This window comes from Triticum aestivum, chromosome 6D, assembly GCF_018294505.1.
Source record: "Triticum aestivum cultivar Chinese Spring chromosome 6D, IWGSC CS RefSeq v2.1, whole genome shotgun sequence".
NCBI lineage: Eukaryota > Viridiplantae > Streptophyta > Magnoliopsida > Poales > Poaceae > Triticum > Triticum aestivum.
Window position 1 is genome coordinate 435,982,931 of NC_057811.1, and position 72,089 is coordinate 436,055,019.

Consider the following 72,089-nt stretch of genomic DNA (forward strand, 5'->3'; position numbering starts at 1 on the left):
ACAAAGAATGGACCCAAGCCTGAGACTGAGTGCTTTTATTGCAAGGGAATGGTCACTGGAAGCGGAACTGCCCCAAGTACTTAGCGGATAAGAAGGCCGGCAATACCAAAGGTATATGTGATATACATGTTATTGATGTGTACCTAACCAGCGCTCGTAGTAGCTCCTGGGTATTTGATACCGGTGCGGTTGCTCATATTTGTAACTCAAAGCAGGAGCTGCGGAATAAGCGAAGACTGGCAAAGGACGAGGTGACGATGCGCGTCGGGAATGGTTCCAAGGTCGATGTGATCGTCGTCGGCACGCTACCTCTACATTTACCTACGGGATTAGTTTTAAACCTCAATAATTGTTATTTAGTGCCAGCTTTGAGCATGAACATTGTATCAGGATCTCGTTTAATGCGAGATGGCTACTCATTTAAATCCGAGAATAATGGTTGTTCTATTTATATAGAGATATGTTTTATGGTCATGCCCCGCTGGTTAATGGTTTATTCTTAATGAATCTCGAACGTGATGTTACACATATTCATAGTGTGAATGCCAAGAAATGTAAGGTTGATAATGATAGTCCCACATACTTGTGGCACTGCCGCCTTGGTCACATTGGTGTCAAACGCATGAAGAAACTCCATGCAGATGGACTTTTGGAGTCTCTTGATTATGAATCATTTGACACGTGCGAACCATGCCTCATGGGCAAAATGACCAAGACTCCGTTCTCCGGAACAATGGAGTGAGCAACCAACTTATTGGAAATCATACATACTGATGTGTGCGGTCCAATGAGCGTTGAGGCTCGCGGTGGCTATCGTTATGTTCTCACCCTCACTGATGACTTGAGTAGATATGGGTATGTCTACTTAATGAAACACAAGTCTGAGACCTTTGAAAAGTTCAAGGAATTTCAGAATGAGGTTGAGAATCAACGTGACAGGAAAATAAAGTTCTTACGATCAGATCGTGGAGGGGAATATTTGAGTCACGAATTTGGCACACACTTAAGGAAATGTGGAATTGTTTCACAACTCACGCCGCCTGGAACACCTCAGCGTAATGGTGTGTCCGAACGTCGTAATCGCACTCTATTGGATATGGTGCGATCTATGATGTCTCTTACCAATCTACCGCTATCATTCTGGGGTTATGCTTTAGAGACTGCCGCATTCACTTTAAATAGGGCTCCGTCGAAATCCGTTGAGACGACACCGTATGAATTATGGTTTGGGAAGAAACCTAAGCTGTCGTTTCTGAAAGTTTGGGGATGCGATGCTCATGTCAAGAAACTTCAACCTGAAAAGCTCGAACCCAAGTCGGAAAAATGCGTCTTCATAGGATACCCGAAGGAAACCATTGGGTATACCTTCTACCTCAGATCCGAAGGCAAGATCTTCGTTGCCAAGAACGGGTCCTTTCTGGAGAAAGAGTTTCTCTCGAAAGAAATAAGTGGGAGGAAAGTGGAACTTGATGAGATGACCCCTCTCGAACCAGAAAGTAGCACAGCACAAGAAAATGTTTCTGTGGTGCCTGCACCGACTAGAGAGGATGTTAATGATGACGATCATGATCAAGTTACCACTGAACTTCGTAGGTCCACAAGGACACGTTCCGCACCAGAGTGGTACGGCAACCCTGTCCTAGAAATCATGTTGTTGGACAACGGTGAACCTTCGAACTATGAAGAAGCAATGGCGGGCCCAGATTCCAACAAATGGCTTGAAGCCATGCAATCCGAGATAGGATCCATGCATGAAAACAAAGTATGGACTTTGACAGACTTGCCCGATGATCGGCGAGAGATAGAAAATAAATGGATCTTTAAGAAGAAGACGGACGCGGATGGAAATGTTACCATCTATAAAGCTCGACTTGTCGCTAAGGGTTATCGACAAGTTCAAGGAGTTGACTACGATGAGACCTTCTCACCCGTAGCGAAGCTGAAGTCCGTCTGAATCATGTTAGCAATTGCCGCATTCTACGATTATGAGATATGGCAAATGGACGTCAAAACGGCATTCCTTAAGGCTTCCTTAAGGAAGAATTGTATATGATGCAGCCGGAAGGTTTTGTCGATCCTAAGAATGCTGACAAAGTATGCAAGCTCCAGCGCTCAATCTATGGGCTGGTGCAGGCATCTCGGAGTTGGAACATTCGCTTTGATGAGATGATCAAAGCGTTTGGGTTTACACAGACTTATGGAGAAGCCTGTGTTTACAAGAAAGTGAGTGGGAGCTCTGTAGCATTTCTCATATTATATGTGGATGACATACTATTGATGGGAAATGATATAGAATTCTTGGAAAGTATAAAGGCCTACTTGAATAAGTGTTTTTCAATGAAGGACCTTGGAGAAGCTGCTTACATATTAGGCATCAAGATCTATAGAGATAGATCGAGACGCCTCATAGGTCTTTCACAAAGCACATACCTTGACAAGATATTGAAGAAGTTCAATATGGATCAGTCCAAGAAGGGGTTCTTGCCTGTATTGCAAGGTGTGAGATTGAGCACGGCTCAATGCCCGACCACGGCAGAAGATAGAGAAAAGATGAGTGTCATCCCCTATGCCTCGGCCATAGGGTCTATTATGTATGCCATGCTGTGTACCAGACCTGATGTAAACCTTGCCGTAAGTTTGGTAGGAAGGTACCAAAGTAATCCCGGCATGGAACACTGGACATCGGTCAAGAACATCCTGAAGTACCTGAAAAGGACTAAGGATATGTTTCTCGTTTATGGAGGTGACGAAGAGCTCGTCGTAAAGGGTTACGTCGATGCTAGCTTCGACACAGATCTGGATGACTCTAAGTCACAAACCGGATACGTGTATATTTTGAATGGTGGGGCAGTCAGCTGGTGCAGTTGCAAGCAAAGCGTCGTGGCGGGATCAACATGTGAAGCAGAGTACATGGCAGCCTCGGAGGAAGCACATGAAGCAATCTGGATGAAGGAGTTCATTGCCGACCTAGGAGTTATTCCCAATGCAACGGGGCCGATGACTCTCTTCTGTGACAACACTGGAGCTATTGCCCTTGCCAAGGAGCCCAGGTTTCACAAGAAGACCAGGCACATCAAGCGTCGCTTCAACTCCATTCGTGAAAATGTTCAAAATGGAGACATAGATATTTGTAAAGTGCATACGGATTTGAATGTCGGAGATCCGTTGACTAAATCTCTTCCACGAGCGAAACATGATCAACACCAGAACTCTATGGGTGTACGATTCATCACAATGTAACTAGATTATTGACTCTAGTGCAAGTGGGAGACTGTTGGAAATATGCCCTAGAGGCAATAAGAAAATGGTTATTATTATATTTCCTTGTTCATGATAATTGTCTATTGTTCATGCTATAATTGTGTTATCCGGAAATCGTAATACATGTGTGAACACATAGACCATAACATGTCCCTAGTGAGCCTCTAGTTGACTAGCTCGTTGATCAATAGATGGTTACGGTTTCCTGACCATGGACATTGGATGTCATTGATAACGGGATCACATCATTAGGAGAATGATGTGATGGACAAGACCCAATCCTAAGCATTGCACTAGATCATGTAGTTCGTTTGCTAAAGCTTTTCTAATGTCAAGTATCATTTCCTTAGACCATGAGATGGTGCAACTCCCGGATACCGTAGGAATGCTTTGGGTGTACCAAACGTCACAACGTAATTGGGTGGCTATAAAGGTGCACTACAGGTATCTCTGAAAGTGTCTGTTGGGTTGGCTCGGATCGAGACTGGGATTTGTCACTCCGTATGACGGAGAGGTATCTCTGGGCCCACTCGGTAATGCATCATCATAATGAGCTCAATGTGACTAAGTAGTTAGTCACGGGATCATGCATTACGAAACGAGTAAAGTGACTTGCTGGTAACGAGATTGAACGAGGTATTGGGATACCGACGATCGAATCTCGGGCAAGTAACGTATCGATTGACAAAGGGAATTGTATACGGGATTGCTTGAATCCTCGACATCGTGGTTCATCTGATGAGATCATCGTGGAACATGTGGGAGCCAACATGGGTATCCAGATCCCGCTGTTGGTTATTGGCTAGAGAGGTGTCTCGGTCATGTCTGCATGATTCCTGAACCCATAGGGTCTACACACTTAAGGTTCGATGACGCGAGGGTTATAAGAAAGGTTTGTATGTGATTACCGAATGTTTTTCGGAGTCCCGGATGAGATCCCGGACGTCACGAGGAGTTCCGGAATGGTCCGGAGGTGAAGATTTATATATGGGAAGTCATCATACGATCACCGGAAATATTCGGGGGTATACCGGTATTGTACCGGGACCACCGGAGGGGTTCCGAGGGTCCACCTGCCCCAGAGGGCCTTATGGGCTGTAGGTGGAAGGGAACCAGCCCTAAGTGGGCTGGGCACCAACCCTCCTAGGGCCCATGTGTTGGGAATCGTAGCATAATTTAAAATTTTCCTACGCTCACCAAGATGCATCTATGGAGTCTACTAGCAACGAGGGGAAAGGAGTGGATCTACATACCCTTGTAGATCGCGAGCGGAAGCGTTCCAATGAACGTGGATGACGGAGTCGTACTCGCCGTGATCCAAATCACCGATGACCGAGTGCCGAACGGACGGCACCTCCGCGTTCAACACACGTACGGTGCAGCGACGTCTCCTCCTTTCTTGATCCAGCAAGGGGGAGGAGAGGTTGATGGAGATCCAACAGCACGACGGCGTGGTGGTGGATGTAGCGGCTCTCCGGCAGGCCTTCGCCGAGCTTCTGCGCGCGAGAGAGAGGTGTTGCAGGGGAGGAGGGAGGCGCCAAAAGCTGTAGTGTGCTGCCCTCCCTCCCCCCCTTTATATAGGCCCCCAAGGGGGGTGCGCAGCCCTTGGAGATGGGATCTCCAAGGGGGGGCGGCGGCCAAGGGGGGAAGGGGTTGCCTTGCCCCCCAAGGCAAGGGGAAACTCCCCCCTAGGGTTCCCAACCCTAGGCGCATGGGGGGAGGCCCAAAGTGGCGCCCCAGCCCATTAGGGGCTGGTTCCCCTCCACTTTCAGCCCACGGGGCCCTCCGGGACAGGTGGCCCCACCCGGTGGACCCCCGGGACCCTTCCGGTGGTCCCGGTACAATACCGATAACCCCCGAAACTTTCCCGGTGGCCAAAACTGGACTTCCTATATATAATTCTTCACCTCCGGACCATTCCGGAACCTCTCGTGACGTCCGGGATCTCATCCGGGACTCCGAACAACTTTCGGGTTTCCGCATACATATATCTCTACAACCCTAGCGTCACCGGACCTTAAGTGTGTAGACCCTACGGGTTCGGGAGACATGCAGACATGACCGAGACGCCTCTCCGGTCAATAACCAACAGCGGGATCTGGATACCCATGTTGGCTCCCACATGTTCCACGATGATATCATCGGGTGAACCACGGTGTCGAGGATTCAATCAATCCGTATGCAATTCCCTTTGTCAATCGGTATGTTACTTGCCCGAGATTCGATCGTCGGTATCCCAATACCTTGTTCAATCTCGTTACCGGCAAGTCTCTTTACTCGTACCGCAATGCATGATCCCGTGACTAACGCCTTAGTCACATTGAGCTCATTATGATGATGCATTACCGAGTGGGCCCAGAGATACCTCTCCGTTTACACGGAGTGACAAATCCCAGTCTCGATCCGTGCCAACCCAACAGACACTTTCGGAGATACCCGTAATGCACCTTTATAGTCACCCAGTTACGTTGTGACGTTTGGCACACCCAAAGCACTCCTACGGTATCCGGGAGTTGCACGATCTCATGGTCTAAGGAAAAGATACTTGACATTGGAAAAGCTCTAGCAAACGAAACTACACGATCTTTTATGCTATGCTTAAGTTGGGTCTTGTCCATCACATCATTCTCCTAATGATGTGATCCCGTTATCAATGACATCCTATGTCCATAGTCAGGAAACCATGACTATCTGTTGATCAACGAGCTAGTCAACTAGAGGCTTACTAGGGACAGGTTGTGGTCTATGTATTCACACATGTATTACGATTTCCGGACAATACAATTATAGCATGAATAATAGACTATTATCATGAACACAGAAATATAATAATAACCATTTATTATTGCCTCTAGGGCATATTTCCAACAGTCTCCCACTTGCACTAGAGTCAATAATCTAGTTACATTGTGATGAATCGAACACCCATTGCGTCCTGGTGTTGATCATGTTTTGCCCTAGGGAGAGGTTTAGTCAACGGATCTGCTACATTCAGGTCCGTGTGTACTTTACAAATATCTATGTCTCCATTTTGAACACTTTCACGAATGGAGTTGAAGCGACGCTTGATATGCCTGGTCTTCCTGTGAAACCTGGGCTCCTTCGCAAGGGCAATAGCTCCAGTGTTGTCACAGAAGAGAGTCATTGGGCCCGACGCATTGGGAATCACCCCTAGGTCGGTAATGAACTCCTTCATCCAGACTGCTTCCTGTGCTGCCTCCGAGGCTGCCATGTATTCCGCTTCACATGTAGATCCCGCCACGACGCTTTGCTTGCAACTGCACCAGCTTACTGCTCCTCTATTCAAAATATACACGTATCCGGTCTGTGACTTCGAGTCATCCGGATCTGTGTCGAAGCTAGCGTCGACGTAACCCTTTACGACGAGCTCTTCGTCACCTCCATAGACGAGAAACATATCCTTAGTCCTCTTCAGGTACTTCAGGATATTCTTGACCGCTGTCCAGTGTTCCTTGCCGGGATTACTTTGGTACCTTCCTACCAAACTTACGGCAAGGTTTACATCAGGTCTGGTACACAGCATGGCATACATAATAGACCCTATGGCCGAGGCATAGGGGATGACACTCATCTCTTCTATATCTTCTGCCGTGGTCGGGCATTGAGCCGTGCTCAATTGCACACCTTGCAATACAGGCAAGAACCCCTTCTTGGACTGATCCATACTGAACTTCTTCAATATCTTGTCAAGGTATGTACTCTGTGAAAGACCAATGAGGCGTCTTGATCTATCTCTATAGATCTTGATGCCTAATATATAAGCAGCTTCTCCAAGGTCCTTCATTGAAAAACACTTATTCAAATAGGCCTTTATACTTTCCAAGAATTCTATATCATTTCCCATCAATAATATGTCATCCACATATAATATGAGAAATGCTACAGAGCTCCCACTCACTTTCTTGTAAACACAGGCTTCTCCATAAGTCTGTGTAAACCCAAACGCTTTGATCATCTCATCAAAGCGAATGTTCCAACTCCGAGATGCTTGCACCAGCCCATAGATTGAGCGCTGGAGCTTGCATACTTTGTTAGCATTCTTAGGATCGACAAAACCTTCCGGCTGCATCATATACAACTCTTCCTTAAGGAAGCCGTTAAGGAATGCCGTTTTGACGTCCATCTGCCATATCTCATAATCATAGTATGCGGCAATTGCTAACATGATTCGGACGGACTTCAGCTTCGCTACGGGTGAGAAAGTCTCATCGTAGTCAACCCCTTGAACTTGTCGATAACCCTTAGCGACAAGTCGAGCTTTGTAGATGGTCACATTACCATCTGCGTCCGTCTTCTTCTTAAAGATCCATTTGTTTTCTATGGCTCGCCGCTCATCGGGCAAGTCAGTCAAAGTCCATACTTTGTTTTCATACATGGATTCTATCTCGGATTTCATGGCTTCTAGCCATTTGTCGGAATCCGGGCCCGCCATCGCTTCTTCATAGTTCGAAGGTTCACCGTTGTCTAACAACATGATTTCCAGGACAGGGTTGCCGTACCACTCTGGTGCGGAACGTGTCCTTGTGGACCTACGAAGTTCAGTAACTTGATCCGAAGCTTCATGATCATCATCATTAACTTCCTCCCCAGTCGGTGTAGGCACCACAGGAACATTTTCCCGCGCTGCGCTACTTTCCGGTTCGGAAGGGGTGACTATCACCTCATCAAGTTCCACTTTCCTCCCACTCAATTCTTTCGAGAGAAACTCCTTCTCTAGAAAGGACCCGTTCTTGGCAACGAAGATCTTGCCTTCGGATCTGAGGTAGAAGGTATACCCAATAGTTTCCTTAGGGTATCCTATGAAGACGCATTTTTCCGATTTGGGTTCGAGCTTTTCAGGTTGAAGTTTCTTGACATAAGCATCGCATCCCCAAACTTTTAGAAACGACAGCTTAGGTTTCTTCCCAAACCATAATTCATACGGTGTCGTCTCAACGGATTTAGACGGTGCCCTATTTAAAGTGAATGCGGCAGTCTCTAAAGCATAACCCCAAAATGAGAGCGGTAAATCGGTAAGAGACATCATAGATCGCACCATATCCAATAGAGTGCGATTACGACGTTCGGACACACCATTTCTCTGAGGTGTTCCAGGCGGCGTGAGTTGTGAAACTATTCCACATTTCCTTAAGTGTGTACCAAATTCGTGACTTAAATATTCTCCACCACGATCTGATCGTAAGAATTTTATTTTCCTGTCACGTTGATTCTCGACTTCACTCTGAAATTCCTTGAACTTTTCAAAGGTTTCAGACTTGTGTTTCATTAGGTAGACATACCCATATCTACTTAAATCATCAGTGAGAGTGAGAACATAACGATATCCTCCGCGAGCCTCAACACTCATTGGACCGCACACATCGGTATGTATGATTTCCAATAAGTTGGTTGCTCGCTCCATTGTTCCGGAGAACGGAGTCTTGGTCATCTTACCCATGAGGCATGGTTCGCACGTGTCAAATGATTCGTAATCAAGAGACTCCAAAAGTCCATCTGCATGGAGCTTCTTCATGCGCTTGACACCAATGTGACCAAGGCGGCAGTGCCACAAGTATGTGGGACTATCGTTATCAACTTTACATCTTTTGGTATTCACACTATGAACATGTGTAGCATCACGTTCGAGATTCATCAAGAATAAACCATTGACCAGCGGGGCATGACCATAAAACATATCTCTCAAATAAATAGAACAACCATTATTCTCAGATTTAAATGAGTAGCCATCTCGAATTAAACGAGATCCAGATACAATGTTCATGCTCAAAGCTGGCACTAAATAACAATTATTGAGGTTTAAAACTAATCCCGTGGGTAGATGCAGAGGTAGCGTGCCGACGGCGATCACATCGACCTTGGAACCATTCCCGACGCGCATCGTCACCTCGTCTTTGCCAGTCTCCGTTTATTCCGTAGTTCCTGATTTGAGTTACAAATATGAGCAACCGCACCGGTATCAAATACCCAGGAGCTACTACGAGTACTGGTAAGGTACACATCAATTACTTGTATATCACATATACCTTGGGTGTTGCCGGCCTTCTTCTTGTCCGCTAAATATTTGGGGCAGTTCCGCTTCCAGTGACCACTTCCCTTGCAATAAAAGCACTCAGTCTCGGGCTTGGGTCCATTCTTTGACTTCTTCCCGGTAACTGGCTTACCGGGCGCGGCAACTCCCTTGCCGTCCTTCTTGAAGTTCTTCTTACCCTTGCCCTTCTTGAACTTAGTGGTTTTATTCACCATCAACACTTGATGTTCTTTTCTGATCTCTACCTCAGCTGATTTCAGCATTGAATATACCTCGGGAATGGTCTTTTCCATCCCCTGCATATTGTAGTTCATCACAAAGCTCTTGTAGCTTGGTGGAAGCGACTGGAGGATTCTGTCAATGACCGCGTCATCCGGGAGATTAACTCCCAGCTGAGACAAGCGGTTGTGCAACCCAGACATTCTGAGTATGTGCTCACTAACAGAACTGTTCTCCTCCATTTTACAGCTGAAGAACTTGTCGGAGACATCATATCTCTCGACCCGGGCATGAGCTTGAAAAACCAGTTTCAGCTCCTCGAACATCTCATATGCTCCATGTTTCTCAAAACGCTTTTGGAGACCCGGTTCTAAGCTGTAAAGCATGCCGCACTGAACGAGGGAGTAATCATCAGCACGCTGCTGCCAAGCGTTCATAACGTCTTGGTTCTCAGGGATTGGTGCTTCACCTAGCGGTGCTTCTAAGACATAATCTTTCTTGGCTGCTATGAGGATGATCCTCAGGTTCCGGACCCAGTCCGTATAGTTGCTGCCATCATCTTTCAGCTTGGTTTTCTCTAGGAACGCGTTGAAATTGAGGACAACGTGGGCCATTTGATCTACAATACATAGTGTAAAGATTTTAGACTAAGTTCATGATAATTAAGTTCATATAATCAAATTATTTAATGAACTCCCACTCAGATAGACATCCCTCTAGTTATCTAAGTGAAACATGATCCGAACTCAACTAGGCCGTGTCCGATCATCACGTGAGACGGACTAGTCAAGATCGGTGAACATCTCCATGTTGATCGTATCTTCTATACGACTCATGCTCGACCTTTCGGTCCTCCGTGTTCCGAGGCCATGTCTGTACATGCTAGGCTCGTCAAGTCAACCTAAGTGTATTGCGTGTGTTCCGAGGCCATGTCTGTACATGCTAGGCTCGTCAACACCCGTTGTATGCGAACGTAAGAATCTATCACACCCGATCATCACGTGGTGCTTCGAAACGACGAACCTTCGCAACGGTGCACAGTTAGGGTGAACACTTTCTTGAAATTATTATAAGGGATCATCCTACTTGCTACCGTCGTTCTAAGCAAATAAGATGCAAAAACATGATAAACATCACATGCAATCAAATAGTGACATGATATGGCCAATATCATCATGCTCCTTTGATCTCCATCTTCGGGGCACCATGATCATCTTCGTCACCGGCATGACACCATGATCTCCATCATCATGATCTCCATCATTGTGTCTTCATGAAGTTGTCACGCCAACGATTACTTCTACTTCTATGGCTAACCGTTTAGCAACAAAGTAAAGTAAATTACATGGCGTTATTCAATGACACGCAGGTCATGCAAAATAATAAAGACAACTCCTATGGCTCCTGCCGGTTGTCATACTCATCGACATGCAAGTCGTGATTCCTATTACAAGAATATGATCAATCTCATACATCACATATATCATTCATCACATCTTCTGGCCATATCATATCACATATATCACTTGCTGCAAAAACAAGTTAGACGTCCTCTAATTGTTGTTGCAAGTTTTTACGTGGTTTGTAGGTTTCTAGCAAGAACGATTTCTTACCTACGTATGACCACAACGTGATTTGCCAATTTCTATTTACCCTTCATAAGGACCCTTTTCATCGAATCCGTTCCGACTAAAGTAGGAGAGACAGACACCCGCTAGCCACCTTATGCAACTAGTGCATGTCAGTCGGTGGAACCTGTCTCACGTAAGCGTACGTGTAAGGTCGGTCCGGGCCGCTTCATCCTACAATGCCGCCGAAACAAGAAACGACTAGTAGCGGCAAGAAGAATTGGCAACATCAACGCCCACAACTTCTTTGTGTTCTACTCGTGCATAGTAACTACGCATAGGCCTGGCTCATGATGCCACTGTTGGGAATCGTAGCATAATTTAAAATTTTCCTACGCTCACCAAGATGCATCTATGGAGTCTACTAGCAACGAGGGGAAAGGAGTGGATCTACATACCCTTGTAGATCGCGAGCGGAAGCGTTCCAATGAACGTGGATGACGGAGTCGTACTCGCCGTGATCCAAATCACCGATGACCGAGTGCCGAACGGACGGCACCTCCGCGTTCAACACACGTACGGTGCAGCGACGTCTCCTCCTTTCTTGATCCAGCAAGGGGGGAGGAGAGGTTGATGGAGATCCAACAGCACGACGGCGTGGTGGTGGATGTAGCGGCTCTCCGGCAGGGCTTCGCCGAGCTTCTGCGCGCGAGAGAGAGGTGTTGCAGGGGAGGAGGGAGGCGCCAAAGGCTGTAGTGTGCTGCCCTCCCTCCCCCCCTTTATATAGGCCCCCAAGGGGGGTGCGCAGCCCTTGGAGATGGGATCTCCAAGGGGGGGCGGCGGCCAAGGGGGAAGGGGTTGCCTTGCCCCCCAAGGCAAGGGGAAACTCCCCCCCTAGGGTTCCCAACCCTAGGCGCATGGGGGGAGGCCCAAAGTGGCGCCCCAGCCCATTAGGGGCTGGTTCCCCTCCACTTTCAGCCCACGGGGCCCTCCGGGACAGGTGGCCCCACCCGGTGGACCCCCGGGACCCTTCCGGTGGTCCCGGTACAATACCGATAACCCCCGAAACTTTCCCGGTGGCCAAAACTGGACTTCCTATATATAATTCTTCACCTCCGGACCATTCCGGAACCTCTCGTGACGTCCGGGATCTCATCCGGGACTCCGAACAACTTTCGGGTTTCCGCATACATATATCTCTACAACCCTAGCGTCACCGGACCTTAAGTGTGTAGACCCTACGGGTTCGGGAGACATGCAGACATGACCGAGACGCCTCTCCGGTCAATAACCAACAGCGGGATCTGGATACCCATGTTGGCTCCCACATGTTCCACGATGATATCATCGGGTGAACCACGGTGTCGAGGATTCAATCAATCCGTATGCAATTCCCTTTGTCAATCGGTATGTTACTTGCCCGAGATTCGATCGTCGGTATCCCAATACCTTGTTCAATCTCGTTACCGGCAAGTCTCTTTACTCGTACCGCAATGCATGATCCCGTGACTAACGCCTTAGTCACATTGAGCTCATTATGATGATGCATTACCGAGTGGGCCCAGAGATACCTCTCCGTTTACACGGAGTGACAAATCCCAGTCTCGATCCGTGCCAACCCAACAGACACTTTCGGAGATACCCGTAATGCACCTTTATAGTCACCCAGTTACGTTGTGACGTTTGGCACACCCAAAGCACTCCTACGGTATCCGGGAGTTGCACGATCTCATGGTCTAAGGAAAAGATACTTGACATTGGAAAAGCTCTAGCAAACGAAACTACACGATCTTTTATGCTATGCTTAAGTTGGGTCTTGTCCATCACATCATTCACCTAATGATGTGATCCCGTTATCAATGACATCCTATGTCCATAGTCAGGAAACCATGACTATCTGTTGATCAACGAGCTAGTCAACTAGAGGCTTACTAGGGACAGGTTGTGGTCTATGTATTCACACATGTATTACGATTTCCGGACAATACAACTATAGCATGAATAAAAGACTATTATCATGAACACAGAAATATAATAATAACCATTTATTATTGCCTCTAGGGCATATTTCCAACACCATGCGCCTAGGGTTTGGGGGGAACCCTAAAGGGGGGCGCCCCCCTTGCTTGGGGGGCAAGTTCCCTCCCCCTTGGCCGCCGCCCCCCCTCTAGATCTCATCTAGAGGGGCCGGCCCCCTTCCCCCTTCTCCCTATAAATAGAGGGGTGAGGGAGGGCTGCAGCACCACATCCAAGGCGCAGCCCCTCCCCTCCCCAACACCTCTCCTCCTCCGCGTGTGCTTGGCGAAGCCCTGCCGAAGAACTGTCACTCCACCACCACCACGCCGTCGTGCTGCTGTTGGAGCCTTCTTCCTCAACCTCTCCCTCCTCCTTGCTGGATCAAGGTGCTGGAGACGTCAGCGGGCTGCACGTGTGTTGAACGCGGAGGCACCGTTGTTCGGTGCTTGGATCGGATTCTGCCGCGATCTGAATTGTTACGTGTACGACTCGCTCATCTGCGTTCTTTCAACGCTTCCGTCTCGCAATCTTCAACGGTATGAAGATGCACTGTCCTCTCTCTCGTTGCTAGTTACTCCATAGATTGATCTTGGTGATGCGTAGAATTTTTTTTAATTTCTGCTACGATCCCCAACATTTTCATCCCTAAGTTCTTTTTTTCTTTCATACGCCTGCCAAACTTGGGAGCCGGGTCCATAGGGGAGCAGAGTTTGTTGCAATACGAAAACAACACATTTCAAGGACGCGGACGTTTGGTCTATGGAGACATCTATACCCTATATGGATTTTTTTAGTAATTCAAAAGTCAAAAAATTATGAAAATATTTTTGACTTGACCTTCCATTGTACTTGTGAAAAATTTTCACAAAAAGAAAATTACCCTTTGACTTCTTTTCAAAAAAGACAAATTTTTGGCCAAAATAGTGTGAACAATAACCTATAACAGCAAATAAATTTTGTCTTTTTCACTATGAAGTCAATGTTGGTTTTTTCCGTGAAAATTTATATACTAGTGCAAAAGTAAGTCAAGTTTATTGTAAAAAAAAAATTCTAAACCATTTTGAAATTTTGTTTAATTATTAAAAAACTCCACATATAGGGTGTATATACAACCAGGAACCAAAGTGTATTTCCCCATATTTCAAAGCCTAATAAAGATCAAAAGAGGAAAAAACAGCGACAGTTGGATGTGGCGCCCCAAAACAAGAAGGGCCTTGCTTGTCAGCTTGTCATAGATAGTACTCCCTCCGTCCCACAATGTAAGACGTTTTTGCAAGCTAGTTTAGCTTGCAAAAACATCTTATATTATGGGACAGAGGGAGTAAGTTTTTCTTGCAAAATGAAAACAAATAAATCAATCAACCATCGACCGTGATGTTGCACCTCACCTAGACCACCAAAAGGGTCTTATCTCTACTATTAAATGAAAATCGAACGTCGTGATGGTTCGACCTCCTCTATGGGTATCGATATGCCTTCCGCCCGCCACTTCTTTCCGTCCCCGCTCAAAACACAAAAAAAACATCCCACGTGTCCCACGTCCCACGTCCCACTCTTCCCACCCCCTCGCCTCCGATCCCATCTCTCTCCCGCCCCCACGCGCGACACTTCGCGATCCGCTGTTGGGTGCCGGGAAGGGGCCTTCCGCCCGCAGAGAGGGAGAGAGGGAGGGAGGGAGCAGCGGCGGTGCTGTTGGCCGTTCACCCGCAGAGAGAGGGAGGGAGGGGAGGAGGAGGAGGAGGAGCGCAGCGGCGGTGCTGGCCGATCCCGTGCCGCTCGATCCGGATCCTCGGGAAAAGCTGATGCGGCCGACGTCTATGTATGCAGTTCAGCGCGCCTGTCCTCCGACCTCCTCAATTTCCTCGACAAAATGGAGGTCAGTAGGGATGACATGGACAGGGACCTCGCTAACAGGCTCCGCCTCGCACCCATGAGTCTTGCATCACCACCATGATGGCCAGAGCCTCCTCCGACGGACACCGAGTGGGGATGAGCTGAGGCCAAGAACACATCGGGATGGACGAAGAGGTAAATGGTTTACTACTACCTGTTATTTTCTTGTGCAAATCATTGTCGGTAGTTTCTTTAGTCCATGGGAAGTGAGTGCGTTGTGCTCAGATGGTTATCTTGAGGAATTCACGTCTATACGTGAGTTACTCTGGGCAAATGGGGACTATGAGGCATTTTGACTGATCAAAAGCAAGGGTCCACTGGTGCACTGTTGGGGAGGATGCGTTGATGCAGAAGGTCATCGTACCTTTAATAGTAGATATTTTCAAGCATGCCAAATTATGATGGATTTTTTGCCATAAAGTTCAGAAATAGCATCACAGTTACAAACTCTTTTGAAGCATACCGAATTATATAAGTTTGTGGGCATCTATTAGTATTAGGTGTATGTTGTCCTTTCAGGGGGTTAGGCATACTGCAGACACACATAGTTCGTAGGCAAATGAACATGTTATGGCTCATCACTGTAAGTACTGTATGCAAGATGAATTTGCATCATGTGGGTAGTGAATACTGAATTCATGATCAAGTTCTCCAGGCACTTCTTGTAGGAGTATTCTTTCAAGGAGCTATTTGGTGACATAATGTACATGCACCATCTGCTATGAAATCTTTAGAGGAATTGTTTGATGACACAATGTACAAGCACCATGTGAGTCACCGAGCGAAGAACGCTAGCGCTAGCGGCTACTGTGAGCCGCAACGGACAGCGGCGGGCAGCTGGACAACGTAACGTCGGTGCCAGGCAGATAGTTGCAAGCAGCCCTAGCGTTAGCTGCTGCTGTGAGAAGAACTGGTGACTAGAGCCTGTTGTCTTTCCATTAACTATTCAAACAAAAATGATTCCATTATTAGGGAGCTCTCTACTTTGTGATCTACTATTTGTTGGGGAACGTAGTAATTTCAAAAAATTTCCTACGCACACGCAAGATCATGGTGATGTATAGCAACGAGAGGGGAGAGTGTTGTCCACGTACCCTCGTAGACCGAAAGCGGAAGCGTTAAGACAACGCGGTTGATGTAGTCGTACGTCTTCACAATCCGACCGATCAAGTACCGAACGCACGGCACCTCCGAGTTCAGCACACGTTCAGCTCGATGACGTCCCTCGAACTCCGATCCAGCCGAGTGTTGAGGGAGAGTTTCGTCAGCACGACGGCGTGGTGACGATGATGATGTTCTACCGACGCAGGGCTTCGCTTAAGCACCGCTACGATATTATCGAGGTGTAATATGGTGGAGGGGGGCACCGCACACGGCTAAAAGATCGTTGATCAATTGTGTGTCTAGAGGTGCCCCCTGCCCCCGTATATAAAGGTGCAAGGGGGAGGCCGCCGGCCAAGGGAGGAGAGGCGCGCCAGGAGGAGTCCTACTCCTACCGGGAGTAGGACTCCCCCCCTTTTCCATGTTGGACTAGGACAGGAAGGGGGAAAAGGTGGAGGGGAGGAAGGAAGGGGGGGCGCCGCCCCCCTCTCCTTGTCCTATTCGGACTGGGGAGGAGGGGCGCGCGGCCCTGCCCTAGCCTCCTCTCCTCTCTTCCACCTAGGCCCAATAAGGCCCATTAAGTTACCGGGGGTTCCGGTAACCTCCCGGTACTCCGGAAAAATCCCGATTTCACCCGGAACACTTCCGATGTCCAAACATAGGCTTCCAATATATCAATCTTTATGTCTCGACCATTTCGAGACTCCTCGTCATGTCCGTGATCACATCCGGGACTCCGAACAACCTTCGGTACATCAAAACATATAAACTCATAATAGAACTGTCATCGTAACGTTAAGCGTGCGGACCCTACGGGTTCGAGAACTATGTAGACATGACCGAGACACCTCTCCGGTCAATAACCAATAGCGGAACCTGGATGCTCATATTGGTTCCCACATATTCTACGAAGATCTTTATCGGTCAGACCGCATAACAACATACGTTGTTCCCTTTGTCATCGGTATGTTACTTGCCCGAGATTCGATCGTCGGTATCTCGATACCTAGTTCAATCTCGTTACCGGCAAGTCTCTTTACTCATTCCGTAATACATCATGCCGCAACTAACTCATTAGTCACAATGCTTGCAAGGCTTATAGTGATGTGTATTACTGAGTGGGCCCAGAGATACCTCTCCGACAATCGGAGTGACAAATCCTAATCTCGAAATACGCCAACCCAACAAGTACCTTTGGAGACACCTGTAGAGCACCTTTATAATCACCCAGTTACGTTGTGACGTTTGGTAGCACACAAAGTGTTCCTCCGGTAAACGGGAGTTGCATAATCTCATAGTCATAGGAACATGTATAAGTCATGAAGAAAGCAATAGCAACATACTAAACGATCGAGTGCTAAGCTAACGGAATGGGTCAAGTCAATCACATCATTCTCCTAATGATGTGATCCCGTTAATCAAATGACAACTCATGTCTATGGCTAGGAAACATAACCATCTTTGATCAACGAGCTAGTCAAGTAGAGGCATACTAGTGACACTCTGTTTGTCTATGTATTCACACATGTATTATGTTTCCGGTTAATACAATTCTAGCATGAATAATAAACATTTATCATGATATAAGGAAATAAATAATAACTTTATTATTGCCTCTAGGGCATATTTCCTTCAGTCTCCCACTTGCACTAGAGTCAATAATCTAGATTACACAGTAATGATTCTTACACCCATGGAGTCTTGGTGCTGATCATGTTTTGCTCGTGGAAGAGGCTTAGTCAACGGGTCTGCAACATTCAGATTCGTGTGTATCTTGCAAATTTCTATGTCTCCCACCTGGACTAAATCCCGGATGGAATTGAAGCATCTTTTGATGTGCTTGGTTCTCTTGTGAAATCTGGATTCCTTTGCTAAGGCAATTGCACCAGTATTGTCACAAAAGATTTTCATTGGTCCCGATGCACTAGGTATGACACCTAGATTGGATATGAACTCCTTCATCCTGACTCCTTCATTTGCTGCTTCCGAAGCAGCTATGTACTCCGCTTCACACGTAGATCCCGCCACGACAATTTGCTTAGAACTGCACCAACTGACAGCTCCAGCGTTCAATGTAAATACGTATCCGGTTTGCGATTTAGAATCGTCCGGATCAGTGTCAAAGCTTGCATCAACGTAACCATTTACGATGAGCTCTTTGTCACCTCCATAAACGAGAAACATATCCTTAGTCCTTTTCAGGTATTTCAGGATGTTCTTGACCGCTGTCCAGTGATCCACTCCTGGATTACTTTGGTACCTCCCTGCTAAACTTATAGCAAGGCACACATCAGGTCTGGTACACGGCATTGCATACATGATAGATCCTATGGCTGAAGCATAGGGAACATCTTTCATCTTCTCTCTATCTTCTGCAGTGGTCGGGCATTGAGTCTTACTCAATCTCACACCTTGTAGTACAGGCAAGAACCCTTTCTTTGCTTGATCCATTTTGAACTTCTTCAAAACTTTGTCAAGGTATGTGCTTTGTGAAAGTCCAATTAAGCGTCTTGATCTATCTCTATAGATTTTGATGCCTAATATATATGCAGCTTCACCGAGGTCTTTCATTGAAAAACTCTTATTCAAGTATCCCTTTATGCTATCCAGAAATTCTATATCATTTCCAATTAGCAATATGTCATCGACATATAATATCAGAAATGCTACTGAGCTCCCACTCACTTTCTTGTAAATACAGGCTTCTCCAAAAGTCTGTATAAAACCAAATGCTTTGATCACACTATCAAAGCGTTTATTCCAACTCCGAGAGGCTTGCACCAGTCCATAAATGGATCGCTGGAGCTTGCACACTTTGTTAGCTCCCTTTGGATCGACAAAACCTTCCGGTTGCATCATATACAACTCTTCTTCCAGAAATCCATTCAGGAATGCAGTTTTGACATCCATTTGCCAAATTTCATAATCATAAAATGCGGCAATTGCTAACATGATTCGGACAGACTTAAGCATCGCTACGGGTGAGAAGGTCTCATCGTAGTCAATCCCTTGAACTTGTCGAAAACCTTTCGCAACAAGTCGAGCTTTATAGACAGTAACATTACCATCAGCGTCAGTCTTCTTCTTGAAGATCCATTTATTTTCAATGGCTTGCCGATCATCGGGCAAGTCAACCAAAGTCCATACTTTGTTCTCATACATGGATCCCATCTCGGATTTCATGGCCTCAAGCCATTTTGCGGAATCTGGGCTCACCATCGCTTCTTCATAGTTCGTAGGTTCGTCATGGTCTAATAACATAACCTCCAGAACAGGATTACCGTACCACTCTGGTGCGGATCTTAATCTGGTTGACCTACGAGGTTCAGTAATAACTTGATTTGAAGTTTCATGGTCATTATCATTAACTTCCTCACTAATTGGTGTAGGTTTCGCAGAAACTGGTTTCTGTGATGATCTACTTTCCAATAAGGGAGCAGGTATAGTTACCTCATCAAGTTCTACTTTCCTCCCACTCACTTCTTTCGAGAGAAACTCCTTCTCTAGAAAGGATCCATTCTTAGCAACGAATGTCTTGCCTTCGGATCTGTGATAGACAGTGTACCCAACAGTCTCCTTTGGGTATCCTATGAAGACACATTTCTCCGATTTAGGTTCGAGCTTATCAGGCTGAAGTTTCTTCACATAAGCATCGCAACCCCAAATTTTAAGAAACGACAACTTTGGTTTCTTGCCAAACCATAGTTCATAAGGCGTCGTCTCAACGGATTTCGATGGTGCCCTATTTAGAGTGAATGCAGCCGTCTCTAAAGCATAACCCCAAAACGATAGCGGTAAATCAGTAAGAGACATCATAGATCGCACCATATCTAGTAAAGTACGATTACGACGTTCGGACACACCATTACGCTGTGGTGTTCCGGGTGGCGTGAGTTGCGAAACTATTCCGCATTGTTTCAAATGTAGGCCAAACTCGTAACTCAAATATTCTCCTCCATGATCTGATCGTAGAAACTTTATTTTCTTGTTACGATGATTTTCAACTTCGCTCTGAAATTCTTTGAACTTTTCAAATGTTTCAGACTTATGTTTCATTAAGTAGATATACCCATATCTGCTTAAATCATCTGTGAAGGTGAGAAAATAACGATATCCACCACGAGCCTCAATATTCATCGGACCACATACATCTGTATGTATGATTTCCAACAAATCAGTTGCTCTCTCCATAGTTCCGGAGAACAGTGTTTTAGTCATCTTGCCCATGAGACACGGTTCACAAGTACCAAGTGATTCATAATCAAGTGATTCCAAAAGTCCATCATTATGGAGTTTCTTCATGCGCTTTACACCGATATGACCTAAACGGCAGTGCCACAAATAAGTTGCACTATCATTATCAACTCTGCATCTTTTGGCTGCGACATTATGAATATGTGTGTCACTACTACCGAGATTCATTAAAAATAGACCACTTCAAGGGTGCATGACCATAAAAGATATTACTCATATAAACAGAACAACCATTATTCTCTAATTTAAATGAATAACCGTCTCGCATTAAACAAGATCCAGATATAATGTTCATGCTCAACGCTGGCACCAAATAACAATTATTTAGGTCTAATACTAATCCCGAAGGTAGATGTAGAGGTAGCGTGCCGACGACGATCACATCGACTTTGGAACCGTTTCCCACGCGCATCGTCACCTCGTCCTTGGCCAGTGTTCGCTTAATCCGTAGTCCCTGTTTCGAGTTGCAAATATTAGCAACAGAACCAGTATCAAATACCCAGGTGCTACTGCGAGCTCTGGTAAGGTACACATCAATAACATGTATATCACATATACCTTTGTTCACCTTGCCATCCTTCTTATCCGCCAAATACTTGGGGCAGTTCCGCTTCCAGTGACCAGTCTGCTTGCAGTAAAAGCACTCAGTTTCAGGCTTAGGTCCAGATTTGGGTTTCTTCTCCTGAACAACAACTTGCTTGCTATTCTTCTTGAAGTTCCCCTTCTTCTTCCCTTTGCCCTTTTTCTTGAAACTAGTGGTCTTACTGACCATCAACACTTGATGCTCCTTTTTGATTTCTACCTCCGCTGCCTTTAGCATTGCGAAGAGCTCGGGAATTGTCTTATTCATCCCTTGCATGTTATTGTTCATCACGAAGCTCTTGTAGCTTGGTGGCAGTGATTGAAGAATTCTGTCAATGACGCTATCATCCGGAAGATTAACTCCCAGTTGAATCAAGTGATTATTATACCCAGACATCTTGAGTATATGCTCACTGACAGAACTATTCTCTTCCATCTTGCAGCTGTAGAACTTATTGGAGACTTCATATCTCTCAATCCGGGCATTTGCTTGAAATATTAACTTCAACTCCTGGAACATCTCATATGCTCCATGACGTTCAAAACGTCGTTGAAGACCCGGTTCTAAGCCGTAAAGCATGGCACACTGAACTATCGAGTAGTCATCAGCTTTGCTCTGCCAGACGTTCATAACATCTGGTGTTGCTCTTGCAGGAGGCCTGGCACCCAGCGGTGCTTCCAGGACGTAATTCTTCTGTGCAGCAATGAGGATAATCCTCAAGTTACGGACCCAGTCCGTGTAATTGCTACCATCATCTTTCAACTTTGCTTTCTCAAGGAACGCATTAAAATTCAACGGAACAACAGCACGGGCCATCTATCTACAATTAACATAGACAAGCAAGATACTATCAGGTACTAAGTTCATGATAAATTTAAGTTCTATTAATCATATTACTTAAGAACTCCCACTTAGATAGACATCCCTCTAATCATCTAAGTGATTACGTGATCCAAATCAACTAAACCATAACCGATCATCACGTGAAATGGAGTAGTTTTCAATGGTGAACATCACTATGTTGATCATATCTACTATATGATTCACGCTCGACCTTTCGGTCTCAGTGTTCCGAGGCCATATCTGCATATGCTAGGCTCGTCAAGTTTAACCTGAGTATTCTGCGTGTGCAAAACTGGCTTGCACCCGTTGTAGATGGACGTAGAGCTTATCACACCCGATCATCACGTGGTGTCTGGGCACGACGAACTTTGGCAACGGTGCATACTCAGGGAGAACACTTTTATCTTGAAATTTTAGTGAGAGATCATCTTATAATGCTACCGTCAATCAAAGCAAGATAAGATGCATAAAAGATAAACATCACATGCAATCAATATAAGTGATATGATATGGCCATCATCATCTTGTGCTTTGTGATCTCCATCTCCAAAGCACCATCATGATCACCATCGTCACCGGCGCGACACCTTGATCTCCATTGTAGCATCGTTGTCGTCTCGCCAACTATTGCTTTTACGACTATCGCTACCGCTTAGTGATAAAGTAAAACAATTACATGGCGATTGCATTGCACACAATAAAGCGACAACCATATGGCTCCTGCCAGTTGCCGATAACTCGGTTACAAAAACATGATCATCTCATACAATAAAATATAGCATCATGTCTTGACCATATCACATCACAACATGCCCTGCAAAAACAAGTTAGACGTCCTGTACTTTGTTGTTGCAAATTTTACGTGGCTGCTACGGGCTGAGCAAGAACCGTTCTTACCTACGCATCAAAACCACAACGATAGTTTGTCAAGTTGGTGTTGTTTTAACCTTCGCAAGGACCGGGCGTAGCCACACTCGGTTCAACTAAAGTGAGAGAGACAGACACCCGCCAGTCACCTTTAAGCAACGAGTGCTCGCAACGGTGAAACCAGTCTCGCGTAAGCGTACGCGTAATGTCGGTCCGGGCCGCTTCATCTCACAATACCGCTGAACCAAAGTATGACATGCTGGTAAGCAGTATGACTTATATCGCCCACAACTCACTTGTGTTCTACTCGTGCATAACATCAACGCATAAAACCAGGCTCGGATGCCACTGTTGGGGAACGTAGTAATTTCAAAAAAATTCCTACGCACACGCAAGATCATGGTGATGTATAGCAACGAGAGGGGAGAGTGTTGTCCACGTACCCTCGTAGACCGAAAGCGGAAGCGTTAACACAACACGGTTGATGTAGTCGTACGTCTTCACGATCCGACCGATCAAGTACCGAACGCACGGCACCTCTGAGTTCAGCACACGTTCAGCTCGATGACGTCCCTCGAACTCCGATCCAACCGAGTGTTGAGGGAGAGTTTCGTCAGCACGACGGCGTGGTGACGATGATGATTTTCTACCGACGCAGGGCTTCGCTTAAGCACCGCTACGATATTATCGAGGTGTAATATGGTGGAGGGGGGCACCGCACACGGCTAAAAGATCGTTGATCAATTGTGTGTCTAGAGGTGCCCCCCTACCCCCGTATATAAAGGTGCAAGGGGAGGCCGCCGGCCAAGGGAGGAGAGGCGCGCCAGGAGGAGTCCTACTCCTACCGGGAGTAGGACTCCTCCCCTTTTCCATGTTGGACTAGGAGAGGAAGGGGGAAAAGGTGGAGGGGAGGGAGGAAGGGGGGGCGCCGCCCCCCTCTCCTTGTCCTATTCGGACTGGGGGGGAGGGGCGCGCGGCCCTGCCCTAGCCTCCTCTCCTCTCTTCCACCTAGGCGCAATAAGGCCCATTAAGTTACCGGGGGGTTCCGGTAACCTCCCGGTACTCCGGAAAAATCCTGATTTCACCCGGAACACTTCCGATGTCCAAACATAGGCTTCCAATATATCAATCTTTATGTCTCGACCATTTCGAGACTCCTCGTCATGTCCGTGATCACATCCGGGACTCTGAACAACCTTCGGTACATCAAAACATATAAACTCATAATAGAACTGTCATCGTAACGTTAAGCGTGCGGACCCTACGGGTTCGAGAACTATGTAGACATGACCGAGACACCTCTCTGGTCAATAACCAATAGCGGAACCTGGATGCTCATATTGGTTCCCACATATTCTACGAAGATCTTTATCGGTCACACCGCATAACAACATACGTTGTTCCCTTTGTCATCGGTATGTTACTTGCCCGAGATTCGATCGTCGGTATCTCGATACCTAGTTCAATCTCGTTACCGGCAAGTCTCTTTACTCGTTCCGTAATACATCATGCCGCAACTAACTCATTAGTCACAATGCTTGCAAGGCTTATAGTGATGTGTATTACTGAGTGGGCCCAGAGATACCTCTCCGACAATCGGAGTGACAAATCCTAATCTCGAAATACGCCAACCCAACAAGTACCTTCGGAGACACCTGTAGAGCACCTTTATAATCACCCAGTTACGTTGTGATGTTTGGTAGCACACAAAGTGTTCCTCCGGTAAACGGGAGTTGCATAATCTCATAGTCATAGGAACATGTATAAGTCATGAAGAAAGCAATAGCAACATACTAAACGATCGAGTGCTAAGCTAACGGAATGGGTCAAGTCAATCACATCATTCTCCTAGTGATGTGATCCCGTTAATCAAATGACAACTCATGTCTATGGCTAGGAAACATAACCATTTTTGATCAACGAGCTAGTCAAGTAGAGGCATACTAGTGACACTCTGTTTGTCTATGTATTCACACATGTATTATGTTTCCGGTTAATACAATTCTAGCATGAATAATAAACATTTATCATGATATAAGGAAATAAATAATAACTTTATTATTGCCTCTAGGGCATATTTCCTTCACCATTGTCTTTGTTCTCTGTTCAGACTAACAATTGGATATAGTTCTTTATGTATTTATTACTGCGATCTTCTGGTCACTCTTTTAAAGCTTGCATATGTATATGTGTGACTAGAGGCTATGCCTTATAGGTGTTTTCGTTGATTCAGGAAATGCAAGTAATGTACATGTTAGTTTGCAAGGTTCGTTGTAATTTCCTTGTCTTGAACGTAATTTAGATATGAGATATTGGACTTTCATTTTGCATTGAATTTATTAACACTCTAGAGTCCGCCCTACCTAAAACAATTGTCCTCCGCCACTGATGTACATTACAACTATCCCTTAAAAGTATATATGAGTATGGTATACAGTGCACACAAACGAGGGCTATGGCCTATGGAACAGGTGTTCCTGGACCTGCTGCCATGTCAAGTCGTGCAAGATTTGATCAAAATGTGTTTCAGGTATATTCACCGTGGAATTTTTTGTTGATTTGATGAGCTTGATTTCTGCTGCTACCATTTGATTATGTAGGAAGGATCCATGCGGTGTTTTTGCTAAGTCGATGGAATCTGGAGGAGATGGGGGTATTTGATGTGTCATGCTCGTTAAAGAGCCTCATTGCTCATTCCACAGAGAGCCAAATGAGAGTCCTGTCTATTCCCAGGACTATGGGGCATTCTATTGATTACCATGGACTATCGGGCATTTTGACTGAGTTAAAGCAAGGGTCACATATTCTATCAATTAGTCCGGATAAGAGTGACAAACTGAGGGAGAGAGATATGAGCACATTTAAAGTTAAATTGCTAAAAAATTGGGCGGACATGAAATACCTTAATAAAAGTGTCCATAACAGTTTGTTTAAATTGATATTTTTGTACTATCTAATTTTTTTTCTCGTGGCAACGCATGATCGTTCTCAGGGGCAACAAGTTGGCCAGGGGGCGGGTGGTGGAGCTGCCACGCGGGCTGACGCCGGGGTCATACAACAAGTATGTCGCACACCTCGAGCGGGGATGAGCTGTAGATGGTGTCGCGTGGTTCATGATGGAGCTGCAGGGGATTAAGACCGTGGAGATCCTCCACTTCAACCCGTATGGGCATATGGGTAAGAGTTCATGACATCAAGATTTGACCAATGTACCCATTTTCACTTTAGCCGAGTTCTAATCAATGTTCAGTGCACCTAAAACTGCTTTGGTGCAGTAGAAAGAATGAGAAACTGGGGCCCAGTGAACCAAAGGAAAAGTGTAACAGAAATTAGAGAGCTGGAGGCTTAGTAGATTATCAGGGAATCAAAAGCCCCAAGGATAAGAAGCATTTGGAGCTGCAAATGTGACATTTATTTCTTGAAATATTCACATCATGTATTGTGACTGATTGTTCTTTTTGCAGGAACCAGTGACTATTTACAATTCGATGTAATCTTGATATATAGGTATCCCAACAGAGGTTGCTGGATGTCAACAGCTAATCACGATATCTCAGTATTAATTTATTACAAACTCTACTTTTCTTGGACTAACTAGCATTTTGATGGAAAGACAATACAATGTGTGTCTCCAATGAAATCAATTTGCATCACTGCTACCATCCCAACTAGAGACTATTCTAGAATGAGTGAACTGCTACCATCCAACAATGTGAAGGTGAGACTTGTTTCTTTGCTTTGTAGGCATTGTGTAAAAATTATTTATTGCAACTGGAATCTGTGTGTATGGTGCCTTTTTGAATTGCCATGGAATTTGTACTAAATGTCTATTAAAAATGATTTTTCTGCTGAGTAGCACCAACCAAATCCAAATATAGTTATTGGAAATTATCAGTACTTTGCAAAGTCTGCAAGGAATTGTATTAACTAGGAACTCGACGTTGATTAGCAAAATTATCAGGTATGTGCTATTAATGTTGGTTGTACTAAAGGTACTAGGAGGACTTCAGGAAGGGTCCATTTTTAACCTCATAATGGGACAAATTAACAAAGTTGGTCTTTGGTTGTTTGAAGATATAGTAAATGGTCTAAGTGCGGCCTGCCAAATAATTAGTCAAGCCTTCTGTTCAGTTCCATGTTAATAGGAAACCCTTCCAATATTTCATTAGCTAAGTTGCATTTTGGTCAAACCATCCAAGTGAATTTCTTATAGTATCCCCTGCTTACCTTGTGTTCTGTCCCATTGCCATGGTGCTTGGATACCAGTGCACCTGGATGAGAAGAAAAGGATGATTCATGAGCTCCGAATTTGGTATGAATATGATGCAGTGCACCTTACTATTTTGTTCAGTTAGTAAGTGTAAGACAGTAAATTCACTTTGGACTTCCTGTAGCGGTGCCAAAATTATTATTTCAAAAGTCTCCATTTGTAAAAAAACACCACAAAATTCACACATGTAGTATTCTACATGTTATTTGAGCTTATAAAACTACAACAATTAAAATGAATGCAGCATGTGCAAAAATAAGAAGGTTTGTTGTGTTTCTACAGATTTCTATTTGCATTTCGTTCCCTCTGCTTGTTATTTTTGTACAGGATGCAAATATAAGTACTATTATTTTTAACCTTTTGAGATGATAAATAACATTCATATGTAGTGATTTTGTAGCGTGGACACGAGCGCCGGTGCTCAAGAGGCAAAAGGCTGTGTTTGTATAAGATAATATTTGTTTAAACAAGCTCATAAGCTGCATACGACATACATGATGCATAGTATTGTGATGATTTGATAAATGTCTTTTTGTGTAAGTTTGTTGTCCCGCGGCAACGCACGGACGTTCAACTAGTTTCATTTAAGGTAGAGAAGTAGAAATGCCGATGATGCGTCTCCCTCAGACCGACCCCCTCCCCTTTGATTCAATGGCGTTTCTACAAATGCGCTCAACAGCTTTGCCACGCCAGCCGTGGATGCTTTCGCTCGTCTGGAAACTCGATTTGGCAGCGTCTCCTGCACAAATGCGCTCAACCGCTTTGCCACGCCAGCCATTTCGGTTTCTGGAGTAGATGATGACCATGAAGTACTAGTTGGCTTGCATTTTACTGGCCGTTTCTATCTACCGTACGTAGCATTCCATTCCTCGTGCACGGTCGACGTATGTGTTCGAGCCTAGACGTGGCAAGCAGGACTCCGGTTATAAGGAAACGTTGTTTTGGCCCACCATTTGACATTTTTTTTTACACATACGTGTCAATGAACCAGTGCAATCTGAAACCCAGCTTTGTGCACAGGCTCGACCCAAACGAGTGGCCTCTCCCAGCTTTGAACGAGAGAGACCGCTTGGCTGCCAGAACGAATGCAAAACAATGGCTCAAGAGCGGAAACAGCATGCATGCAGATATCTGATGTCTCATACCGTACATCCAAGACTGACCAGGATCATCAAGGCTAATTATACAGCCCAACATTGGAGTAACCAGCTAGTATAGTCGATAGGTCTAATTAACATCACACTGCTAGCAGATCGATTCACACATACGGCACTCGATCATAAGTTCATAATGCATACTAGAGTACTAGATCGATTCACACATACAGTACTTATTATCCCTTGGAAGTTAGAACTAGTCGCAGTACCTCATGAGCTGATCCATGGGCATGAGCATGATCCCCTGCATGCATGCAGTGCAGGCGCAGCTAGCTGAACTCCTCACTCCTCGCCTCCATGGAGAAGGTCCATGAACATGAAGCTGGTGACGTCACCCGCGAAGAAGTGTTAACAGCACTCTTCTCACAGAGATCTATTCCTCATCAATTAGAACTACAAGCCATGGATTCACCAAGGTCTAGCCATTACAGAGGAGAGGAACACGAGAGGGAGGAGATACAGAAGCAGAGGAGGCCGAAGCCGTCCAGTTCCTAGCCAAGTTGTTCGTAACTCTATCCCTTGTATTTGTAGTTGCCGTGTTGCCTGGCTACCGAGCAGCCCAAGCCCAGTAGTTATGGCCCATTGTCGATCCCATGCGAGAGCAAGGGAAGTCGCTAACAAGAAGGTGGAGATGCTCCCGATGCAGAGCCCGCGGAGGTGGTCTCCTGGGTCGGCGGCGAGGAGGATGCAGACGGCGCGGGCGTACATGTAGTGGCGGACGACGGTGAGCGCGAGCTGGAGGTAGGCGAGGGCCAGGGCGCGGCATGGGTGCCGCAGCGCCAGCGCCGCGACGGCCGCCTCGAGCACCGCGCAGCAGACCATGGCGAGCCAGAGGGCCCTCCACTCGGCGGCCGCCGCGGCCGTCACCCTTACGCACGGCAGGATGAAGGAAGCCTGCACGCAGACGGCCAGTTTGGCGTGTGATGATCGGATCGGAAAGTCTAGAAGGCATCTAGCTGCCGCAGAGGTGGGGTGGGGAGGGCAGAGGTGGTACCTGGCTCTGGCTGCTGCAGAGGTGGTAGCGGTCGAGCACGTAGTCGGCCGCTGTGGCCAAGGCGAAGACGACGACGGTGCCGCGGGCGATGGCGAACGCCCGTACGCTGGCTGGCCGGGTGGCAATCTTGTTGCCATCCATGGTGGATGGAGTGGAGCTAGGGCAAGGCAAGGCAGGCAAGCAGCACACGGTCAGTTCAGTTGGTTCGCTTGGTCTTGGTGTGCTTCTACGTGAAGGCAGGGTTGGAGGCGAGGTGGAGGGCAATGGCTCACGGTGGGTGGGGCTGTTTAAGTAGAGCGAGCCCGTGAGGCCGTGATGCAAAGGCGATCGATGATTTGCTGGGTAACGACGTACGTGTCGAGCAGGACAGTGGACAGCCGATGATCAGACGATCTCAGCCGCTGGCCATGGCCATGGCCATGGGAAGCTGCGTGCGTGCGTCTACCCTTCAACTGGGATCTACAGACTAGGTAAAGACATGTGATGTGAGTGTAGCTCCACACACGCGCATGCATGCATACATGCACAAGAATAGATTAGGTGGGGGTTCCAAAGCTCTACCACACGGTTCTGCCTTCCACAGACAAAAATAAAGCACTACTACTCCAGAGAGGCGTGAATGAAAAGAATAAAAAGGTGACGATGAACGATGGAACTGAAGCACGTACGTCGCCATCGTCTATCTAACCTTAATTACCCCCGGAAGAACTTAACCAAACCAATGCAAACATGTAACGAACTGTTCAGGGGGAGGGTGTCGTGGCTATGGTACAACATGTTGGTGTGTGCGGTGTGGTTCCATGATCAGGGTGCTGCGGCATAGCGTTCCTTAATTTGCTGCAGGTGCGATGCATGAGTGCCGTGCGTCCTCCATCGACTACCGGTGACGATCTCAGCCGCGTCCGGGGAGCCCGCATGTATGCCATCTTTGGCGATGCTCAATTTTCCTTGCAATTGGACGTACGTACAGGTACAGGCATGTGATGTGAGTGAAGCCCAACACACTCACATGCATAAGACATGTATACATCGCAGTAAAAAGCTAGCTACTGATGCCAGCTACCCCACGGGCCAAGGCCATTCCATTGGCGGTAGCAGAGTTGCTTCCCCCAACACCGGCTCATACCCACTCTGACGACCGGTGCTCCGTCCAGCATTTTGGACAGGTTTACTCAGGCAGGTAGCCAGGACAACATCTTGACTGCATCATTTGGTTCATTTACTAATTTTAGTTTTCAGCCTCAGCTTCGAGTTACATTGTTGCGTATTACGTTGCTGACCATGGATTAGGTTCTGACTAGATCGATCTTGAGAACCATTCATCAACTTATTACTTGATCGCCTGCTAGTGGGTTTTTCCTTCGAAAAATAGGTTACAATCCTTGGTCTTCGCATCATTGTGACGCATGTAGCCATCTTTATTAAAGTTGATGCAAGACAAAGCAATGTGTGTTCTATCCTTGCCAAGAATAGGGGGTGGCCTCCGAAGCTCTTTGCGGTTTTTCCTTTCACAAATATAAAAGACTACACACATTCATCTTCTCCAAAGACCGATGGAGAGGCCGGTGGTTATCCTCCTTTTCAAAAAGAAAAAGACTACACGATTAATGTGTGAACTGCTGAATCAGTGATGTAAAGCTGCATCATTTGTACTTTTCATGTATTAATATGCATCTATATATTATGATTTTCCACTTAGTGCCCTATAGATGGTCAACCCCTTCCATTGAATTTTCTATTTGCTTTTCATGATTCTTAGCTATGGTAGAAGCCCCAGATATAGGAAGAAAATCAAAAGGTCATGCTTCTGTATGGTGTTTATTGCTACGATGTTTACCGTCGCTGGTACCTTTAGATTGTTGACTATATTTGTTTTGTACTCTGTTCTTCCAGGGTGAACTTTGCTGTGATTTCCGTCTGTTCATCCAGAGGAAGTAGATGATTGATAGAGATTCAGAGGAAGCAATTGATATATAGAGTTATTGTGGTTCCTATTTTTTCAGGTACATACTTTTCTTGCAGTGTCCCTGCTAGTTACGAGCTACCTCTGCCAGTATAGTTATTTCTTCATTTTCATTACTAGTCCCTGTTGACTACAATGTAACCATGCATTGCCAGCTTAAATGGCAGCAGATCTTAATCAGTTAGAAAAAGGCAACCCGATAAATCTTGCTTCAGATTATGTTTCTACTGCTATTGTCCACTCTTCGTTTGTGTTACTGCTTTTTGGACATGTCTGGAACAGGTAACAAGTGGCAAGCCGCTCTTCAACATTGTCGATAACAGCCAAAGAGCTTCTGAATATGAACGTCGTCGATAACAAGATAGCTAACTATCTATAGTAAAATTCAGCTACATTTTCTCAGTTGGTCCATTAGTTACTTCCTTGCTCTTCCTGATTGCCGTTCAATAGATTATTGTTTTTAGTTTTTGTTTTCCTCAGGCCTTATTGCTCAAGCTTGAGTGATATCTTTGTGATTCACTTTAGTTGCATTGATTTTAATGCATGCCTTCCCTTTTATTGTCAATGCAAGCTATACTTCAACTAAGTGAAAAATAATTCTCGAGCACTTCCTTCCATTGTGTATGTGGACTCCTTATTGTCCTTGATTAACAAAGGGAAAACTAAATGCAACAAATGAATAGAAAATAATTTTCAGAGTTAGAGTTTTTTAGTATTGTAGGCTTTTCTTATCAAATTGCAATTGTTTATGGTGCTTTTTTATAATATATGTTTCTGAAATCTAATCTCTTTGTGCTGAATTAGTTGTTGTGGTCACGAGTTAATCTTTTTGCACGTCTTCACTGAAGGGGGCTTGCGGGTTTATCTTAAGCATCTTATCTTAAACAAGGGTCAACAATAACTATTCAGTTAAGCACCCAGTAGAGGTTTGCCTCTCATTGTATCAAAGAGTTTACTATTTCCATTTGCTCAGCAAAGTTTTGAGACATTCCATCATAATTATCTAATTGTATTGCTTTTATGATTCAGGAATAATATCTTGTGATGTGGCTTTCTTGCATCCCATTTGCCCAGCTGCTGCTCCTGAAAGAGATATCATTTGGTGGCATTTACTGGTTAATCTTTTTGCATATGTTTATGAATGGATACTCGGTGTGCTCGGTTCATAACGTTGCTGATACTTGCCTTCTCTTGCTGATTTACCCAAATCATGCACTTACCTATTTTATTATGGGTTAGGCAATCTCCCTCTGAAAAAATGTGTGTGTGTGTGTGCGCGCGTGTGTGTATGTATGTCACCTTTTGTGTGAGTGAAATATCCACCAGCATTGTATTGGACCATATGCTCCGAGGATGTCATATTGACAACGCATCATAGATTTACAATGAAGGTTAGCGTAAAACTTGATAAAGATGGTCACTCCTATTTTAGTGCGGACCTTTGGAGAAAAATGTCTAAGTGTTATGAACTGAAAGCTGGCAACAAAATTCTAGTGCGTGCACCACAGCCTGGTCTAATTAACATGGATGTTTACTTCCCCAACGTCACCAGCCGATCAAAGTCTGATCGAGGTTACTGTCCTTTCAACTTTCTCCATGCTGTCATATTACTTAGCAAAATCGGGGTATTTGTTCTGACTAATTGATCACTATTTAAGCAACCAATTGTGATTTCAAATTCTGACTCCGTTCTTAGGCAGTAACAAATTCTATTTACCAATTTATACGCACTATATATTTTTCTGCTATGTTCTGAATAAATAATACATTTCCACCATTTAAGCAGGATATATTGGATGCATAGTGAACGATCTGTATGTTATTAAGCATACCAAATTTCACTGGAAGGACTTGAAGCATGTCATAAACTTTGTTGGTAATCTGACAGAGATAGCACAACATATAAACGCTGGATTTTGGATGGGATTAATTAGACCTATGGTATACACATTGAACAAGACCAATTATGTGCACAAAACGCTGGTAAAAAGTCTTATTTTAATGTTGATGCTCATAAACTATATAAATATCTTCAACGATATGTTACAATTGGTTTTTATTCTACATGTCAACAGAAATTGCTCGCTGTAGCAGTTTCTGGATCGATTTCCCGGCGTGGTCGAATTACACTTGTTCCTGCTAATAACGCCAAAGTGATTTCAAGGTACTGCATTTCCCGCAGAAATGGAACCATTCGAATTAACAAATTCTCGCTTGTCGTGGCAATGCATCCATATTGGAAAAAATTGGAGATATTGTTCTACTCATGCTCTACCAAGGCACATGAGGGCTCTTCCTTTTCATTGACGAGATGCCGAGTCGCCGTGATTAAGCTGCTTCCAGCGGATAGTTGTGGTTGTTGGCCCTCGGCCTCTTAAAGTGTGCTAGTTGTTACTATGTTAAGTATGTAGATATGGACCATATGGTTGTTGGCCCTTAGCCTCTTAACATGTGATAGTTGTTATTATATTAAGTATGTAGATATGGACCATATGGTTGTCAAAACCGTGTTACAAAGATCCTCCTTTTGTCGAATAGTGTAACCACTATATATATGTTACTCAAATGTTGTTACCCAAGTTCTTCAATTTTCATGGAAAATATCAGTATCATACATAGTTCATTGAGTTTAAGCGTGTGCCCGATGTCCAGAAGGCATTTGCATATTAACTGTCATATTGCAAATTCACACACATGTTAACATAAGGAAACGTATATGTAACTTACTAATCATCGCACACGAGTACTCGCAGACGCCTCGTGTGCGAGACTCCTAGCCACCGCAAGCAACTAGTTTGCATTTTTCAAAGTTTTTTGTACACATAGAATCGCACACGAACTAACTGTATCAACCGTCTGTGTTGTAATTTCTCATCGCAAACAGATCATCCGAGTCGGCTATTTGCCACGTATCACACACATCTTGTTTACACGACTCGTTTGTGTTCTTTTGGCTCATCGCAAACAGTTTATCCATGTGAACTGTATCGGCATATCACACACATCTTGTTAAATTGAACCGTTTCTGTTGTGTTCCCTAATCGAAAACAGTTCGTCCGAGTGAACCGTATGCCGTATATCGCACACACATTGATATGGCTGCCCGTTTCTGTTGTTCTGCCTATTGCAAACAGTTCGAATGGATTATCCGTGTGCCCTGCATCGCACACGCAACTAAAATCTGAACCGTGTTTGATGGCTCTGCCATCGCAAATGTTTTGCACCTTTTTTGACGTTTTTACACCACCATTTGTGATTATTGCATCGTACATAGTTTCATCAAAAGGTCTCTGATCGTAGTGTCGCGTTAGCAGTATCCTGCAGTAGTGTCAACTGAAACCTTATACTGCACCTCTAGCATATATAGGCATCCGCCATGGGCTCAATATGTGGGCCTCGTACCGATCCTAAAGCACAAAGTCTGTTCGGCATGGATCCGAGTCCGAGTAGGATCATGTGACTCGTGGAGTAAAATCTGACCTCAGAGGTTCCTTCCCTTAAGCACGCTGTTGGGGAACGTAGTAATTTCAAAAAAATTCCTACGCACACGCAAGATCATGGTGATGCATAGCAACGAGAGGGGAGAGTGTTGTCCACGTACCCTCGTAGACCGAAAGCGGAAGCGTTAGCACAACGCGGTTGATGTAGTCGTACGTCTTCACGGTCCGACCGATCAAGTACCGAACGCACGGCACCTCCGAGTTCAGCACACGTTCAACTCGATGAGGTCCCTCGAACTCCGATCCAGCCGAGCTTTGAGGAGAGTTCCGTCAGCACGACGGCGTGGTGACGATGATGATGTTCTACCGACGCCGGGCTTCGCCTAAGCACCGCTACGATATGACCGAGGTGGATTATGGTGGAGAGGGGCACCGCACACGGCTAAGAGATCCAAGGGATCAATTGTTGTGTCTCCAAGGGGTGCCCCCTCCCCGTATATAAAGGAGTGGAGGAGGGGGAGGGCCGGCCCACTTTGTGGCGCGCCCTAGGGGAGTCCTACTCCCACCGGGAGTAGGATTCCCCCCCTTCCACGTAGTAGGAGTAGGAGTTAAGGAAAGGGGAGAGAGAAGAGAAGGAAGGAGGGGGCGCAGCCCCTCCCCCTAGTCCAATTCGGACTAGGCCTTGGGGGGGGGGCAGCCTCTCCTCTCTCTTTCCCCTAAAGCCCAATAAGGCCCATATACTCCCCGGCGAATTCCCGTAATTCTCCGGTACTCCGAAAAATACCCAGATCACTCGGAACCTTTTCGATGTCCGAATATAGTCGTCCAATATATCGATCTTTACGTCTCGACCATTTCGAGACTCCTCGTCATGTCCCCGATCTCATCCGGGACTCCGAACTACCTTCGGTACATCAAAACACATAAACTCATAATATAACCGTCATCGAACTTTAAGCGTGCGGACCCTACGGGTTCGAGAACAATGTAGACATGACCGAGACACGTCTCCGATCAATAACCAATAGCGGAACCTGGATGCTCATATTGGCTCCCACATATTCTACGAAGATCTTCATCGGTCAAACCGCATAACAACATACGTTGTTCTCTTTGTCATCGGTATGTTACTTGCCCGAGATTCGATCGTCGGTATCTCAATACCTAGTTCAATCTCGTTACCGGCAAGTATCTTTACTCGTTCCGTAATACATCATCCCGCAACTAACTCATTAGTTACAATGCTTGCAAGGCTTATAGTGATGTGCATTACTGAGTGGGCCCAGAGATACCTCTCCGACAATCGGAGTGACAAATCCTAATCTCGAAATACGCCAACCCAACAAGTACCTTCGGAGACACCTGTAGAGCACCTTTATAATCACCCAGTTACGTTGTGACGTTTGGTAGCACACAAAGTGTTCCTCCTGTAAACGGGAGTTGCATAATCTCATAGTCATAGGAACATGTATAAGTCATGAAGAAAGCAATAGCAGAATACTAAACGATCGTGTGCTAAGCTAACGGAATGGGTCAAGTCAATCACATCATTCTCCTAATGATATGATCCCGTTAATCAAATGACAACTCATGTCTATGGCTAGGAAACATAACCATCTTTGATCAACGAGCTAGTCAAGTAGAGGCATACTAGTGACACTCTGTTTTTCTATGTATTCACACATGTATCTGTTGGAGATCGTTGCAGAAATTAAAAAAAATTCTACGCATCACCAAGAACAATCTATGGAGTCTTCTAGCAATGAGAGGTAAAAGAGTGCATCTACATAGCCTTGTAGATCGTGAGCGGAAGCGTTCAAGTGAACGGGGTTGATGGAGTCATACTCGTCGTGATCCAAATCGCCGATGACCGAGCGCCGAACGGACGGCACCTCCGCGTTCAACACACGTACGGTTGGGGAAGACGTCTCCTCCTTCTTGATCCAGCAAGGGGAGGGAGAGATTGATGGAGATCCAGCAGCACGATGGTGTGGTGGTGGAAGCAGCGGGGATCTCGGCAGGGCTTCACCAAGCTCAGCGAGAGGGAGAGGTGTCACGGGAGGGAGAGGGAGGCGCCAGGGGCTTGGGTGCGGCTGCCCTCCCTCCCCCCTCTTTATATAGGGCCCTTGGGGGGCGCCGGCCCTAGGAGATCCAATCTCCAAGGGGGGGCGGCCAAGGGGGTGGCTTGCCCCCCAAGCCAAGTGGGGCGCCCCCACCCCTAGGGTTTCCAACCCTAGGCGCAGGGGGAGGCCCAAGGGGGGCGCACCAGCCCACCAGGGGCTGGTTCCCCTTCCCATTTCAGCCCATGGGGCCCTCCGGGATAGGTGGCCCCACCCGGTGGACCCCCCGGGACCCTTCCGGTGGTCCCGGTACAATACCGGTGACCCCTGAAACTTTCCCGGTGGCCGAAACTGGACTTCCTATATACAATTCTTCACCTCCGGACCATTCCGGAACTCCTCGTGACGTCCGGGATCTCATCCGGGACTCCGAACGACTTCCGGATTTCTGCATACTAATATCTCTACAACCCTAGCATCACCGAACCTTAAGTGTGTAGACCCTACGGGTTCGGGAGACATGCAGACATGACCGAGACGACTCTCCGGTCAATAACCAACAGCGGGATCTGGATACCCATGTTGGCTCCCACATGTTCCACGATGATCTCATCGGATGAACCACGATGTCGAGGATTCAATCAATCCCGTATACAATTCCCTTTGTCAATCGGTACGTTACTTGCCCGAGATTCGATCGTCGGTATCCCAATACCTTGTTCAATCTCGTTACCGGCAAGTCACTTTACTCGTACCGTAATGCATGATCCCGTGACCAAACACTTGGTCACATTGAGCTCATTATGATGATGCATTACCGAGTGGGCCCAGAGATACCTCTCCGTCATACGGAGTGACAAATCCCAGTCTCGATTCGTGCCAACCCAACAGACACTTTCGGAGATACCCGTAGTGCACCTTTATAGCCACCCAGTTACGTTGTGACGTTTGGCACACCCAAAGCACTCCTATGGTATCCGGGAGTTGCACAATCTCATGGTCTAAGGAAATGATACTTGACATTTGGAAAAGCTCTAGCAAACGAACTACACGATCTTGTGCTATGCTTAGGATTGGGTCTTGTCCATCACATCATTCTCCTAATGATGTGATCCCGTTATCAATGACATCCAATGTCCATAGTCAGGAAACCATGACTATCTGTTGATCAACGAGCTAGTCAACTAGAGGCTCACTAGGGACATGTTGTGGTCTATGTATTCACACATGTATTACGATTTCCGGATAACACAATTATAGCATGAACAATAGACAATTATCATGAACAAGGAAATATAATAATAACCATTTTATTATTGCCTCTAGGGCATATTTCCAACAGTCTCCCACTTGCACTAGAGTCAATAATCTAGTTACATTGTGATGAATCGAACACCCATAGAGTTCTGGTGTTGATCATGTTTTGCTCTAGGGAGAGGTTTAGTCAACGGATCTGCTACATTCAGGTCCGTATGTACTTTACAAATATCTATGTCTCCATTTTGAACATTTTCACGAATGGAGTTGAAGCGACGCTTGATATGCCTGGTCTTCCTGTGAAACCTGGGCTCCTTGGCAAGGGCAATAGCTCCAGTGTTGTCACAGAAGAGAGTCATCGGGCCCGACGCATTGGGAATAACTCCTAGGTCGGTAATGAACTCCTTCACCCAGATTGCTTCTTGTGCTGCCTCTGAGGCCGCCATGTATTCCGCTTCACATGTAGATCCCGCCACAACGCTTTGCTTGCAACTGCACCAGCTTACTGCCCCACCATTCAAAATATACACGTATCCGGTTTGTGACTTAGAGTCATCCAGATCTGTGTCGAAACTAGCATCGACGTAACCCTTTACGACGAGCTCTTCGTCACCTCCATAAACGAGAAACATATCCTTAGTCCTCTTCAGGTACTTCAGGATATTCTTGACCGCTGTCCAGTGTTCCATGCCGGGATTACTTTGGTACCTTCCTACCAAACTTACGGCAAGGTTTACATCAGGTCTGGTACACAGCATGGCATACATAATAGACCCTATGGCCGAGGCATAGGGGACGACACTCATCTTTTCTCTATCTTCTGCCGTGGTCGGGCATTGAGCCGTGCTCAATTGCACACCTTGCAATACAGGCAAGAACCCCTTCTTGGACTGATCCATATTGAACTTCTTCAATATCTTGTCAAGGTACGTACTTTGTGAAAGACCAATGAGGCGTCTTGATCTATCTCTATAGATCTTGATGCCTAATATATAAGCAGCTTCTCCAAGGTCCTTCATTGAAAAACACTTGTTCAAGTAGGCCTTTATGCTTCCCAAGAATTCTATATCATTTCCCATCAACAGTATGTCATCCACATATAATATGAGAAATGCTACAGAGCTCCCACTCACTTTCTTGTAAACACAGGCTTCTCCATAAGTCTGTGTAAACCCAAACGCTTTGATCATCTCATCAAATCGAATGTTCCAACTCCGAGATGCTTGCACCAGCCCATAGATGGAGCGCTGGAGCTTGCATACCTTGTTAGCATTCTTAGGATCGACAAAACCTTCCGGCTGCATCATATACAATTCTTCCTTAAGAAAGCCGTTAAGGAATGCCGTTTTGACGTCCATTTGCCATATCTCATAATCATAGAATGCGGCAATTGCTAACATGATTCGGACGGACTTCAGCTTCGCTACGGGTGAGAAAGTCTCATCGTAGTCAACCCCTTGAACTTGTCGATAACCCTTAGCGACAAGTCGAGCCTTATAGATGGTCACATTACCATCCGCGTCTGTCTTCTTCTTAAAGATCCATTTATTTTCTATGGCTCGCCGATCATCGGGCAAGTCAGTCAAAGTCCATACTTCGTTTTCATACATGGATCCTATCTCGGATTTCATGGCTTCTAGCCATTTGTCGGAATCTGGGCCCGCCATTGCTTCTTCATAGTTCGAAGGTTCACCGTTGTCTAACAACATGATTTCCAAGACAGGGTTGCCGTACCACTCTGGCGCGGAACGTGTCCTTGTGGACCTACGAAGTTCAGTAGGAGCTTGATCCGAAGTACCTTGATCATCATCATCATTAACTTCCTCTCTAGTCGGTGCATGCACCACAGGAACATTTTCCTGAGCTGCGCTACTTTCCGCTTCAAGAGGCAGTACTTCATCAAGCTCTACCTTCCTCCCACTTACTTCTTTCGAGAGAAACTCTTTCTCCAGAAAGGATCCGTTCTTAGCAACAAAGATCTTGCCTTCGGATCTGAGGTAGAAGGTATACCCAATGGTTTCCTTAGGGTATCCTATGAAGACGCATTTCTCCGACTTGGGTTCGAGCTTTTCAGGTTGAAGTTTCTTGACATAAGCATCGCATCCCCAAACTTTTAGAAACGACAGCTTAGGTTTCTTCCCAAACCATAATTCATACGGTGTCGTCTCAACGGATTTCGACGGAGCCCTATTTAAAGTGAATGCGGCAGTCTCTAAAGCATAGCCCCAAAATGAGAGCGGTAGATCGGTAAGAGACATCATAGATCGCACCATATCCAATAGAGTGCGATTACGACGTTCGGACACACCATTTCGCTGAGGTGTTCCAGGCGGCGTGAGTTGTGAAACTATTCCACATTTCCTTAAGTGTGTGCCAAATTCGTGACTCAAATATTCCCCTCCACGATCTGATCGTAAGAACTTTATTTTTCTGTCACGTTGATTCTCAACCTCACTCTGAAATTCCTTGAACTTTTCAAAGGTCTCAGACTTGTGTTTCATTAGGTAGACATACCCATATCTACTCAAGTCATCAGTGAGAGTGAGAACATAACGATAGCCACCGCGAGCCTCAACACTCATTGGACCGCACACATCAGTATGTATGATTTCCAATAAGTTGGTTGCTCGCTCCATTGTTCCGAAGAACGGAGTCTTGGTCATCTTACCCATGAGGCATGGTTCGCACGTGTCAAATGATTCGTAATCAAGAGACTCCAAAAGTCCATCTGCATGGAGCTTCTTCATGCGTTTGACACCAATGTGACCAAGACGGCAGTGCCACAAGTATGTGGGACTATCATTATCAACCTTACATCTTTTGGTATTCACACTATGAATATGTGTAACACTACGTTCGAGATTCATTAAGAATAAACCATTAACCAGCGGGGCATGACCATAAAACATATCTCTCATATAAATAGAACAACCATTATTCTCGGATTTAAATGAGTAGCCATCTCGAATTAAACGAGATCCTGATACAATGTTCATGCTCAAAGCTGGCACTAAATAACAATTATTGAGGTTTAAAACTAATCCCGTAGGTAAATGTAGAGGTAGCGTGCCGACGGCGATCACATCGACCTTGGAACCATTCCCGACGCGCATCGTCACCTCGTCCTTTGCCAGTCTCCGTTTATTCCGCAGCTCCTGCTTTGAGTTACAAATATGAGCAACCGCACCGGTATCAAATACCCAGGAGCTACTACGAGTGCTGGTAAGGTACACATCAATAACATGTATATCACATATACCTTTGGTGTTGCCGGCCTTCTTGTCCGCCAAGTACTTGGGGCAGTTCCGCTTCCAGTGACCACTTCCCTTGCAATAAAAGCACTCAGTCTCAGGCTTGGGTCCATTCTTTGGCTTCTTCCCGGCAACTGGCTTACCGGGCGCGGCAACTCCCTTGCCGTCCTTCTTGAAGTTCTTCTTACCCTTGCCTTTCTTGAACTTAGTGGTTTTATTCACCATCAACACTTGATGTTCCTTTTTGATCTCCACCTCCGCTGATTTCAGCATTGAATATACCTCAGGAATGGTCTTTTCCATCCCCTGCATATTGAAGTTCATCACAAAGCTCTTGTAGCTCGGTGGAAGCGACTGAAGGATTCTGTCAATGACCGCGTCATCCGGGAGATTAACTCCCAGCTGAGTCAAGCGGTTGTGTAACCCAGACATTTTGAGTATGTGCTCACTGACAGAACTATTTTCCTCCATCTTACAACTGAAGAACTTGTCGGAGACTTCATATCTCTCGACCCGGGCATGAGCTTGGAAAACCATTTTCAGCTCTTCGAACATCTCATATGCTCCGTGTTGCTCAAAACGCTTTTGGAGCCCCGGTTCTAAGCTGTAAAGCATGCCGCACTGAACGAGGGAGTAATCATCAGCACGCTGCTGCCAAGCGTTCATAACGTCTTGGTTCTCTGGGATGGGTGCGTCACCTAGCGGTGCTTCTAGGACATAATCTTTCTTGGCAGCTATGAGGATGATCCTCAGGTTCCGGACCCAGTCCGTATAGTTGCTGCCATCATCTTTCAGTTTGGTTTTCTCTAGGAACGCGTTGAAGTTGAGGGCAACATTAGCGTGGGCCATTTGATCTACAAGACATATTGTAAAGATTTTAGACTAAGTTCATGATAATTAAGTTCATCTAATCAAATTATTCAATGAACTCCCACTCAGATAGACATCCCTCTAGTCATCTAAGTGAAACATGATCCGAGTCAACTAGGCCGTGTCCGATCATCACGTGAGACGGACTAGTCAACATCGGTGAACATCTTCATGTTGATCGTATCTTCTATACGACTCATGTTCGACCTTTCGGTCTCTTGTGTTCCGAGGCCATGTCTGTACATGCTAGGCTCGTCAAGTCAACCTAAGTGTTTTGCATGTGTAAATCTGTCTTACACCCGTTGTATGTGAACGTTAGAATCTATCACACCCGATCATCACGTGGTGCTTCGAAACAACGGACTTTCGCAACGGCGCACAGTTAGGGGGAACACTTTCTTGAAATTATTATAAGGGATCATCTTACTTACTACCGTCGTACTAAGCAAATAAGAAGCAAAATATGATAAACATCACATGCAATCAAATAGTGACATGATATGGCCAGTATCATATTGCTCCTTTGATCTCCATCTTCGGGGCGCCATGATCATCTTCGTCACCGGCATGACACCATGATCTCCATCATCGTGTCTTCATGAAGTTGTCACGCCAACGATTACTTCTACTTCTATGGCTAACGTGTTTAGCAATAAAGTAAAGTAATTTACATGGCGTTATTCAATGACACGCAGGTCATACAAAAATAAAGACAACTCCTATGGCTCCTGCCGGTTGTCATACTCATCGACATGCAAGTCGTGATTCCTATTACAAGAACATGATCAATCTCATACATCACATATATTTCATTCATCACATCCTTTTGGCCATATCACATCACAAGGCATATGCTGCAAAAACAAGTTAGACGTCCTCTAATTGTTGTTGCATGTTTTTACGTGGCTTCTATAGGTTTCTAGCAAGAACGTTTCTTACCTACGTAAAACCACAACGTGATATGCCAATTTCTATTTACCCTTCATAAGGACCCTTTTCATCGAATCCGATCCGACTAAAGTGGGAGAGACAGACACCCGCTAGCCACCTTATGCAACTAGTGCATGTCAGTCGGTGGAACCTGTCTCACGTAAGCGTACGTGTAAGGTCGGTCCGGGCCGCTTCATCCCACGATGCCGCCGAAACAAGATAAGACTAGTAGTGGCAAGAAAATTGACAACATCTACGCCCACAACAAGTTTGTGTTCTACTCGTGCATAGAAACTACGCATAGACCTAGCTCATGATGCCACTGTTGGAGATCGTTGCAGAAATTAAAAAAATTCTACGCATCACCAAGAACAATCTATGGAGTCTTCTAGCAACGAGAGGGAAAAGAGTGCATCTACATACCCTTGTAGATCGCGAGCGGAAGCGTTCAAGTGAACGGGGTTGATGGAGTCGTACTCGTCGTGATCCAAATCACCGATGACCGAGCGCCGAACGGACGGCACCTCCGCGTTCAACACACGTACAGTTGGGGAAGACGTCTCCTCCTTCTTGATCCAGCAAGGGGAGGGAGAGGTTGATGGAGATCCAGCAGCACGACGGCGTGGTGGTGGAAGCAGCGGGGATCTCGGCAGGGCTTCGCCAAGCTCAGCGAGAGGGAGAGGTGTCACGGGAGGGAGAGGGAGGCGCCAGGGGCTTGGGTGCGGCTGCCCTCCCTCCCCCCTCTTTATATAGGGCCCCTGGGGGGCGCCGGCCCTAGGAGATCCAATCTCCAAGGGGGGGGCGGCCAAGGGGGTGGCTTGCCCCCCAAGCCAAGTGGGGCGCCCCCACCCCTAGGGTTTCCAACCCTAGGCGCAGGGGGAGGCCCAAGGGGGGCGCACCAGCCCACCAGGGGCTGGTTCCCTTCCCACTTCAGCCCATGGGGCCCTCCGGGATAGGTGGCCCCACCCGGTGGACCCCCCGGGACCCTTCCGGTGGTCCCGGTACAATACCGGTGACCCCCGAAACTTTCCCGGTGGCCGAAATTGGACTTCCTATATACAATTCTTCACCTCCGGACCATTCCAGAACTCCTCGTGATGTCCAGGATCTCATCCGGGACTCCGAACAACTTTCGGATTTCCGCATACTAATATCTCTACAACCCTAGCGTCACCGAACCTTAAGTGTGTAGACCCTACGGGTTCGGGAGACATGCAGACATGACCGAGACGACTCTCCGGTCAATAACCAACAGCGGGATCTGGATACCCATGTTGGCTCCCACATGTTCCACGATGATCTCATCGGATGAACCACGATGTCGAGGATTCAATCAATCCCGTATACAATTCCCTTTGTCAATCGGTACGTTACTTGCCCGAGATTCGATCGTCGGTATCCCAATACCTTGTTCAATCTCGTTACCGGCAAGTCACTTTACTCGTACCGTAATGCATGATCCCGTGACCAAACACTTGGTCACATTGAGCTCATTATGATGATGCATTACCGAGTGGGCCCAGAGATACCTCTCCGTCATACGGAGTGACAAATCCCAGTCTCGATTCGTGCCAACCCAACAGACACTTTCGGAGATACCCGTAGTGCACCTTTATAGCCACCCAGTTACGTTGTGACGTTTGGCACACCCAAAGCACTCCTATGGTATCCGAGAGTTGCACAATCTCTTGGTCTAAGGAAATGATACTTGACATTTGGAAAAGCTCTAGCAAACGAACTACACGATCTTGTGCTATGCTTAGGATTGGGTCTTGTCCATCACATCATTCTCCTAATGATGTGATCCCGTTATCAATGACATCCAATGTCCATAGTCAGGAAACCATGGCTATCTGTTGATCAACGAGCTAGTCAACTAGAGGCTCACTAGGGACATGTTATGGTCTATGTATTCACACATGTATTACGATTTCCGGATAACACAATTATAGCATGAACAATAGACAATTATCATGAACAAGGAAATATAATAATAACCATTTTGTTATTGCCTCTAGGGCATATTTCCAACAGTATCATGTTTCTGGTTAATACAATTCTAGCATGAATAATAAACATTTATCATGATATAAGGAAATAAATAATAACTTTATTATTGCCTCTAGGGCATATTTCCTTCACACGCGACCCCTTAGGTTGAAGTCGGCTTCGTCGTAGGTCAGATCACATCCGGCCTGCTCGGTTGGTAGGGCCTATAGGAAGGCGTGCCGACCACCATGTAGACAATGAAGCTGGTTGGCGAATCTGTACAACATGTCACACTTCGGGCTCAAGGCGAGTTTGTTATCCTTGTGCTATCCCAACCTCTTTCGGGTTCTAGTGATGCCAACCACAAACCGTATTATCTCATAATCCTTGTTGCATGAACATGCTTATCTTGGTCGAATAACACGAGGGCCCTAGAGTATATCTCTCCTGATCGGAGGGGCAAATCCCATCTTGCTCGACCATGTTTCGCAACATGGGTCTGGACAAGTCCAAAACCTACCTTTATAACTACCCAGTTACATAGTAGCGTTTGGTCTGCCCAAAGCAGGTACGTCACCATCCAGAGTACATGCGCCAGCTCAGGTCTTAGACATAGAACTTATGTTGTACTAGAGACTCACAGATGACCTATCACTACGTCTCATAGTCGGGTATGTCCGACTCAGACCTTATCTGGACTTGGATCCGATTATGTCGATCTGACCAAATCTTTCCGAGTCCATTTTATCCGGCTAGCATCCAATGCTACATGCTAGTGAGTCCATATTATCCGGTTGTTATTGAATATTTTTGCAGTGAAGGTGTGTTCTTTGCTGGTAAGGAAGTATCTTTGCTTGACAAAGGACACAATTCACATCAATCTATTCTTTCACTTGAACAGGTTAACTGTTGCTCTTGATTAGTTTTGTGATATCAACTATTGTCTATGCACATTTCACATGCTCTAACATCTTCTGAAGCTATATTCTTCAATTTTCATTGCCTGGTTTTATGTTCTTTTTGTTTCTTAGGAAATTCCTCTCCTTAGTCAGTTTGAACATCAAAATATAGTCCAGCATTATGGAACTGACAAGGTATTCCACACTCCTTTTTATTGAAACAATATTCCACACTCTTTTTGATGTTCCTAGGTTATGCATTGCGATTCAAGATCTTTTGTTTTGTTTAAGCAATCCTTATGTCACTACAGAAATTGATTTATTTATGTATAATGATGTTCACACCTTAAATGCGGGGAGATTCTAAACTCTACATTTTTATTGAGCTTGTTACACAGGGTTCTCTTTCATCCCTCTATCCGAAGTATAAACTGCAAGACTTACAAGTCTGTGCGTACACACGGCAGATTATCAATGGATTGGTTTATCTCGATGAGAGGAATGTGGTCCATGGGTATAATTTACTTCTCTTATGATTTATCTTGAAAATATCAGTGCTTATGAGCCAATAATCAGTGCGGAGGCTAGGCTATTTAGCTGAGAGGACCATTGCCCCCCTCTCTTGTTTTAACCAATCTATGAAGAATTTATTCGTGGGAGGGTTTAGGTGGGAAAATTTAGCCTTAGCCTTTAATTGAGACATTTCTTTCTACTCACAGGTATCAAATGCGCCAATATATTGGTTCATGCAAATGGATCGGTAAAACTTACAGATTTTGGGTTTATGAAGGAGGTGATCCTTGTTTCTTCTTCGAGGTTATTTGCACGTCTTCAAATGGCAGATTGGTACTTTCTTTTAATTTCAGGTGTCTAAAATTAATATGCTGAGATCATGCAAAGGAAGTGTTTACTGGATGGCACCTGAGGTAATAGTCATACTTTAGCGGTTTAGCCCATGCTAATCAGGTTCAAACTATTCGACTTTGGTGTTATTTTGATATATTTCATGAATATTGTGGTAACTTTTAATAAGCGCCCAAGATCTAAGTGCACCTTCCCACTTTCAGGATGTTAATCATAGAAAAACATATGAGCATGCAGCTGACATGTGGAGCTTGGGTTGTACCGTGTTGGAAATGCTAACCTGCCAAATACCATATCCGAATGCTGAGGGGTAAATTTAGTTTTTGTCACTCCAGTTTTGCCAGTTTCCCTTATGCCACTCTAGATTTTGACATTTCACTTTTGCCACTCTTAGTTTTTGACAATATCAAAATTGCCATTCCCGTGACAAAAGCAAAATTTTCAGAGTGGCAATTGTGATTTACAAAAGCTAAGATTGGCAAAAATGAAATAAAGTTGTTTTGCTTTTCCTACGGAATGGCAATTGTGATACTTGTCAAAACCAAAGAGTGGCAAAAGTGAAATGTCAAAATCTAGAATGGCATAAGGAACATTGGCAAAATCTAGAGTGGCAATTTTTTTCCTTGCGTAAGTCATATTTTCAACTTCACGTGTTTTAGTTCTCTGGTATTGACTTGCCACACGAAAAATTAAGTATGTTGCATGTTAAATTTATTATGCATTACACCTTCGTTATCTAGGATATTGCCTATTTGACTTTGTAATAAAAATGTGATAAGATTCCAACATATATTGTCCTTTTTCTTTAAACTAATCGATATTGTAATATTGGAAATATCCATGTACTTGCTGAGGCATAACATGGGGAAATCATCACCCCCCCTCCTCCAACCCTGAAATCACCCTTCCAAGCCTGAGTTTTTTAATCAGATATGAGTTTTAAGAAATAATTTATCAGATATAGCTCTTCTAATTCGCATTCGGTACACATATACTATGCTTTCAAAAAATGGTGTTCTTCTCTTCTTTTTTCTATTTTTCTATTATAACGGTGAAAATAGCACATTATTATTGTGACGGTTTTGTTTCTTAAAAAAGTGTGATTATTTTTCCATGGGAGTTCTTCTTACAAAATAATATTCTATGTAACTCGTTCGAAATTGAGCCTACTTGGTGTTAATTGCTGGCTCCCAACTAATGTTTCTCTGCTACTTATAGATAAATGCTTTCTTTATGATTGGAAAAGGAGAACAACCTCCCATTCCTAGTTATTTTTCTATAGAAGCTCAAGATTTCATGCGCCGGTGTGTAAGAGTCGATGCAGACAAGCAACTTTCCGCATCACAACTTTCGGTGCACCAATTTGTTAACAGGCCACTTCGAGCTTCTTTTGATTCTTGGTATCCTCCGATCAATAGGTCATAGTACTGATAGCGTGGTTTCTCTGTTCATGCAACCATGGTCCATGGCTCATCTCCTGATTTGGTAAGCTGTCTATTTCTCTACTTATGCATCCTACGTGTTTGCTTTCTCATTTATTCAGTCAACACCAATTTTTCACACCATTTTTACATTTATATAGCCTATTGTTTTGCAGATCTTCGTGATCTCCGCTATGGGGGACCATACTTTAGGAGGACATAGTTGAGCACGTGCAGTCAAATAGGATGGGTGAGCTTTAGCACCGACCATGTTTGCTGGATTGTTTGTGCATTTTCTTGATATGCAAAGTTTTCAATAGATTGTTGTACAACTTAGTGGAGGAGAGTTGGAATTGCATGCTTCTAGGGTGACATGATGCTTTGTAAATGTTTGACCACTGATTATTATTCTTTATCCCATGGCTTGCTGCTCCTAAATCAATCGGAGCAATATATCGCATGGTATAGCGGTATTCTTTTTCTTAAGTGAGTGGAGATTTTCATTTTGGTGGTTTTTATCACTTATGAACTATAAATTTGTTTGGCAATTACCCGATGTACCGTACGGGGAAAGGGAGTAACTGACATTGATCTTGTTAGGTTTATTCAGGTCGCATTCCATTTGCTGACTATGTCATCAAATGAGATGCCAACGTAGACTACCTGCCCTGGGAATGAGATTTAGGTCTCATTCAATTTATACTATGATTAACTTGCACATGGTGGTCAGATGCTAAATAATTGCAGTTTGACTAAATAGCAGACTGTACTGTATCGGTTAATTCCTTTCATGTGAGTACAGTGCGCTTTACCCTACTAGATTACCCTGTTGTGCCGATGGCGCAAGAAGCCAGTTAGAAGTGATGTTAGTAGTGAGTAAGTAGAATATGTAAATGGAAAAATAATGTAATGTGGATTGTATTACAAACAACGCTAAGAAGAATTGTATATAAAATTGCAGGTGATGTGCACAGGGTCTTCACATTCTTTGAGTGGCAAATGTAATAACAGATGCATACGTGGCTTCCTTGTAGCGATGAGACGCCTCAAATTTATGAGTTCTTTCTTATATAGCCTCACTTTGTTTCCCCATTTGCAATGACCATCAAAACTTCTAAAGTAGGTAGTGCCGGGTGCCCCTATGCAATGGTATATAAACTGGTTGGTGTCAGCATATGCATGTACTGGTATTAGAAGAGCAAACGAAAACATCATTTGCCTGTAAGGGTTATGTAGGTCTTTGTGTTCAGCCTTCTTCTATTTTATGGATTCAATTGTAGGTGAGTATGATGATAACCATGAAGAGAGTTTGAGAGATTACTATGTACATGAATACAAATCAAATTATGTATAATGACAATACAATGGTAATGGTAGATGGTTGTGTACCATGTGACGTGTGCTCATTTTTCTTGTTTTTCTTGGTTTTCATGCGACGGTGTGAAGGGCCTACACAGTTATAAACTATAAGAGACTTAAAAGGTAAGTATAAGCAGTAAGTTTTAAAAGTAATTTGGCATGGTGTGCTTACCGACATCATTAGAAATGTTGATAACAGCTGATTTGTGGGCCACATTGTTATGCCGAGGAAGTGATCCAGAAGATCCGCTATCATCAGTGGTGCAAATAACATTACAATTTTTTTTGAAGAAAATGCCTAAATCATTTTTTTGGCTTAACTACGGCCTTTCTTAAATGCTACACCCTCCTAAACTAATATAGGAGTGTTTAGAATACTAATATAGTGATCTCATAACTACTACTAATGGTTGACTGGGTGAAAACATAATATTTGTATCTCACAATACACCGTCTCTTAACACATTATTCTAGAAGATATCAAAACTTAAGAGACAACTAGCCCAATGCATTGTTTTTTAGAAGTTGTATCTAAATTTAATGATTTTTTAAATGGTAGGATTCCTGCGTCTATTGAGAAGAAAAGAGTTGCTCAGTTAATTAGAGAAAACTGAGCGAAAACCGGATTGCCCAGTTAATTACGGAGAAATGGGCTAAAACCATCATATTCGTTAATCGACGCACATAAGAAACCTCATGCACACCACTTTAAAGAGGGCCTTGTCGAGACAACACGCATGCGTCATCGTTATCATTCCTCCCCTAGAGGCATCCTCGACATCTCTAAACTATGAGCAAATGACTCAGACTTCTTCGGCACCGATCCTCGACTCAACCCATACCATAGCGGATGCGTGAAGCTGCATTAAGATCTACGCCAAAGCTCAGCCACCTGCGTCCAGAAAGCGCAGCTCCGACTCTGACGGAGAACTCCGAAGGACAAATCCAGGCACGACTGGCGCCGCGGAAGATCACCAATTTGGCCACCTGCAACCAGTCATCGTACACCATAGGGCCCCGTTGCTACAGCTTCAACTCCACAGAAACAAACAAACCGAGGCAATATCGCGGGCACGCCGGAGAAGAACCGATTACCGCAACCATTGTCGCGTTGTCGATATTGCTCCCACCATCATCGTTGCCATAGAAGTCTGGACGCCAGAACCTCCGCAAACCACCAGTGCCGCTGTTGGGGAACGTAGTAATTTCAAAAAAATTCCTACGCACACGCAAGATCATGGTGATGCATAGCAACGAGAGGGGAGAGTGTTGTCCACGTACCCTCATAGACCAAAAGCGGAAGCGTTAGCACAACGCGGTTGATGTAGTCGTACGTCTTCACGATCCGACCGATCAAGTACCGAACGCACGGCACCTCCGAGTTCAGCACACGTTCAGCCCGATGACGTCCCTCAAACTCCGATCCAGCCGAATGTTGAGGGAGAGTTTCGTCAGCACGACGGCGTGGTGACGATGATGATGTTCTACCGACGCAGGGCTTTGCCTAAGCACCGCTACGATATTATCGAGGTGGATTATGGTGGAGGGGGGCACCGCACACGGCTAAGAGATCGAAGAGATCAATTGTTGTCTCTATGGGGTGCCCCCTGCCCCCGTATATAAAGGAGTAAGGAAGAGGCCAGCCCTAGAGGGGCGCGCCAAGTGTGGGGAGTCCTACTAGGACTCCCAAGTCCTAGTAGGATTCCCCTTTCCTTTCCGGAGTAGGAGAGAAGGAAAGAGGGGGAGAGGGAGAAGGAAAAGGGGGCTGCACCCCTTGTCCAATTCGGACCAGAGGGGGGGGGGGCGCCTCCTTCCTTTTGGCCTCTCTCCTCTATTCCCGTATGGCCCAATAAGGCCCAATACTTCTCTCCGGCGAATTCCCGTAACTCTCCGGTACTTCGAAAAATACCCGAATCACTCGGAACCTTTCCGAAGTCCGAATATAGTCGTCCAATATATCGATCTTTACGTCTCGGCCATTTCGAGACTCCTCGTCATGTCCCCGATCTCATCCGGGACTCCGAACTACCTTCGGTACATAAAATCACATAAACTCATAATATAACCGTCATCGAACTTTAAGCGTGCGGACCCTACGGGTTCGAGAACAATGTAGACATGACCGAGACACGTCTCCGGTCAATAACCAATAGCGGAACCTTGATGCTCATATTGGCTCCCACATATTCTACGAATATCTTTATCGGTCAAACCGCATAACAACATACGTTGTTCCCTTTGTCATCGGTATGTTACTTGCCCGAGATTCGATCGACGGTATCTCAATACCTAGTTCAATCTCGTTACCGGCAAGTATCTTTACTCGTTCCGTAATACATCATCCCGCAACTAACTCATTAGTTACAATGCTTGCAAGGCTTATAGTGATGTGCATTACTGAGTGGGCCCAGAGATACCTCTCCGACAATCGGAGTGACAAATCCTAATCTCGAAATACGCCAACCCAACAAGTACCTTCGGAGACACCTGTAGAGCACCTTTATAATCACCCAGTTATGTTGTGACGTTTGGTAGCACACAAAGTGTTCCTCCGGTAAACGGGAGTTGCATAATCTCATAGTCATAGGAACATGTATAAGTCATGAAGAAAACAATAGCAACATACTTAACGATCGAGTGCTAAGCTAACGGAATGGGTCAAGTCAATCACATCATTCTCCTAATGATGTGATCCCGTTAATCAAATGACAACTCATGTCTATGGCTAGGAAACATAACCATCTTTGATCAACGAGCTAGTCAAGTAGAGGCATACTAGTGACACTCTGTTTGTCTATGTATTCACACATGTATCATGTTTCCGGTTAATACAATTCTAGCATGAATAATAAACATTTATCATGATATAAGGGAATAAATAGTAACTTTATTATTGCCTCTAGGGCATATTTCCTTCAGCCGCTTGCCGATGCCGAGATCCGAGACAAGGTCCCCAAGAGGGAAAATGACATACCAAAGTGCCGCTATTGTCCGATCACAAGATCAATGGTTTCCCTTGGAGAGGTCACGATGGACGGATCCGTGCAAGAGGGGTGCGGCAACAAATCCGCGATGCTCCTAATGAGGTCAACAACAGCCACATCCGCCACCATCTCTTGTTGCGGCAAAAGGCATAGACAGGGTCTTCACCCGAGCTCCCACACCACCTTGATCGCACATCATCCCTCACCGGCGTTAGCAAGCGCACCAACCGCCACCACCATCAAAGTTGCCCATCGCTGAAGAGACACCGATACCATTGCAACCAACCGCACCTCATGGAGCCCATCGATGGTCAACCTCCAACACGAGGGCCTACAACACCACTCATGCCACCACCACCAGACATGCCACATCGCGACCAACGCAGCCACCCGCACCTCATGGAGGCCGCCGGCGGCCCACGTAGGTCAGCAGAACCGTTGAAGCAGGACCATCAAATGAAGCACGAGCCACTGCGCCATAGCGAGCACCACTAGCGGAGCTTCAGCAAGGCTGAATGGGCCCTGGCCCGCCCAGCCTATGGAATTTTATACACTATATCTCTACTCCTAATGGACGACTTGGTGAATAGTCTCCGCGGTTTATTTTCGCTGGTTTTTTTCGTCATCCTCCCACCTCCGGGTTTTTTTCACCATCCTTCCACCTCCATTAACTCGCAACCATCCCGCGAAAAAACCCATGCCAAAAAAAACCCTACGATCGATGCCTCGTGCCCACAGCAGATCGTTCTCTGCCGCCAACCAGCCCTTCGCACGCCCGATCCACCCCTTCGCCCCCGCCGGACATCTATCCCCGTGCCGCGGCCGATCCTAACCTTCGCCGTCGCCCTCGCACATCAAAGCCGCCGCCCGTCCATCGTACGATCTGCTTCAGGATCGCTTCAGGAGACAGCGATCTGCTTCAGGATCGTTTCAGGAGACGGCGCCGCGTTCCCTCTGGTCCATGGCCTCGACCAGGTACGAATCCCTCCTCCACTTCTTCTGGTTTGGTTATTTCCGCATCTTGATCTGATTTGGGCGTGTGTGCAGTTTGCTATGATCTGGTGACGGGGATGCAAGGAGAAGCTGCTGCTGTTTCAAGGGGCCGTGAGGATGCCCACCATGAAGGCGTGTCTGGGATGATGGAGGTGATATCGGCCAGGTCCCCGTTGCCGTCGACTGGCGGCGGCCACCGTGTCCTCTTCCATGGCGTCGGCGGGGCCTTCCCCTGCCAAGCGCGACGGCTCCTTGGCTGGATCACCGTCGCACACCTCGCCGGCGTGGTCGGCAAGATCTGCATCTCAATCCTCGCCACTCTCCATCCTCTTGCAGCTAATAGGCTTTCCGCCCCCTCTTTTATCTCCCGCGTTCTCGTGCGCACGGATTGTGAGCGTGAAGGAATATTTCTCTTCTATTTCATGGTGCTGATGTGCTCCTTCTGCCTTCACACTGCACATATATAGATTCTTCAAAGGAATTGGATGCTGATAATATCAACTTAGTTCCCTCGCTTTGAATTGATTGCCCCAAACAATATATCTCTGGTTGACAGTCATGGCCTATTATTATTGTTCTTAATTTACAACACTCTGTGCTGTATTGTCCAATCATGGTCCAAACTTAAACCTTGGCCGTGGATTCATTGTATGTACCATATGCTGTTCATAGCTACAAAATTGCAATCTCTTGAAAATGTTCTTAAATATAGTAATTTTTTTGTCACATAACCCATATGCTGATGATAAAGTTTGTTGTATGAGCTTGTGGCATACTGATCCGACAGGTGGCAGGTATGCATTCAGATGTTGCAGCTCTAAGGAAGGGTAGTATATGGCACATGGCTTCGTGGGTTGTTTGACAAGAAGTGTTTTGGGCATATTCAAAAGGCAATCTTGTGAAAATTGTACATCGATTTTCTTATTCCGCCATCAGCTTCTATTGATATGAGCGATACAAAAAGTTCAGCACTGAATTTTAGTATGTTAACTTGCAAAATTTCTCGTGACTATGTTTTTTTGTTATAGGTTTATAAATTTCGAAATATAGTTGCAGCTTCACGGAATGGACGGCCCAAATTATGTTAGTGTCTATATGTTTACTTGGTGGTGGTCTAGCGTGAGTGACACCTGCATCTGTAACTTGCCCATTGGATGTTGTTCGAAATCACCTGATAACACAGGTGATGCTTTTCTTCCTTTTGTGATTTGTGAATAACACTAAGCCAATCAATCAATCAATATAACTTCCAGTTAGAACTTAGAGCATCTTTACCTAACGCTTTCATGCAATGCAGCTTTACAGACCAAAGGAACAGGTTTTAGTAAGCTAAACTTTCATGTCTATAAAATTCTGCAGAAAACCACTAGGTATTACAAGGGCATCTTTCACACGTTGTCTACAATTTGTAGAGAAGAGAGTGGTAGAGGATTGTATAAAGGCCTTTGGTCCACCTTATTGGTAAGCCGTATGCTTCTACTGAGAATTGTTTTTTAGTTGACTTCCCAGTAACTTTTATGAGTTACAGGGAGTTGGACCTGATATATCAATCAACGTTTATGTATATGAATCCCTGAGGTCTCATTGGCAAATGGAAAGTTGAATGTCAAACTGTGCGACCAATGATTTGCTATGGTACCTCCCTCTTCTCTCTTCTATGAACCCTATAACACACGTCTCAAATCTTAATTTCTTTTATCCTATTGCAGGTTAATTCCAGTTGGGTGTGTTAACCTACAGTAATCAATCAAGTCAACAAATATAACAATGATACTTTGTCTTCTGATTTTTGGTGGTGATTTTTTTTGTGACTGAACTAACAGGAGCTGAAGCATGTGTTCTTATTTTTTTATATGACTAGATGCATATGAACTGAAGCTCCATAATTTTCTTTTCAAGTCGACATTGGTGGCAACCAATACAATTAGCGTTATTTACAACCAATGAAGTCTTATAATTTTCTTTCTTAGAAATATACAGTGACACTGACTATCATTTAGTAGCTCTACAGGCACTAGCCAAAAACAATAATGTTTATTTATTTAACCACCAAATAGAACAATAGGTTATTCTGCATTATGGGTACACAAATCACAACACTATATTTCAGCTGTAGAAATCTGTGTGGATGCCTGCTGATATTTTAAGCCTACATATTGCCGATTTGGTTTGAGGAATGCTTGAAGCATAATTTACTCCCTAATGTGCAAATAGCAGTATCATTTTTTGTCAAGAAACTGAGAAGACGGAAGAGAGTTGGTGTTGTCAGTGTGGTGAGCCTATGCGGCAACCACAAGGCTGAAGTCTGCTTTGATCGTTGTTCAAGATTTGAGCCTTGGCTCCGGTTTTGATAGCTCTATATCAGTGAGTTTAGTACAGTAACTATTTTAAGTATCTTTACTGTGCATAGTTGCATACATTTTATTCATGGATTAGTCTTGGTAATATTAACATTTGAAAAGCAATTTTTGTGTGACCATTTTTTCATCTTAGTATCTCCATCTACCAGCAAAAGGCAACGTGCACAAACCTGTATTTAACATGCAACATGAGATAGTGTGCATCGAAACTATGCTTATGTTTGTGACATTCATGTGGCATCTCATGCAGATAGATTTTATTATCCATTTCTGTAGCATGCAATGTTTATTTTCTTCTTTTGGTCCATAATCCCTCCTCAAAGAAATATAAGAGTGTTTAGATCACTAAAGAAGTGATCTAAACGCTCTTATATTTCTTTACATAGGGAGTACATGTCATGATTGTTGGATACACATGCAGACTTTCAGCGAGTTTTTGTTCTCGGACTTGGGATCCACAGTCCAAAGTTGATTGGTGGATCAAGTGAACTTGGTGCATCTCCATTCAAGCTGGAGTACAATTACCAGCTTGCTTGTTTAGCGCAGTCTCCACAATCATACAAGCAAATGAGCATCTGTGGTGGCTTAGGGCGCGTGTTTGAGGCTGGTCCGGTATTTAGATCAGAAAAATCAAACACTCACAGGCATCTGTGTGAGTTTATTGGGTTGGATGCAGAAATGGAGATTAAGGAGCACTACTTTGAGGCAAGGAAGATTTGGAGGAAATAATTCTTTAGTTTGTCTATTGAAGCGATGCTGACCAAGTACTGATTTTTGTTTTCAGGTTTGTGATATCATAGATTGCTAATTGTAGCAATATTCAAACACCCAAATGAAAATTGTCAGAAGGAACTCAAGACAATAAATAGGCAGTATCCATTTGAACCTCTGAAGGTAAGACATTACTCCTTACTGTTTTGTGTTGTTATATGTGTGCTTTTGCTTAATTTACTGTCTCAACTTCTTCTAATTTATATATAGTACCTAGAGAAAACGTTGAAGCTAACGTACGAGGAAGGGATTAAAATGACATGTACTTTTATGTATGTCTATGATATCATTATTGTGGCGTTGTATACAATATGCTCTTTTTTGTTGTTCTCACAGTATGATCGATACTAGAACTTAATAGCCCAATTATATTGCATGAAAGGCCTTTGTTGGAAATGATAAAATAGCTAGACAACGAAATGCCGACCAGCCCCATTTCACTCGATCCCCATGGGCGACCCTAAGCCCGGCGACCCCCATCCTCCTCCTCCCCTCACCGTCGCCGAGCAGGCGGCGGCGGGGACGGTTCCTTTTCTCCGCGGTTGTGTCCTCCATGAGTTGGGGAGCTCATGGGGCGGGCGGCAAGCGGAGGGTGACGGCCAGCGCGGTGTCGTGCCTCTTGCGTCGGCGGATGTGGTGAGGTGGGTGGCCTAGGAGGCGTGGGCGACTCAGTTGCTGGGGCAGCTGCCCAGGAGCGGGCTCGAAGGCTCAGATCATGGCGGTCCCGATCTGTCCGCTGCGGCCATGGGGCTGGCCGTTGGATACTGTGACATGGGCATGGTTGGGCTGCGTCCGGGCCGTGCTTACTGCGTGAGCTTTGGCTTTGGTGGTGTATCTGAGGCTCGGTTGTGTTGTGTTGTGCGTTGGTGTTGACTCGCCTCCATGTTGGTCGTGCGGATCGATCGAAGGGCTCTCGGAACTGGTGGTCATGGTTTGCTGCTGCCCGTATAGCGTGGTCTTGGCTTGCTTTCGATCGGCGGTGGCTGAGTTCCTTCCTCGGGGCTGGGTTAGGTCGAGGGGCTTAGGGCGAAAGTCTTGGTTTGATGGGCAAGTTGGTGGTATAGTTTCGAGTTGGCTGATGTCGGAATTGTTGTTTCTTTTTTGTTTCCCTTCTTTTTTCGGGGCTTTGCACAATTTTCCCTTATAAATCACGTGGTTTTCGGCCTTGTTTTCCCCATTCCTTCCCAAATTAGAAAAGGTATAATTAAGTTCGATGACATGTGGGTTTACCAAGGTAACCGATCAAGCTAAACTGGATTAGCATTTTTTTCTACTCCCTCCGTCGTAAAATATAAGAGCGTTTTTGACACTATACTAGAGTCAAAAACACTCTTATATTATGGGACGGAGGGAGTAACTTCTATGAATGCCACACAAATTGTAATGGTAATTTCTATACGTGTGTGTGATTTTGCAGCATACCAATGAAGCCTTAAAAATAACTTGGATTGGTAAAAAGTAAAATTAGACAGTGGGAGATGTGTGAGTACACAGGTTGTACCTTGTCGGTTTTGATGACAAGAAGTCTCTCTATGAGGGCATCCATAGCGTGATGATTTTGCACCTCTAAGATTGCCTTTAATGATTTTTGGTTTGCCTTTATATATTGCAGGTTTCATTCTGGCATCCTCTAGGCAGGGTGCTTGCAATCCCCTACATCTTGGCTGCAACAAAAAAGACCCAACGAGGCTGATGTTTCAAGCTCAGACCCTCTTCATTGCACGCGGTGCTAGAAGGAGAACTAGGTTGTGGTGGTGTTGCTGGTCGTTTTCCTTTTTACTTTTGCACTTTGGCCGTCATCAACGACACATGTTTGCTCCCCGGATGGATCTCTTTCTCTCCCTGGATCTTTTAAACAAGTGTTGTGATTAAAATTATGATAAATCAGTGTTCATCACTATTCTTTTTGGACTTGAATAGATCTATGTCTAAATTACACACAATGTGTAGGAGAAAATTACTATAGCTGGACTTTCATGTCTTTCTTGAATCCATGGCAAAGCATAGTCACCTTAGTACTATGTTGCTTTGCACATGTCTTCTCATGGCCTTATTAAAGATCTTGTTTCTATGGCTTTAAACACAAGATGATATTTTTTTTAGCATATTTCATATAAGTTTTCCTCCTATAAGGCTATAATTTCAAATCCAAGCCCACCCAACACACAAAGTTTCTATCTTCTTATTTTCTATACAAGTAGTAGCTGGCGCAGCGGTGGTGTTGATGAACGACACCCAATGCAGAGGCGGCAGTTACCATACGGAAGAGGTCAAGAACATCTAGCTCTTGTGGTGTTCCTCCTCATTGTTGTCATCACCATCAACAGCAACAATGACGACCGGCTCATGAGACGGCTACTAGAGAGGGAGCGAGGAAGGGGGAGACAGATCTTCCAGGTACAATGGTACGACAACCATGTTCTGAAATATCAATGAGATTTGGTTCTAAGTCAGCATCGTGTTTTATCCAATCTATCAAACACCATAAGTTTCATGTCGAATGTGTTGTAGAAATGTTCTTCCATAAATATGGTTTTAGTCCTTCATATTTTAGTATCGTTGTAAATTTATCCATTCACATATCACTCTGAGAAACATTTTTAATTGGGGGAAGGAAGAATGGAAGAAAAGAAGAGTGCTTTGACGTAAAAAAAAGAAGAAGTCAATATAGCCCGTTGCAATGCACGGGCGTTCTACTAGGAGATGCAAGTGAAGTGGAATAATGAAAATACATTGCATCAAGTACATTTTTCGATTGTTACAGTAAAAAAATTCTGTACATGTGAAATTGGAAGTGCATTATACTTATGTATGCAATCAGAAAAAAAATTAAAAGGCCCGTGGCAACGCACGGGCATTGTACTAGGGAAACAAGTACTTGCATTGTACTAGGGAAACAAGACGAATAGACATGCAGACTAAGCTCCATAGCAAAGGGATTTTGGTAGTACATGCCATGTTTATGCTCACTGTTGTATAGTCTGTATATAACTATTTATGCAATACTTGGACCATAGGAGCAATTCATTCTGTATATTTTGCTGGGGATTGTGCCTTGCAGTCAATTTATAGAAGGGTAAGATGTATCGCAATATCTTTGACTTGCATTCTCTGTGATGTCAAGTAAGAAAATAGAATATATACTCTTTGGATTATCTTTTCTTTCTTCCGTGTCTCTATCTTACTTATTTAATCCAATTGGCATTCGCTGGAGTTTCTGTTGATGAAACATTTGTTTTGTGATGTGAGGAGGTTCTGTTTGTGACTTTGCAATCAATATTCATAGATACGGTTCGTAGATCATGATATCTGCACAATCTCAATCTACTTCCTGTGACCATATATTGTATTAATGGGTTGTGTCAGGGTTATTTTATCAACTACTGGGTTGTTGATCTACATTACGGTTTAATTCTTACATGAATTAATGTTGACTCGATTCCCTGTAGTAGGTTGAGAGGCTTCTTGAAAGTGCATTATATCGACTAGAGGGGGGTGAATAGGCGATTTTTATGAATTCTTCACTGAGGAATTTGCGGGTGAGGAAATTCCTTAGCGAAGAACTACTTGCAGCGGAATAAGTACTCAAGAGTAAGCATAGCAGAACGTAGGCATGGTCATCATGATGAAATGAAGACAAACACAGAGTACAAAAAGCGTAAACACAGGATAGCACAGGATGAAGACAAATAGACTGAAGAAATTGAACTGTGGAAATTGAGAAAGTCTTCAAACACAGATATGACAAGCACACAACACAGTAATGAGGAAATGAAAGAGTTGAGGAAATAGAACCAGTAAGCTTGGTGAAGACAATGATTTGGTAGACCAGTTCCAACTGCTGTCTCAGTTGTACATCTGGTTGGAGCGGCAAGGTATTTAAATCTGAGGACACACAGTCCTCACCGTATTCTCCTTGAACTAAGGTCACACAGACCTCGTCCAATCACTCGTGGTAAGTCTTCAGGTGACTTCCGAACCTTCACAAACTCGGTCACTCGGCGATCCACAATTCCTCTTGGATGCTCTAGACCATGACGCCTAACCGTCTGGAAGAAGCACAGTCTTCAAAGGTAACAAGTGTCGGATCCACGCAGGATCAATCTCTTCAGTGATGCTCAATCACTTTGGGTTTGTAGGTGTTTGGGTTTGAGTTTTCCTCACTTGATGATTTTCGCTCAAAGTCCTCGGAGGATGGGATGCTCTCAAATGACAAATGTCAGTTTCTCTCGGAGCAGCCAACCAGCTAGTGGTTGTAGGGGGCGGCTATTTATAGCCTAGGGAGCAGCCCGACATGATAAGACATAAATGCCCTTCAATGATATGACCATTAGGTGGATAAGATATTTTGGGACAGCTGGCGCGTAGCACAACAACGGTCAGAAAATATGAGGCTCAAATTCCTCAGGGCTATCATGTTCCTCACTGTGTAGGCAATCCGCACTGGCGAATTCCTAACTCCTCAGTCAGAACAAATTCCTCAGAGACCAGAAGAGCTTCGTCTCTGTTACTGAAGAATATGACTGAACTGTATGAGATTTCCAATGGCTTCACTCGAAGGGATTGGTAGGTGTAGGATTTTGAGTTGAGCATCACATGGAAATTTTTCCTTAGTATTTCCTCGACCCCCTTTAACAGTACGGTGTTTCCTATGACTCAAGAAAGAGAAAATGAAACTACGAAAACAAAAGTCTTCACGCTTCATGTTCCTCAAATGAATACCAAGTCTTCAAGGTCACACCAATTTCTTCACTTTCAAAGTCTTTAGAAAGTCTTCAGAAATCCAAAGTCTTCAGTCGAAGAACTTCATTTTTAGGGGTCGACTTTCTCTGTAAATATCAAACTCCTCATAGACTTATAGACCTGTGTACACTCATAAACACATTAGTCCCTTAACCTATAAGTCTTCAATACACCAAAATCACTAAGGGCCACTAGATGCACTTACAATCTCCCCCTTTTTGGTGATTGATGACAATATAGGTTAAGTTTTCAACGGGGATAAACATATGAAGTGTAAATACTGATATTGAGGAATTTGATTGCAAGATATAGAAGAACTCCCCCTGAAGATGTGCATAGTGAGGAATTTGCTTTTGAAGCAATGCACACTTGAAGATTTGAATCATGGAGATCTCCCCCTATATCTTGTAATTCATACACGCATTTGACATAATATATGAAGAATTTGAAATGCATGATGAAATATGGTGACTGATGTAATTCTGCATGCGTGCAATAACATTAACGAGGAATAAGCATGCAGAAGAAATAGCAAAAGTATCAGGCCACCATAGAGTTTTAAGTTTACAACTCGATCCAACAAAGTCATCAGAAGAACGAGAGTTGTAACTTAGAAAAAACGCCCATATAAGATAGGCCCGCTTGAAGACTAACTCAAATTTCTCCCCCTTTGTCATCGAATGACCAAAAGGTTCGAAAATGAGGACTAACGCGCCCTGAAGAATATCAAGTTGATGAAGGAGCGCCAGCGTTGTTGGGGTCGTTTGTTGATGTAGGGCATGCCGCAGTGTCGTCCAAGTCTTCATGCTCATCAGTTTCGCGTGATGAAGAATAGGAGCTGGCCACCAAGGAAGGAACCTTGACCTTCTTGTATTTCTTTGGTGGAGGTGCAGACCAGTCAAAGTCCTCCTTGAGACCCATGTTCTTCAGATCTTCTTCGCTGTAAATGTGAGACAGAATAGCCCAGGTGCCACCGAAGACTTCATGGAGGTAGTAATGGTTTTTCTTCACTGCATTATGTGTAGCAGTCATGTTGTGAAGAATTGAACCAAACTGACACTTAACCCATTTATGGTTTCGATCCACCTTCTGGTGAAGACTTAGCAGAAGTTCACGGTCAGTCATCACACGAGGAGCAGTAGCTTGAGGATTTGGCTTGCAGGCATGGGTAGCAGAATCATGAGTGGCAGGGTCATCATTGGTGGAATAAGATGCAGCCTTGCGAAATTGACCATCCCATGGACGAATGCCTTCATCTATAACAGCTGGTGCCTTGCCCTTGTCATCAGCTGAGGAAAATGTCCGTTTGAGGACTTCAATCGGGGGCAAGTAGCTGCAATGGTTCAGTGTATCAGCTTTGTAGTTGAGTGAAGACCTTGTTCTGATGAATCTCATAATCCACGGTGCATAAGGCTTCAGCCCAAACGGTGAAAGTGCAACATTTGCCAGAGTCCTCATGAAGAATCGTGATAATTGACAGGAATGCCATGAATGATGTTGAAAACCAGATTCTTCATGATGCCAACAATTTCCTCATCAGATGAGTCGTGGCCTTTGATTGGACTCATAGTCTTCGTCAGAATGCGATAGGCTGTCCTTGGTACATACTGCGATTCCTTCACGAGGAATTTTGTCCTTGAGGCTTGACTTGGTTTCAATGGCTTCATCAGCACTTGCATATAGTGATCAGTAAGCTCAGGCTCTTGGTACATGCAACGAGCTCCTTCAGGTGGAGGACTGATGGGCAGGGCGTGAACTAATTCAGTGGCCGGTGCCTTATAGTGAGTATTTTCAGTCATCCAGTCCAAAACCCAGGAGTTCACATCGTTAGGATCTCCTGTGATGTGCAAAGTTGCGTAGAATTGAAGAATGAGTTCTTCATTCCAATCAACTATGTCTGTGCAAAAGTTGAGGAGGCCTGTGTCCTTATTTAAAAGTAGTGAAGAATAGAAGTTGGCCTGGCTGGCGGTCCAAAAGCGCTTCCTTCTAAGATGAGCAGAATCATAGGGATTGTAGTCAGTGAAGAACACGTGCTCGCCAAAGAAATCATCAGCCTTTAATTTCTGCTTCTTTGAGAATGGATCCTTTGGCTTGGGCTGAGGAGTGTCAGTCAATTGCATTATCACCTCAGGAATCGCAATCTCAGGTTCTTCAAGCTGAGGAATTTCAGCTTCTACTCCAGTGACAGCCTGGGTCTTCCATTCTTCATGTACATTTTCTTCAGCACTAGTGGCTGGAATTGCTTCATGGACAGATGGGATTGCACGAGGTTCTTCAGATCCCATTTGTACTTCGGTAGCAACAGGGGACTGAGGAATTTGCTGTAAAGGTGTGAAGAGTGGAGAGTTGGGGTGCTCACTTTCCCAAAAGTCATCATTCATCACTGGTGTGGTGCAGCCAATGTCCACGTCTTCATCTTCTATTTCTTCAACGCCGGCCTCTTCAGCAGTAAACTGAGGCATAGGCGAGGAAACAGCTGGAGTTGAAGGGATTTCATCCACTTCAATTTCTTCATCCATCTGCTCTGACGAAGCAGCAGAAGGACTTTCTTCATCAGATCCGCTAGGGATCACATATTCTTCATCAAAAGGAACAAGGTCCTTTGATGGCATGGTTGAGATCGGAACAACATCAATGGGGTTTGCAACTGAGCTGGTCAATTTCTTCATCTTCTTCGGAGCTGAAGAATCTGATGAAGCTGATGCTTTCCTTTTCTTCACTGCTGCACGCTCTGCAGCCTTGGTCTTCTTCACATCTGATGCAGATGGAAGAATTGGAGTTGGGGTAGGCGCAGGAGGAGCAGAGGAATGTGGTTGAGTTTCTTCAGGCACAACTGATGCAGTTGCCCTGACCTCTTCATTTTCTTCAGGCGCACCACTAGTGGATGCCCTGGCAATTTCATCAGCGGCTGGAATGCAGTCATCAGCCCTGGAACTCACATTTTCTTCAGCAGCCTGAATGTCATCAGCGGTGCTGGCATGTTCTTCAGTTGGCTGAGCAGATGCTTCAGTCTAAGGAATTTCTTGTGGCGATGGGGCTGCAACATTGGAGGTGAACTTCTCAGTCAGTTTAACAAACCTAACCTTGGCTCCTTGCCAATCAGCATAGTAAGCATTGAAATCATCACTGAGGACTTTGATTTCAGAGTGGATCTTCACAAGATCATCAGTTGTCATAGAGACAATGTTGTTCTTCAGGAATTTCTCCTTCCTGTACTGCGCTTTCTTGATCTGCCTGGCCTTCTCAAATTTCCATTTCTCTTCTTGGATGAAGGCAGTCAGCATATGATTTTGGCCAGGAGTCAGCTTGAAGTCAGGCATAGGAGTGTTTGGGTCCTTGTGCCAGAGATCAATGTAATCGAGGATCAACTTTGGATCCAAAAGTAGAGGCACATTTGTGCCCTTGGCTCTAGCGGCCCTGACTTGCCTATCTCTGATGATTTCAGCAAGTTCTTCATCATCAGCTTCGTCTTCTTCAGACGGCACTTGGAAGGCGACCTCCTTCTTGTGAAGACTTGGGCGAGAACCTCGTCCAGCAGTGGTCTTTGTCTTCAGCAGAGAGGATCCTGTTGAAGAATTTGGAGCAGCTGAGGAACTAGCTGAAGCTCCTGAGACAATAGAGATGCCTGTAGTCCTTTGGCACATGGCAAGATGCACAGGTGCTGAGGATTTGGTCGGAGTAGCTGAGGACTTATGCGAAGGAGCTGAGGATTTTGAGGAGCAGGAGCAGCGTGAGGAATTGGCCGTGAGGGCTTTGAGGATTCTGGCCGTGAGGGCATTGCTGAGGAACTTGGCCTTGAGGGCATTGAAGGTGAAGGACTTGGCTTACGCGCGGGCTTCTTTGCCATGGATTTCTTTGGCTTGACAGAGGCCTCAGCGGCAGCAGCAGATTCTTCATTGAATTTCCTCACTGCTTCTCTGGCTTGTCTAGCCAGCTTGGCCTGGCGCTTGGCCCATTCATCAGGATAATCCTCACCACGCTTGAGGCTGGTGGGATCAGCTTCTTGGCCAGGTGCCAACGGAGGTCTTGGGCATGGAGGATTGAGTGTGAATTTCTGCATGTACTTGGGAGTCACATACGTGTACTCCCTCCGCTCTCTTGCCCATCTCCTCTCTATCTTCTGAATGTGCACCTTGCGCTGATTTTTATCTTCCTCAGGGGGTGTGCAGTACCCAGCATAAATGTCCTCAGGGATTTCAAATGCCGTGTTGACCTCAGGCCTCTTTCCTCCTTTCTGTGGCTTCTTTGCATCAGCCATTTTCTTCAGATGAGGAATTTGAACAATTGAATTCTCTGAAGAAGTATGCAACTTTTCTTCGAGGAACGCTGCAAATGAGTTAAGTTGATGAGAACCTAGAGATTCAGCAGCGGACATGAGTACCTGTGAACAGAGTATAGTTGCGAGGAATTTGGAGAGGTCATATGCGTTCTTAGAAGGTTTTTCAAAAAGAACAAGTTTGAGGAATTTGACCAGATGAGTCTTGAAGAATTTCACTAAGCATTCTTTGTCTTAGGTTCCAGAGTTGTATAGATCAAAGATCCACACAATTGAGGAATCTTGAAGAAAAATTATTGCTTAGAGAAACGAATCAAGAACAGATGACATGTGAGGTGTTTAGTGTTTGAAGAATTTGAAGAATAAACACCTTTGAAGATTTTTTAGAAATCATTTGAATCAAAGAGGGCAGTAAAAGTAACTTTTAATTACCCTGGACGAAGAACACGACGAACTGTGAGGTAGAGATGAGAAGTTCGTCTGTGCAAATCTTCCACGCCCTAACTCGGCGGAGGAAGACGGCTACGGTGCGGGCGGAGTGAGGATTTCCGCGGCCGGCGCGACTACGGCGGCGACGAGGTCGAGGCAGTGAAGCGCTTCCTCACCGACGACGATGAAGTAGCGGTGGCACTAGGGTTTGAGAAGCTCGAGCTGGAGAGAGGTCGAGCGGAGTAAAGGAAGTGAGGAAGGGGAGAGGGGGTATTTATAGCCACGGTGAAAAAATGTTCGCCCGAAGATTTTGGATGAACGTGCCCCTGACCCTTCTCATTCCCTTGACATGTGTCACCCACGTACTGAGAAGTGGAGATCGTGTTAGATCGTGGGTGAATAGATAAGTATTTCGTGGGATGCGGAACGGTTTGAGCGGCAAAGCCGAAAATTTGGATAAGATAAGTTAAAAGTTCCGTTCGCAAATTCTTCAGCTGACAAGGACACACACTACAAAAAAAAAGACACATCCGTGACATTTTGGGCCGAACGAAAAAAAATTCTGTCATACATATGACTCTTCTATGACGATAATTGTGACAAAACCCGGTATCATCATAGATGTGGTGGGCTCCTACTTCTATGACAAAAAATCATGACAGAAAATGGGTTTTTCGTCCTGGGCGGGCCGGAGACGCAGCTGCATGACATTCTTTGGGCCGTCCATGACGGAAAAAACCGTGGTAGAAGCGAGGGCGAGGAAAATTTCGGAGAGTTCCCGGTTACGGTGGGAGGTCGGGGCCCGAGCGATGCGCGTTTCTCTCGTACACGTACGTGCGTGTGTGCGAGGCGTTGGCTCTAACTGAACCCGAGTGAAGCGTTGGGCTCTAACTGAACCCGAGCGATTGCACTGCAGGCTACGCGTTACTGAACCCAAGCGATCGATCGATGGCTGTTAACTGAACCCGATCGAGCGATTCCTTCGCTACTGCTGCTAACTGAAGCCGATCGATGCTGCCTCTGCATGAACAGTGAGCGTTGCTGGGGGGTTGGATGAACAGTTCCCGGTGGGGGTGGATGAACAGGACCCCGTGGTGTTGCCTCTGGATGAACAGGACCCCGATCAATCGAGCCGGTTGGGGCTGGATGAATAGGACCCCGTGGAGGGCAGGATGAACAGGACCACCCCGTGGAGGGCAGAATGAACAGTAGACGGTGGAGGGCTGGATGAACAGTAGCTCGTGGAGGGGTGGTTGAACAGGAGCCCGTGGAGAGAGCTGGTTGAACAGTAGCCGGTGGAGTAGCGCGTGGTGGAGGCTGGATGAACAGGAGCCCATGGATGAACAGTCGCAGGTGGAGGCTGGAGGAGGTTGACGGTGGATGAACAGTAGCCCGTGGAGGCTGGAGGGGGTCGACGGTGGAGATGAACAGTATCTCGTGGAGTCCCGTTTTGCGGTACGCCACACCCCTCCCGATGAACAGGACCCCCGTTTCGACCGTAGCGCTCCAACACAAGTCCGTTTCCTCCGTTTTGCGGTACGCCACACCCCTCCCGATTAACAGGACCCCCGTTTCGACCGTAGGAGGTCCGTTTCCTCCGTTTTGCGGTACGCCACACCCCTCCCGATCAACAGGACCCCCGTTTCGACCATAGGAGGTCCGTTTCCTCCGTTCTGCGGTACGCCAGGCCTCGTTTCCATCGCCTGTTCCGTCCAAGCCCTCCCGATGAACACGACCACGCATTCCGTTCCGACCCAGCCGGTTGGCTCCCCATGAACACGACGACGACGCTGTTTCTCCGTTCGGACCCAGCCATGTACACGAGCCCTGGCCATACGTATGCGCGAGTAGGCGTTCGAGACCCTGCCCGTATGTACGTACGTGGCCGTATTTTCTTTCTTGCACACTAGCCGCTGTACGTACATGTACATGCTACGTGCGCGCCTCTACTACGACACGTGCGCGCCTCTACATCCACTAGTATATATGTACGTACACGTTCGCGACCAGAATGACAACGCTATGTACGCTTCGACCAGGTGGGTCCCGACTGTCAGGCACTTCCTTGCCTGCGAAGATGTTGCTGGTGGGTCCCAGCAGTCAGGGGGGCGAATCGTTTTTTTTGCCCGGACGCACTTCCTTGTGTGCGAAGGGTAGCTGGTAGGTCCCAGCAGTCAGGGAGAACATTTTTTTCGCGAAATACAGTGGCCCGTCTGGTGGGTCCCAGCTGTCAGGTGGAGGAATCATTATTTTCCGCGTAATAAGGAGGCACTTCCTTGCTGCGGCCGTGGACCCAGCTGTCAGCCTCTCCACGTACAGTCCATGTCCGATGGAAGTCGTTTCTTGACCATGTTGACCACGCCGCGCTGAGAGCACCAGGGCGGTGGACGACGGCGAGGCCTAGGAAGGGGACGACGGGGAGCCGGGGAAGACGCGGTAGTGGAAGTCCGCGCGGAGAGGAGTACGAGGGTTCACTGGTTCGGCTGCGGTGTGAGGCTGCCGTCGCCGCACAGCCTGGCCAGCGGTGGGAATAGTAGGGGGCGATGAGGCCTCCGCGGTAGCACAGCCGGCCACGAGAGGCAGGAGCATGCGACATGACTGGCGCTGCTTTGGGCGGCTGGAGCAAGAAGACCAGAGGTTGAAGAAGCACTATGGCCGTTGGAAGGACATCGTACGGTCACTGGAGCTAGAATCGTTCATATTGACTAAAGTTTACAAAGGCCCCCGTCCCAGTCAACTTAGTAGGCCCACAAGTCAGCCTCCCACCATGGTGGGTCCCAGCTAGCAGGGGGTATTCATTTTTTTGTGCGTAATAAGGAGGCACTTCCTTGCGTGCGAAGATATAGCCGGTGGGTCCGAGCTGTCAGCGGCGGTAACGTTTTTTTCGCGAAATACAGAGGCCCTTTCGGTGGGTCCCTGATGTCAGGTGGAGGAATCATTATTTTGCGCATAATAAGGAGGCATTTCCTTGCGTGCGGCCGTGGACCCAGCTGTCGGCCTCTCCACATACAGTCCACTTCAGATGCATGTCGGTCGTTGACCACGTTGACCAGGCCGCGCCGAGAGCACCAGGGCGGTGGACGACGGCGAGGCCTAGGAAGGGAACGACAAGGAGGCAGGGATGACCCGGCAGTTGTTTCCCACGCGGAGGGGAGTACGACTGTACGAGGGTTTACTGGTTCGTCTGCCGTCGCCGGAGAATAACAGCAGGTGTGGGTGAGTAGAGGGATGGCTAGGCCAGCGATGGGAGTATGGTGGGGTGTTGAGGCATGTGCGGCAGCACAGCCGGCCGCGGGGTGGAGGGAGCAGGCAGTCCCGCCGGCGCTTGTTTGAGCGGCTGGAGCAGGAAGAGCAGAGATTGAAGAAGCACGACGGCCGTTGGATGGACATCCAACAGTCAGTGCTTGTGCATCAACCTTTTTTTAGGAAAGCCTAAAATCTGTGGAAAACAGCATACAACCCATCTGCCATTATTTCTAATAATTTACAGCCCATTTGCTAATTCTTAAGGTTTTTTTTGGAGCCCATATTCTTTTTGTTAGCATTACAACCCATATTGTGGCCACGGTTAAAAAATTATACGAAATTTTGCATATTTCGATGCGGTCCGAACTGTTTTTAATCCCGAAATTTCGACTCACATTCAAACTGATTTTAAAAATAAATGTATATCAATATAAAATACAGCAAATTCTCCATGCATAAAAATTAATGTAATTTAAAATCTTGAAATGAAAAAAAAGATATTTGAAACTAATTGCCGGTTTGATGTGTTTTAAAAAAATGTACAACCCATTTCTCATTACTGATGGGCCATTTTCTCGGCCAGCCGAATGAAAGCTCTCCTCGTCTTGAAAGATTCGCAGCCCAACAGGCCTGACAAAGCGACTTACTTGGCAAATCACAAAAAACTGGGCTGTGGCCGTGGACCCAGCTGTCAGCCTCACCATGTACAGTACACTTCCGATGGAAGTCGTTCCTTGACCACGTTGACCACGCCGTGCGGAGAGCACCACGGCGGTGGACGACGGCGAGGCCTAGGAAGGGGACGACGCGGAGCCGGGGAAGACGCGGCAATGGAAGCCCGCGCGGAGAGGAGTACGAGGGTTCACTGGTTCGGCTGCGGTGTGAGGCTGCCGTCGCCACAGGGCCTGGCCAGCGGTGGGAATAGTAGGGGCGATGAGGCCTCTGCGGCAGCACAGCCGGCCACGGGAGGCAGGAGCATGCGGCACGACCGGCGCTGCTTTGGGCGGCTGGAGCAAGAAGACCAGAGGTTGAAGAAGCACTACGGCCGTTGGATGGACATCGTACGGTCACTGGAGCTAGAATCGTTCATATTGACTAAGTTGACAAAGCCCTTCGTCCCCGTCAACTTAGTAGGCCCACAAGTCAGCCTCCCACCAAGGTGGGTCCCAGCTAGCCGGGGGAGTATTCATTTTTTTGTGCGTAACAAGGAGGCACTTCCGGTGGGTCCGAGCTGACAGCGGGGGGAACGTTTTTTTCGCGAAATACGGTGGCCCGTCCGGTGGGTCCCAGCAGTCAAGGGGAAATGATTTTTTTCGCAAAATACTGGTGGCCCGTCTGGTGGGTCCCCGCTGTCAGGTGGAGGAATAATTATTTTCCGCGTAATAAGGAGGCACTTCCTTGCGGCTGTCGTGGACCCAGCTCTCAGCCTCTCCACGTACAGTCCACATCCGATGGAAGTCGTTGCTTGACCACGTTGACCACGCCGCGCCGAGAGTACCAGGGCGGTGGACGACGGCGAGGCCTAGGAAGGGGACGACGCGGAGCCGGGGAAGACGTGGCAGTGGATGCACACGCGGAGAGGAGTACGAGGGTTCACTGGTTCGGCTGCGCTGCCGTCGCCGCAGAATAACAGGGGGTGTGGGTGAGTGGAGGGATGGCCTGGCCAGCGGTGGGAGTAGTAGGGGCGGTGAGGCCTCCGCGGCAGCACAGCCGGCCACGGGAGGCAGGAGCAGGCGGCACGACCGGCGCTGCTTTGGGCGGCTGGAGCAAGAAGACCAGAGGTTGAAGAAGCACGACGGCCGTTGGATGGACATCGTACGGTCACTGCAGCTAGAATCGTTTATATTGACTAAGTTGACAAAGCCCTTGGTACGGCAACTTAGTAGGCCCACAGGTCAGCTTCCGAAACGGTGCGCCCCAGATGTCAGGGGGAGGAATCATTTTTTGGGCGGGTGAAGCTAGAATATCCGAGATTGAAGAAGAAGCACGGCATCCGTTGGATGGACATCCAACGGCCACTGCTGCTAGAACCGTGCGTTGACTATAAGTTGACAAAGCCTTGCATACGCGTCAACTTTGTTTTTTAGGGGACGCGTCAACTTAGTAAGGCCAGAAGTGTGTGGCAGAGAACTTATAGCCCATTTGAGATTTGTAAGAATGTGTAGCCCATTTTTGAATTCTAATGGAATTTACTACAGCCCATTTACAGTTTGTTAAAAGTACAGCCCATTTCAACCAACCGTTCAAAACAGAATTCAATAAAATTTCCCACATTTTGATGGGATCCGAAATATTTTTATCCCGAAATTTCTAGTCAGATTAAATACAATTTCAATATAAATTTATATTACGTAAAAATCCAACGAAACATTACGCTCGCAACAATTAATGAAATTAAAATTTTCAATATCCAAAAATAATATTTTATAAAGTAATCACGTGTTTGGTGCATTTTTTTATAGTTACTGCCCAATTTTTATAGTTACATCCCATTTATTATTTCTTAAAGCCCATTTTCTTGTTAAGCCTAATGCATCCCTCCTAGGAAAGATTTGCAGCCCAGCGGGGCGGAGAATAACAACTTGACCTTGCCTGGGTATTCCTAAAAAAAGTATAGCTAGGCTAGCCATTTTCAGCTTGAAAAAAATTAATATCTGGCCTGGGCTAGACGGGCCATAGCCCGCCCAGTTAATACCTGCAGCGATGTTTTCATTGTTGTTCAGAGGACAAAAATTAATATCTGGGCTAAACATCAAAAAACTCTACAGTGCTCACACCTCAAAAACACAAATACTGCTCGAGCTACTTGGTCCCAGCTGTCGGCCGCTTCTTGTGCAATTCTCTCGTTTATTGACTACTACATAGGTTGACAATGGTGTGGGACCGTGATGTCAGGAAACCAGGAGGAA

General features: G+C 45.7%; 1 protein-coding gene and 1 pseudogene across 1 annotated transcript; both read left to right on the forward strand.

Moving 5' to 3' along the window:
* The first annotated feature begins 31,198 nt into the window (after nucleotides 1–31,198).
* On the forward strand, nucleotides 31,199–46,912 carry LOC123142661 (mitogen-activated protein kinase kinase kinase 1-like). Its single transcript, XM_044561472.1, has 7 exons — nucleotides 31,199–31,320; nucleotides 45,652–45,736; nucleotides 45,867–45,928; nucleotides 46,090–46,248; nucleotides 46,434–46,527; nucleotides 46,601–46,660; nucleotides 46,802–46,912. The coding sequence occupies exons 1-7, from the start codon at nucleotides 31,199–31,201 to the stop codon at nucleotides 46,910–46,912; spliced, it is 693 nt and encodes a 230-aa protein (XP_044417407.1).
* Nucleotides 46,913–52,656: 5,744 nt separating this feature from the next.
* Nucleotides 52,657–55,646, forward strand: LOC123142662 (probable envelope ADP,ATP carrier protein, chloroplastic; annotated as a pseudogene).
* The last annotated feature ends 16,443 nt before the right edge of the window (nucleotides 55,647–72,089 follow it).

What these genes read in the sequence shown, in the direction of transcription:
- LOC123142661 (XM_044561472.1), top strand. Translation starts at nt 31,199, where the DNA reads ATGGCAGCAGATCTTAATCAGTTAGAAAAAGGCAACCCGATAAATCTT. An exon ending in TTTGGACATGTCTGGAACAG is followed by an intron (nt 31,321 to 45,651) that starts GTAACAAGTGGC and finishes ATATTTTTGCAG; the next exon opens with TGAAGGTGTGTTCTTTGCTG. An exon ending in ATTTTGGGTTTATGAAGGAG is followed by an intron (nt 46,528 to 46,600) that starts GTGATCCTTGTT and finishes TTTTAATTTCAG; the next exon opens with GTGTCTAAAATTAATATGCT.